This window comes from Narcine bancroftii, chromosome 3 (genome assembly GCF_036971445.1).
Source record: "Narcine bancroftii isolate sNarBan1 chromosome 3, sNarBan1.hap1, whole genome shotgun sequence".
Classification (NCBI taxonomy): Eukaryota; Metazoa; Chordata; class Chondrichthyes; order Torpediniformes; family Narcinidae; genus Narcine; species Narcine bancroftii.
This window is the reverse complement of record NC_091471.1, coordinates 235,715,167-235,787,255: the sequence shown is the minus strand read 5'-3', so window position 1 is coordinate 235,787,255 and position 72,089 is coordinate 235,715,167. Positions and strand designations below refer to the sequence as shown.

The following is a 72,089-nucleotide window of genomic DNA, read 5'->3' as shown; positions in this document are numbered from 1 at the left end:
TTGATCTTGTAACACAGGCTAATGATGTCACATTCTAGAGATGTCACAGCCAACCAATGTCACAGGCTATGGATGTGACAGTCTACCGACGTTTCAGTCTGCCGAAATCACGGCCTACCAATGTCACAGCCTACTGACGTGTCTACCAATGTGTAAGACTACCGATGTCACAGTATACTGACATGTCAGTCTACCAACATCACAGTCTACCAATGGGTCAGTCTACCAATGTGTCAGTTTACCGACATCACAATCTACCAACGTATCAGTCTACTGACGTGTCAGTCTACCAACGTCACAATCTGCTGATGTTTCAGTCAACGGACAACACAATTTACTGATGTTTCAATCTACCGATGTGTCAGTCGGCTGATGTGTCAGTCTGCTGATGTGACATACCACCAACGTCACATTCCACCGACATCATAGTCTGCCAATGTCACAGTCTAATGACGTGTCAGCCTATCATCACAGCCTACCAATGTCACAACCTACTGATGTTACATTGTAGTGACGTCACAGTCTACAGACATCACAGTCTACCGATGTTACATTCTACCGACATCACAGCCTACCAATGTCGCAATCTACTGATGTCACAGTCTACCGATGTCACAGCCTACTAATGTTACATTGTATCAACGTCACAGTCTACAGACATCACAGTCTACTGACATCAAAGCCTGCCGAAGTCACAGTCTACAAACTTCACAGCCTACTGAGGTTACATTCTACCGATGTCATAGTCTACCAACGTCACAGTCTACCGATGTCACATTCTACCGACATCACAGCCTACCGATGTGCAGACTGCCAACATCACAGCCTACTGATGAGTCCATCTGCTGACATCACAGTCTACCGATGTCACAGTTTACATCATCACAGTCTACCGACATGTCAGTCTACTGATGTGTCAGTGTGCCATCGTCACAGTCTACTGGAGTGTCAGTCTGCCGATGTCAGTCTACCAACGTGTCAGTCTGCCAATGTCACAGCTTACCCACGTCACTGTCTGCCAACGTGTCAGCATGCCGATGGTAGGCTACAAATGTGTCAGTCGACCGATATGACATTCTATAGAATTCACAGTCTACCATCATGTCAGTCTACCGACATGTAAGTCTACTGATGTGACAGTTTAGCAATGTTGCAGCTTACTGACATTTCAGTCTGCCAATGTCACAGTCTACCGGTGTCAGTATACAAAAGTCACAGCCTACTGATGTCACAGCCTACCGCCAAGTCAGCCTATCAACATTAATTCTACCAATGTCAGTTTACCAACATGCCAGTCTACCAACCTCACACCCTACTGACATGTCAGTCGACCGACATCACAGTCTACTGACATAACATCTCTTGAAGTGTCACTCTACCAATCTCACAGTCTACCAATGTGTCAGTCTGCCAATGTCACAGTCTACTGACATCAGTCTGCTGATGTGTCAGTCTACCAACGTCACAGTCTGCCGATGTGTCAGCCTACCGATGAGTCAGTCTACTGATGTCACATTCTACCGATGTCACAGTCAACCAACATCCCAGTCTACCTACCAATATCACAGTCTACTGATGTGTCTGTCTTCTGACGTCACAGTCTTCCGACGTTACAGTAAACCGACGTCACAGTCTACTGGCATTACAATCTATTGATGTGTCAGTCTACCGACATCCCAGACAACCAACATGTCAATCTTCTGAGGTCACAGTCTACCTACGTTAGAGCTGACAAAGTCACATTCTACCGTCGTCACAGTCTGCTGACATGTCAGTCTACCAATGTCCATGTCTCCAGCCAACACAGTCTACCAACATCATGGTGTGCTCACATGTCAGTCAAGTGATGTCACGAGCTTCCGATGTGTCAGTCTTCCAATGTGTAAGTCTACTGACATCACAGTCTATTGACATGTCAGTCTACCAACATCACAGTCTGCTTACATGTCAGTTACCTGATATCACAATCTAACAACATGTCAGTCTGCCTACATAACAGTTTACTGACATCACAGTTTACCAATATCACAGTCTACCAACGTGTCAGTCTACCGATGTCACAGTTTATTGACATGTCAGTCAACCGACCTGTCAGCCGACTGATGTGTCAGTCGATCAACATGTCAGACTTCTGACATTACATTCTGCTGACGTAACAGTCTACTGGAGTGTCAGTCTGCCGACGCCAGTCTACCAACGTGTCAGTCAGCTGATTTCGCAGCTTACTGAAGTGTCAGTCTGCCAATGTCACAGTCAACCGACTTGTCAGTCTACCAACGTCACAGCATACCCACGTCACAGTCTCCCAACGTGTCAGTCTGCCGACATTAGGCTACCAATGTGTCAGTTGACCAATGTGACATTCTACAGAATTCACAGTCTGCCGACGTGTCAGTCTGCCTATGCCACAGTCTACTGTCATGTCAGTCTACTGTCGTCACAGTCTACCGACGTGTCAGTCTACTGATGTGTCAGTCTACCAATGTTGCAGCTTACTGACATTTCAGTCTGCCAATGTCACAGTCTATCAATATGTCAGTCTACCAAAGTCACAGCCTACTGACATCACAGCCTACCACCGAATCAGTCTATCAATGTTACATTCTACCAACGTCAGTTTACCAACATGTCAGTGTGCCGACGTCACTGCCTACCATCGTGTCAGTCTACCAACGTCACAGCCTACCGACATCACATTCTACAGACGTCACAGTCTACCGACATGTCAATCTACTGAGGTCACAGTCAACCTACGTTAGAGCTTACCAAAGTAACATTCTACTGACGTCACATTCTGCTGATATGTCAGTCTACCAATGTCAATGTCTCCAGTCAACACAGTCTGCCGTCATCATGGTCTACTCACATGTCAGTCTAGCAATGTCACGAGCTGCCGATGTGTCAGTCTTCCGACGTGTCAGTCTACTGACATCACAGTCTATTGACATGTCAGTCCACCAACATCACAGTCTGCTGACATTGTCAGTCACCCAATATCACAATCTAACAATGTGTCAGTCTGCCTACATAACAGTCTACCAACATCACAGTTTACCAATGTCACAGTCTACCAATGTGTCAGTCTACTGATGTCACAGTTTCCTGATGTGTCAGCCTACTGAAGTGTCAGTCTTCTGACATTACATTCTACCAACTTAATAGTCTACTGGAGTGTCAGTCTGCCGACACCAGTCTACCAACGTGTCAGTCTGCTGATGTCGCAGCTTACTTTCGTGTCAGTCTGCCTATGTCGCAGCCAACTGACTTGTCAGTCTACCAATGTCACAGCATACCCACATCACAGTCTACTGATGTTGCAGTCTGCCGACGTGTCAGTCTGCTGATGTTAGGCTACCAATGTGTCAGTCGACCGGTGACATTCTACAGAATTCACAGTCTGCCGACGTGTCAGTCTGCTGATGTCACAGTCGACTCTCATGTCAGTCTACCATTGTCACAGTCTACCGACGTGTCAGTCTACCGATGTGTCAGTCTACCAATGTTGCAGCTTACTGACATTTCAGTCTGCCAACGTCACAGTCTACTGATGTCACAGCCTACTGCTGTCAATCTATCAACGTCACATTCTACCAACATCAGTTTCCCGACATATCAGTCTACAACGTCACACCCTACTGACATTAGTCTACTGACGTGTCAGTCTACTGACTTCACAGTCTACTGACATGACAGTCTCTTGAAATTTAACTCTACCGATGTCACAGTCTACCAATGTGTCAGTCTGCCAATGTCACAGTCTACCGACATAAGTCTGCTGATGTGTCAGTCTACTGATGAGTCAGTCTACTGACGTCATAGTCTACTGACATCCCAGTCTACTGGAGTGTCACTCTTCTGATGCTATAATCTACCAACATGTCAGTCTACCTACCAACATCACAGTTTACTGATGTATCAGTCTTCTGACATCACAGTCTACCGACATCACAGTCTACCTAAATCTCAGTATACTGGAGTGTCAGACTGCTGACATCACAGTCTACCAACATGCCTGTCTACCGTCGCCACAGTATGACAATGTGTCAGTCTACTGACATGTCAGTCTGCCAACGGCACAGCTTACCATCATCACTGTCTACCGTCATCACAGACCAGTGACTTGTCAGTCTGCCATCGTGTCAGTCTGCCGACATCACAGACTACTGATGTCAGTCTGCTGATGTCACAGTGTACCGACGTCACAGTCTGCCAACATTTAAGTCTACTGAAGTCAGATTACCAACGTGTCAGTCGACCAATGTCACATTCTACCGATGTCATATTCTACCGACATCACAGTCTACTGTCGTCACAGTCTGCCGACGTGTCAGTCTGCCGACGTGTCAGTCTGCCGACGTGTCAGTCTGCCGACGTGTCAGTCTGCCGACGTGTCAGTCTGCCGACGTGTCAGTCTGCCGATGGGACAGCCTACCGATGTCACAACATACTGACATCACAGCCTAACGATGTCACATCCTACAGACGTCGCAGTCTACCAACATATCAGTCTACCGACGTCATAGTCTCCCAACATTCGAGACTACCGATGTCACTTTCTACCGATGTCACAGTCTAGCAATGTGTCAGTCTACCAAAGTCAATGTGTATGGACATCACAGACAACCAACATCACATTCTACTGAAGTGTCAGTCTACCGATATCACAATCTACTGATGTGTCAGTCTACCGATGTCATAGCCAACCAACATCACTGTCTGCCGACGTGTCAGTCTGCTGACGTCAGGCTACCAATGTGTCAGACGACCGATGTGACATTCTACAGACATCATAGTCTGCCAATGTCACAATCTACAGTCGTGTCAGTCTACTGATGTGTCAGTCTACCGATGTCGCAGCTTACTGACATTACAGTCTGCCAATGTCAAAGTCTACTGACGTGTCAGTCCACCGAAGTCACAGCCTACTGACATCATAGCCTACCGCCGAGTCAGTCTATCAATGTCACATTCTACCAACGTCAGTCTATCCACATGTCAGTCTACCAACGTCACACCCTACTGACATTAAGGTCTACCAACGTGTCAGTCTACTGACATCACAGTCTGCCGACATGTCAATCTCTTGAATTGTCAGTCTACCAATGTCACAGTCTACCAATGTGTCAGTCTGCCAATGTCACAGTCTACCGACATCAGTCTGTCAACGTCTCAGTCTACCGACGTCACAGTCTACCGACGTCCCAGTCTACTGCAGTGTCAGTCTTCCGATGTCACAGTCTTCCAACATCACAGTCTACAGATGTCACAGTCTTCTGCTTTAAAATCTATTGACGTGTCAATCTACTGACGTCACAGTCTACAGATGTCACAGTTTACTAATATGTCAGTCTACCGATGCCATAATCTACCAACATGTCAGTCTACCTACCTATGTCACAGTCTATGATGTGTCAGTCTACTGACATCACAGTCTACCAACAACACAGTCTACCAACATCCCAGTATACTGGAGTGTCAATCTTTCGATGTCACAGTCTACCGTTGTGTCAGTCTACCGTCGTCACAGTTTACTGATGTGTCAGTTACCAGACATCACAGTCTTCCATCGTGTCAGCCTTCTGATGTCACAGTCTACCAATGTGTCAGTCTACTGACGTCACAGTATATTGATGTCACTGTCTACCGGCATTACAATCTATTGACGTGTCAGTCTAGTAATGTGACAGTCTACCGACATCCCAGTCTACTCGAGTGTAAGTCTTCTGATGTCACAGTCTACCAATGTGTCAGTCTACCTACCAATGTCAGTCTACCTACGTCAATGTCTCCAGTCAACACAGTCTACCAACATCATGGTCTACTCACATGTCAGTCTAGCGATGTCATGAGCTGCCGATATGTCAGTTTTCCAACATGTCAGTCTACTGTCATCACAGTCTATTAACATGTCAGTCTACCAACATCACAGTCTGCTGACATGTCAGTCACCTGATATCACAATCTAACAACATGTCAGTCTGCCTACATAGCAGTCGACCGACATCACAGTTTACCAACGTCACAGTCTGCTGGCGTGTCAGCCTACCGACGTGTCAGTCGATCAGCATGTCAGTCTTCTGATGTTACATTCTATCGATGTAATCTACCTGAGTGTCAGTCTACCGATGCCAGTCTACCAATGTGTTAGTCTGCCGATGTCGCAGCTTACTGACATGTCAGTCTGCCAATATCACAGCCAACCGACTTGTCAGTCTACCAACGTCACAGCATACCCACGCCACAGTCTACCAACGTCACAGTCAGCCGACATGTCCGTCTGCCAATGTGTCAGTCTGCCAACATGTCAGTCTGCCAACGTGTCAGTCTGCCAACGTGTCAGTCTGCCAACGTGTCAGTCTACCTACCAATATTACAGTCTACCGATATGTCAGTCTTCTGATGTCACAGTCTTACGATGTCAGTCTACTGGCATTACAATCTATTGATGTGTCAGTCTACAGATGTGACAGTCTACTGACATCATAATATACTGGAGTGTAAGTCTTCTGATGTCACAGTCAACCGACGTGTCAGTCTACTGACGTCACATTCTACCGACGTCACAGTCTGCCGACGTCACAGTCTGCCGACGTCACAGTCTGCCGACGTCACAGTCTGCCGACGTCACAGTCTGCCGACGTCACAGTCTGCCGACGTCACAGTCTGCCGATATCTCAGTCTGCTGATGGCACAGCCTACCGATGTCACAACATACTGATGTCACAGCCTAATGACGTCACATCCTACAGATGTCACAGTCTACCAACATATCAGTCTACCGACGTCAGTCTCCCGACATTCGAGACTACCGATGTCACTTCCTACTGACGTCACTGTCTAGCAACGTGTCAGTCAACCAAAGCCAATTTGTACGGATGTCACAGATAACCAACATCACATTCTACTGAAGTGTCAATCTACCAATATCACAGTCTACTGATGTGTCAGTCTGTCGATGTCACAGTCTTCCGACATCACAGTCTACTGATGTCACAGTCTTCAGCATTAAAATCTATTGACGTGTCAATCTACCGATGTCAGTCTACAGACTTCACAGTTTACTAATATGTCAGTCTACTGATGCCATAATCTACCAAAGTGTCAGTCTACCTACCAGTATCACAGTCTACTGATGTGTCAGTCAACTGACGTCACAGTCTATCGATGTCACAGTCTACATCGTAACAGTCTACTGACATGTCAGTCTACTGATGTGTCATTGTGCCATCATCAGTCTACTGATGTGTCAGTCTACCATCTCACAGTCTACCAAACTGTCAGTCTACCGATGTGCCAGTCTACCAACGTGCCAGTCTACCATCATCATAGACTCCTGACATTAGAGAGTACCAATGTCACATTCTACTGTCGTCACAGTCTACCAACGGGTCAGTCTACCAACATGTCAGTCTACCAATGTCAATGTGTACTGACATCACTGCATACTTACATCACAGTCTCCCGACATCATAATCTACTGAAGTGTCAGTCTATCGATGACAGTCTACTGATGTGTCAGTCTGCCGATGTTACAGTCTACCGACATCACAGACTGCCGACATGTCAGACTACTGGCGTCAAAGTCTGGCGAGGTGTCAGTCTACTGTTGTCACAGTCTTCCTAATTTGCAGCTTACCAACATGTCAGTCTGCCAAAATCACAGCCTACCGACGTGTCAGTCTGTTGAAATCACAGTCTACCAACATGTCTGTCTACCGTCGCCACAGTATCCGATGTGTCAGTCTGGCGACGTGTCAGTCTACCGATGGCACAGATTACCATCATCACTGTTTACCATTGATACAGACTACCAATGTGTCAGTCTGCAGATGTGTCAGTCTGCTGATGTCACAGTCTCCCAACATCACAGTCGACCGACATCACAGTCGACCGACATCACAGTCTATTGGAGTGTCAGTCTACAAATGTCACAGACTACCAATGTGTCAATCTTCTGATGTCACTGTCTACCGACATTACAGTCTGCCAACATACCATTTGCCTTTTTAACCGCCTGCTGTACCTGCATGCTCGCCTTCAGAGACTGATGTACAAGTACCCCTAGGTCTCTCTGCACTTCCCCATCTCCTAATCTATTGCCATTCAAATAGTAATCTGCCCTCCGGTTTGTATTACCAAAGTGGATAACCTCACACTTATCCACATTGTAGTGCATTTGCCATGTATCTGCCCAGTCCCTCAATTTATCCAAATCACACTGGAGCTTCCTGACCCCCTCTTCCGTGCACACAACCCCTCCTAGCTTAGTGTCATCTGTCATCACCGTCTACCGACGTGTCAGTCTACCGGCGTGTCAATCTACCAATGTGTCAGTCTACTGACGTCACAGTCTACATACGTCACAGTTTACTAATATGTCAGTCTACAAATGCCATAATCTACCGACGTGACAGTCTACCGACATCCCAGTCTAATGCAGGTTAAATCTTCCGATGTCTCAGTCCACCAACGTGTCAGTCTACCTCCCAATGTAATAGTCTACCGATGTCACAGTCTACTGACATCCCAGTATACTGGAGTGTCAGTCTGCCGATTTCACAGTCTACCAACGTGTCATTCTACCTACCAATATCACAGTCTAGCAATGTGTCAGTCTTCTGCTGTCACAGTCTTCCAATGTCACAGTACACCGACATCACAGTCTACTGGCACTACAATGTATTGACGTGTCAGTCTACCAACATGATAGTCTACCAACATCCCAGTCTACTGGAGTGTAAGTCTTCCGATGTCAGTCTACCAATGTGTCAGTCTACCTAACACCAACGTGTCAGTCTACCTAACAATGTCACAGTCTACCAACGTGTCATTCTACTGATGTCATGGTCTACCGACATCACAGTCTACTGACATCCCAGTCAACTGGAGTGTAAGTCTTCCGATGTGACAGTCTACTGACATCCCAGTCTACTGGAGCGTAAGTCTTCCAATGTCACAATCTACCGACGTGTCAGTCCACCGACGTCACGCTCTACCGACATGTCAGTCTACCAATGTCGCAGCTTACTGATGTGTCAATCTGCCAAAGTCACAACCTTCTGATTTGTCAGTCTACCAAAGTCACAGCCTACCAATGTCACAGCCTACTGATGAGTCAGTCTACCGACGTTACAGCCTACAGACGAGTCAGTCTACCCATGCCATGGTCTACTGACATGTCAGTCTACCAATGTCACAGCTTACTGATGTGTCAGTCTGCCAATGTCACAGCCTACCGATTTGTCAGTCTACCAACGTCACATCCTACCGATGTCACAGCCTACCGATATGTCAGCCTATCAACGTCACACCCTACTGACATCACGGTCTACAAATGTCACAGTCTTCGGCATTAAAATCTATTGACGTGTCAATCTACCGACGTCACCGTTTACTAATATGTCAGTCTACCAATGCCATAATCTACCAATGTGTCAGTCTACCTACCAATATCACAGTCTACCAATGTGTCAATCTTCTGACATCACAGACTGCCGACATGTCAGACTGCTGGCGTCACAGTCTACTGATGTGTCAGTATTCCTAATTTGCAGCTTACCAACATGTCAGTCTGCCAAAATCACAGCCTACCGATGTGTCAGTCTGCCGACATCACAGTCTACCAACATGTCTGTCTACCATCACCACAGTATAACGATGTGTCAGTATACCGACGTGTCAGTCTGCCAACAGCAGACGGACATTCAGATAGCAGATGCTTTAAGAATTATTTTCCAGAACTCGATAGACTCAGGATCAGTACCCATGGATTGGAGGGTAGCTAATGTTACCCCACTATTTTAAAAGGAAGGTAGCAAAAAAGCAGAGAATTATAGGCCAGTGAACCCTACATCAGTAGTGGGCAAAATGATGGAATCCATTATTAAGGATGCATATGACTAGCAGAGAAGGGATCGGACAGAGTCAACATGGATTTACAAAAGGTAAATCGTGCTTGACCAATCTATTGGAATTATTTGAGATGGTGACAAGTAAAATAGATGGGGAGAGCCAGTGGATGTGGTGTACCTGGATTTCCAAAGGTCCCACATAAACGACTGGCATGCAAAATCAAGGCTCATGGGATTGGGGGCAAGGTATTGATGTGGATTGAGAACTGGCTGGCAGATAGAAGACAGAGAGTTGGGATAAACGGCTCATTTTCTGAGTGGCAGACAGTGATCAGTGGGGTGCCACAGGGATCTGTACTGGGACTCCAGCTGTTCACAATTTACATTAATGATCGAGATGAGGGGATTGGATGTAATATCTCCAAATTTGCAGACGACACTAAGCTAGGAGGGGTGTGTGCACTGAAGAGGGGGTCAGGAAGCTCCAGTGTGATTTGGATAAATTGCAGGACTGGGCAAATGCTCTACAATGTGGATAAATGTGAGGTTATCCACTTTGGTAATACAAACCGGAGGGCAGATTACTATTTGAATGGCAATAGATTGGGAGATGGGGAAGTGCAGAGAGACCTAGGGGTTTTTGTGCACCAGTCACTGAAGGTGAGCATGCAGGTACAGCAGGCGGTTAAAAAGTCAAATGGTATGTTGGGCTTCATATCAAGAGGGTTTGAGTGATGTTTGTTATCTGTGACGTCCGTATAAATTGACTTTGGTTGACTGACACGTTGCTAGATTGTGACATCAGTGGAAAATGACATCGGTAGTCTCATATGTCGGGAGACTGTGACGTCGGTAGACTGATGTGTTGGTAGACTGTGATGTCTGTAGGATGTGACATCGTTAGGCTGTGATGTCAGTATGTTGTGACATCGATAGACTGACATGTCAATAGATTGTAATGCCGGTAGAATGTGACATCGATAGACTGTGACGTCGGAAGACTGTGACGTCAGAAAACTGACATGTCGGTAGACTGTGACATTGGCAGACTGACACATTGGTAGACTGTAGATTGACAATTCAAGAGACTGTCATGTCGGTAGACTGACACATCAGGAGACTGTGATGATGGTAGACTGTCACGTTGGTAGACTGTCACGTTGGTAGTCTGTGATGTCGGTAGAATGTGTCATCAGTTGACTGTCACGTTGGTAGACTCACTTCGGCAGTCTGAAATGTTGGCAGACTGTGACATCGGAATACTGTGACATCAGCAGACTGACACATCAGTAGACTGTGATGTCGGCAGACTGACATGAGGACAGACTGTGACGTCAGTAGAATATGACATCGGTCAACTGACAGGTTGGTAGACTGACATTGGAAGACTAACACATCAGTAATCTGTGATGTCTGTAGACTGACATATTGGCAGACTGACACGTCGGCAGACTGTGATGTCGGTTGACTGTGACATCAGCAGACTGACACATTGGTAGTCTGTGACATTGGTAGACTGACACTCCAGTAGACTGCGATGTCGGTCGACTGTGACGTTGGGAGACTGTGATGCCAGCAGAATGACAGGTCTGTAGGCTGACATGTTGGGAGACTGTGACATCAGCAGACTGACACTTCGGTAGTCTGTGATGATGGTAGATTGTGATGATGGTAAACATAAAAAACATAGAAAATTGGAGTAGTCCTGCCAGAATTTTATGTCTCCATGAGATCTAGCAATGTATCAGTCTTCTGACGTCGCAGTCTTCCAATGTCACAGTACACCGACGTCACAGTCTACTGGCATTACAATCTATTGACGTGTCAGTCTACCGATGTCACAGTCTACCAATGTGTCAGTCTGCCAATGTAACAGTCTACCATCATCAGTCTGCTGACGTGTCAGTCTACCGATGTCTCAGTCTACCGATGTCACATTCTACCGGCATTACAAACTATTGATGTGTCATTTTACTGATATCAGCCTACCGAAGAGTCAGTCTACTGAAGTCGCAGTCTACCGGCGTCATAGTCTACCGACATCCTAGTCTACTGGAGTGTCAGTCTACCAATGTCACAGACTACCAATGTGTCAGTCTGATGATGTCACAGTCTACTGACATCACAGTCTGCCGATGTGTCAGTCTGCCGACATGTCAGTCTCCAGACATCACAGATTACTGACGTGTTAGTTTTCTGAGGTCAGTTTACCAACCTGTCAGTTGACCGATGTCATATTCCACTGACATCACAGTCTGCCATCGTCTCAGTCTGCCGACATCACAGACTACTGAAGTGTCAGTCTGCTGATGTCACAGTATACCGACGTCACAGTCTGCCAACATTTCAGTCTGCCGAAGTCAGTCTACCAATGTGTCAGTCAACCGATGTCACATTCTACCAATGTCACAGTCTACCATCGTAACAGTCTACTGACGTGTCAGTCTGCCGATGGCACTGCCTACCAATTTCACAACATACTGATGTCACTGCCTAACGATGTCACATCCTACAGACATCACAGTCTACCAACATATCAATCTACCGACGTCATAGACTCCCGACATTCGAGACTACCAGTCACTTTCTACAGATGTCACAGACTAGCAATGTGTTAGTTAACCAAAGTCAATGTGTATGGACGTCACAGATAACCATCATCACCTTCACTGAAGTGTCAATCTACTGATATCACAGTATACTGATGTGTCAGTCTGCCGATGTCACAGCCTACCAACATCACTGTCTGCCAATGTGTCAGTCTGCTGACGTCAGGCTACCAATGTGTCAGTCGACTGATGTGACATTTTACAGACATCATAGTCTGCCAATGTGTCAGTTTGCCGATGTCACAGTCTACCGTCATGTCAGTCTACCATCATCAGTTTACCGACGTGTCAGTTACCAGACATCACAGTTTACCATCGTGTCAGTCTAACGATGTGTCAGTCTACCAATGTCGCAGTTTACTGACATTATAGTCTGCCAATGTCACAGTCTACTGATGTGTCAGTCTACCAAAGTCACAGGCTACTGATGTCACAGACTACCGCCAAGTCAGTCTATCAATGTCACACCCTATTGACATTACGGTCTACCAATGTGTCAGTCTACCGGCATCACTGACTGCTGACATGACAGTCTCTTGAATTGTCAGTCTACCGATGTCACAGTCTACCAATGTGTCAGTCTGCCAACGTAACAGTCTACCGTCATCAGTCTGCTGACGTCTCAGTCTACCGATGTCACATTCTATCGGCATTACAATCTATTAACGTGTCATTTTACTGATGTCAGCCTACCGAAGAGTCAGTCTACTGAAGTCACAGTCTACCGGCATCATAGTCTACCGACATCCTAGTCTATTGGAGTGTCAGTCTTCCGATGTCACAGTCTTCTGACATCACAGTCTGCAAATGTCACAGTCTTCGGCATTAAGATCTATTGACGTGTCAGTCTACTGACGTCACAGTCCACATACGTCACAGTTTACTAATATGTCAGTCTACAAATACCATAATCTACCGACGTGACAATCTACCGACATCCCAGTCTAATGCAGTTTAAATCTTCCGATGTCTCAGTCTACCAACGTGTCAGTCTACCTACCAATGTAACAATCTATCGACGTGTCAGTCTACTGATGTCACAGTCTACCAATGTCTCAGTCTACTGACATCTCAGTATACTGGAGTGTCAGTCTGCCAATTTCACAATCTACCAACTTCATTCTACCTACCAATATCACAGTCTACTGATGTGTCAGTCTTCTGATGTCACAGTCTTCCAATGTCACAGTCTACTGACATTACAGTCTACCGACATCACAGTCTACCAACATCCCAGTATATTGGTGTGTCAGTCTTCCGATGTCACAGACTACCAATGTGTCAGTCTGCTGATGTCACAGTCTACTGACGTCACAGTCTGCTGATGTGTTAGTCTGCCAACATGTCAGTCTCCAGACATCACAGATTACTGATGTGTTAGTTTTCTGAGGTCAGCCTGCCAACCTGTCAGTTGACCGATGTCATATTTTACTGACATCACAGTCTGCCATCGTATCAGTCTGCCAACATCACAGACTACTGAAGTGTCAGTCTGCTGATGTCACAGTATACCGACGTCACAGTCTGCTGACATTTCAGTCTGCCGGTTAGTCTACCAATGTGTCAGTCGACCGATGTCATATTCTACCAACGTCACAGTCTACCGTGGTCACAGTCTACCGATGTGTCAGTCTGCCAATGGCACTGCCTACCAATGTCACAACATACTGATGTCACAGCCTAACGATGTCACATCCTACAGACATCACAGTCTACCAAAATATCAGTCTACCGATTTCATAGACTCCCGACATTCGAGACAACCGGTCACTTTCTACAGATGTCACAGACTAGCAATGTGTCAATCAACCAAAGTCAATGTGTATGGATGTCACCTTTACATCATCACCTTCTACTGAAGTCTCAATCTACTGATATCACAGTATACTGATGTGTCAGTCTGCCGATGTCACAGCCTATCAACATCACTGTCTGCTGACGTGTCAGTCTGCTGACGTCAGGCTACCAATGTGTCAGTCGACTGATGTGACATTTTACCGACATCATAGTCTGCCGACGTGTCAGTCTGCCGATGTCACAGTCTACCGTCATGTCAGTCTACTGTCATAGAAACATAGAAACATAGAAGATAGGAGCAGGAGTAGGTCATTCGACCCTTCGAGCCTGCTCCGCCATTCAACGAGATCATGGCTGATCTTAAAGTTCAGTACCCCGTCCCCGCCTTCTCTCCGTAATCTTTAATACCCTTATACTGAAGAAATATATCTAATTCCCACTTTAATATATTTAATGAACCTGCCTCTACTGCCCTCTGTGGCAATGAATTCCACAGATTCACCTCCCTCTGGGTAAAGAAATTCCTCTTCATTTCGGTCCAAAATGGTTTGCCTATTATCCTCAAACCATGGCCCCGGGTTCTGGATTTTCCCATCCTTGGAAACATCCCATCTGCATCCACTCTGTCCAGTCCTGCCAGAATTTTATATGTCTCTATGAGATCCCCTCTCAATCTTCTAAACTCCAGGGAGTACAATCCCAATTTGCGCAATCTTTCCTCATAAGTCATTCCTGCCATTCCAGGTATCAGCCTGGTGAATCACCTCTGCACTCCCTCCATTGCAAGAACATTCTTCCTTAGATAAGGTGACCAAAACTGCACACAATACTCCAGGTGTGGTCTCACCAAGGCCCTGAACAGCTGCAGTATCCTTGTTCCTATACTCAAACCCTCTTGATATGAAGGCCAACATACCATTTGCCTTTTTAACCGCCTGCTGTACCTGCATGCTTGCCTTCAGAGACTGATGTACAAGTACCCCTAGGTCTCTCTGCACTTCCCTATCTCTTAATCTATTGCCATTCAAATAGTAATCTGCCCTCCAGTTTGTATTACCAAAGTGGATAACTTCACATTTATCCACATTGTAGTGCATTTGCCATGTATCTGCCCAGTCCCTCAATTTATCCAAATCACACTGGAGCTTCCTGACCCCCTCTTCCGTGCACACAACCCCTCCTAGCTTAGTGTCATCTGTCATCACCGTCTACCGACGTGTCAGTCTACTGGCGTGTCAATCTACCAATGTGTCAGTCTGCCAATGTTGCATCTTACTGACATTTCAGTCTGCCAACATCACAGTCTACCAATATGTCAGTCTATCAAAGTCACAGCCTACTGATGTCACAGCCTACCACTGAGTCAATCTATCAACGTCACATTCTACCAACGTCAGTTTACCAACATGTCAGTCTAACTACCAATGTTACAGTCTACCGACGTGTCAGCCTACTGACATCACAGTATACTGATGTCACAATCTACCTGCTTTACAATCTATTGACGTGTCAGTCTACCGACGTGACAGTCTACTGACATCCCAGTCTACTGGAGTGTAAGTTTTCCAATGTTACAGTCTACCGACGTGTCAGTCTACTGATGTCACAGTCTACCGATGTCACAATCTACTGACATCCCAGTATACTGGAGTGTCAGTCTGCAAATGTCACAATCTACTGACATGTCAGTCTACCAATGTCACAGTCTACTGAAGTGTCAGTCCGCCCATGCCATGCTCCACCGATGTGTCATTCTACCAATGTCGCAGCTTACTGATGTGTCAATCTGCCAGTCACAGCCTACCGATTTGTCAGTCTACCAAAGTCACAGCCTAAAATGTCACAGTCTATCGATGTGTCAGTCTGCCAATGTCGCAGCTTACTGACATGTCAGTCTGCCAATGTCACAGCCAACCGACACCAGTCTACCAACATCACAGCATACCCACGTCACAGTCTACTGACATCACAGTCTGCCAACGTGTCAGTCTGCCGACGTTAGTCTACCAATGTGTCAGTCGACCGATGTGACATTCTACAGAATTCACAGTCTGCCAATGTGTCAGTCTGCCAATGTCACAGTCTACTGTCATGTCAGCCTACCGTCATCACAGTCTACCGACGTGTCAGTCTACCAATGTGTCAGTCTACCAATGTTGCAGCTTACTGACATTTCAGTCTGCCAACGTCACAGTCTATCGATGTGTCAATCTACTGAGGTCACAGTCTACCTACTTTAGAGTTACCAATGTCACATTCTACCGACATCATAATCTGCTGAAATGTCAGTCTACCAACATCAATGTCTCCAGCCAACACAGTATACTGACATCATGGCCTACTCACATGTCAGTCTAGTGATGTCACGAGCTGCCAACGTGTCAGTCTTCCGACGTGTCAGTCTACCAATGTCACAGTCTGCTGACATGTCAGTCACCTGATATCACAATCTAACAATGTGTCAGTCTGCCTACATAACAGTCTACTGACATCACAGTTTACCAATGTCACAGTCCACCAACATGTCAGTCTACCGATGTCACAGTTTACCGACGTGTAGGTCTACCGGCGTGTCAGCCTACCACTTCTGACGTTACTTTCTACTGATGTAACAGTTTACTGGAGTGTCAGTCTGCCGACGCCAGTCTACCAATGTGTCAATCTGCCATCATGTCAGTCTACCGACATGTCAGTCTACTAGCGTGTCAGTCTACCAATGTCACAATCTACCGACATGTCAGTCTACCAACTTGTTAATCTTCTGACATCACAGTCTACTGACATCACATACTACTGAAGTGTCAGTCTGCCGATGTCACAGTCTACTGATGTGTCAGTCTGCTGATCTCACAGTCTACTGACATCAGTATGCCGATGTGTCAGTCTGCCGACGTCACAGTCAACCAGTGTGTCAGTCGACGGATGTCACATTCTACCATCACAGTCTACCAACATGTCAGTCAACTGATGTCACAGTTTGCTGATGTTTCATTCTACCAGCGGGTCAGCCTACCAAGGTGTCAGTATACCAGCATCACAGTCTACCAACGTCACAATCTACCGACATATCAGTCTACCAGCGTCACACCCTACTGACATCACAGTCTACCATCATGTAATTCAATCGACATCACAGTCTGCCGATGTGCCAGTCTAATAACATCACATTCTTCCAACGTGTCGATCTATCTATGTCACAGTTTACTGACATAACAGTCTACCGACATCACAGTCTACTGATGTGTCAGTCTACTGATGTGTCAGTCTACCTATGTGTCAGTCTACCTATGTGTCAGTCTACCTACATATCAGTCTACCAACTTGTCAATCTGCCATTGTGTCAGTATACCGACGTGTCAGTCTACTAACTAGTCAGTCTACTAACGTGTCAGTCTACCAAAGTCACAGTCCAACCTCATATCAGTCCACTGATGTCACAGTCTGCTGACATGTCAGTCTACCAACTTGTCAATCTTCCGACATCACAGTCTACTGACATCACATTCTACTGAAGTGTCAGTCTGCCGATGTCACAGTCTACTGACATCAGTATGCTGATGTGTCAGTCTGCCGATCTCAGTTGACTGACATCAGTATGCCGATGTGTTAGTCTGCCGATCTCAGTCTACTGACATCAGTATGCCGATGTGTCAGTCTGCCGACATCACAGTCAACCAGTGTGTCAGTTGACCGATGTCACATTCTACCGATGTCACAGTCTACCAATGTGTCAGTCAACTGATGTCACAGTTTACCGATGTTTCATTCTACCAGCGGGTCAGCCTACCGACATGTCAGTATACCAGCATCACAGTCTACCAATGTGTCAATCTGCCATCGTGTCAGTCTACCGACGTGTCAGTCTACCAATGTCACAGTCTACCGACATCAGTCTGGCGACGTGTCAGTCTGCCGACATCACAGTCAACCAGCGTGTCAGTGGACCGATGTCACAGTTTACCGACATGTCAGTCTACCAACGTGTCACCCTACCGACATGACAGTCTACCAAAGTGTCAGTCTACTGATGTCACAGTCTACCGACATCCCAGTCTAATGGAGTGCCAGTCTACCTATGTCACAGACTACTGATGTGTCTGTCTGCCGATTCACAGACTACTGACATCATTCTGCCGACGTGTCAGTCTGCCAACGTCTCAGTCTACAGACATGTCAGTCTACCGACGTCACAGTCTACCGACATCACAGTGTGCCGACGTGTCAGTCTACCGACGTGTCAATCTACTGACCACCCAGTCCACCAATGTCACTGGGACCAGTGTGGGTGGGACAGATCCATGATAGGATTAGTTTGGAGGGATAAGGGCAGATGGGATCAGTGTGGGTGGGATAGATCCATGGATGGACGGGTTTAGAGGGAGAGTGGCAGGCGGGACCAGTGTGGGTGGGACAGATCCATGATAGGATGGGTTTAGAGGGGTCGGGGCATGTGGGACCAGTGTGAGTGGGACAGATCCATGGATGGGACGGATTTGGAAGTGTAGGAGCAGGTGGGACCAGTGTGGGTGGGATGGACCCATGTATAGGACGGGTTTAGAAGGATAGAGGCAGGTGGGACAGACCCATGAATAGTCTGGGTTAAAACCCCACCGTCCTCCCGAGGACCGGAAGTGCGAGTCCAAATGGCGGCCTCAGCCTCCCGGCATCGATCGCGGCTACGAATATGGTCCGGGGTGGGGGGGGTGGCGGTCCAGTGAACGGAGGGGCGCATGCGCGGCGGTGCGCGGCCTGTGAGGGAGGCTTCAGCGGAGGCTCCGGAGAGTTGGTGAGTGGAGGAGTGAGTCGGGGGGATGAGGGAGGGGACTGCCGCTACCTCCCCTTCCTCCCTGCACCAGCCCCTCACGCCACGGGAGCCCTCCCGGGTCCCCAGTCCTGGGCGCAGTAACCTCTCACCTCCCTCCCTCCCCGCCAGGACCATCCGTCCTGATCCCCCTCCCCGACCCGATCCTCCGTATGGTCCCTCTGTGGTCTCCCGTCCACCCTCCCTCTCCCTCCTACCATGGGACGCCTGAGTCCGGACCTCCGTTCTGACCCATCCTTGGAAACTGGTGCTGACCCCACTGTCCCCTCCTCCATCACCTCGGGACTCCTTCATTCTGGCCTCCTTAGGACCCCGTTATGACCACTGTTTTCTCCCCCTCGGGACCCCATGATGGTTGCAGTGTCCTCTTCCTTATCCCCACATACGCGGGACACCAGTCCTGAACCCACTGACCTCTCCTTCCAGGAACCCCTCCGTTGTGGCCACACTGACCTATCCTCCCATCCCCCCCACCCGGAGCTCTCCTTTGTGGTCGCACTTACCTCCTCCACCCCCTCCCTCCCTCCTCGCCACTCTCCCCAGGACCCCACATTAGGACTACTTTGACCTTTTTTTCCAAACCCCCCCCCCCCCCCCCGCACAATTCCAGGAGCCCACACCCGATGGAAGGTGAGCAGCCCCAGGTGCGCAGGAAGCCCCCCTCGCGGACAGGGGGCCGGGCAGGACCCCGGAGACGCTGCCACCCCGATCAGCGGGGCTTTATCTGCCCGGACTGCGGCAAGACGTTTGAGCACTCATGCCACTTTGAGCGGCATGTGCGGGTGCATACGGGTGAGCGGCCCTTTCGCTGCGCTGCCTGCGGCAAAGACTTCAACCACAAGTCAAACCTGGTGCGTCACCAGCGCACCCACACGGGCGAGCGGCCCTTCCGCTGCCAGACCTGCGGCAAGGAGTTCAGCCAGCCCTCCAACCTGGTCAAGCACCAGCTCACCCACACAGGCGAGAAGCCCTTCCGCTGCCAAACCTGTGGCCGGCCCTTCAGCCGCCTCTCCAACCTGGCCACCCACCAGCGCACCCACACCGGTGAGCGGCCCTTCCGTTGCCCTGTCTGTGCCAAGGACTTCAGCCAGTCATCCATCCTGCGGCGGCACGAGCGCATCCACACCCGGGACAGGACACGTCAAGGGGCACTCTGCCCCACTGAGGAAACAGGGACAGACGGGTAGGTAAAGGGGGGAGGGGGTGGGGATGGACGGGTAGGTACGGTGGGGGGGGGGTGTGGGGATGGTCGGTTAGGTACCAGGGGTGGGATGAGGGTGGGACAGGTAGGTACGTTGGGGGAGGGGGTGGGGACGGATAGTTATGTACCGGGGGAGGGACACAGTAGGTTTGGGGGAGGAGCAGATGGATGAGTAGGTGGGAGGGGAGGTGACAGGGAACGACGGGTATGTACCGGGGGGGGGGGGGGTGGGTGTAGACAGGCAGGTAGGTACCTGAGAGGAGGAGGTGGCTGGGGACTGACAGGATTGCAGGATTGAGGGGGGTTGGGGACACAGGGATAGGTATAGGGCGTTGGGGAGAAGGAGTGGTGGGGACGGACAGGTAGGTATAGAGGAGGAGGAGCAGTGGGGGCTGACTGGTAGGTATGGGGGGTGGGGACAGGGTCAGACGTAGATTCTGAGCGGGAACAGACGTGTTGGTACAGGGGGGGATGGACAGGAAGGTACGGGGCTGGGGTCAGATGGGAAGGTACAGATGGGGTTTCTGGGTAATGGGTTTTGGCGATGGGGGTTTGGGGGGCAGTGAGCTTCAGGGACAGGGGTTCCAGGGATTAGGTTTCAGGGCAGGGGTTTTGGCTGGTGGGATTTGGGGTGGGTAGGTAGGCAGCTTGAACGTTGCCTTCCTCCTGTAACATCCTCTCCTCCCCTAATGCAGACTGCTGGATGTGGAGGATTTGCAGCTGTGCCCATCACCAGAGGCAGCTGATGATCGGGATCCCTCGGAGCCCCCAGACCCGGACACCGCTGAACTCTTCATCTGCTCCGATTGTGGCAAGAGTTTCAAGACCATGTCCTACTTGGAAGGGCACCAGCTCGAGCACTTGGCCCAGGACGGTTCGCCGGGCAGCCCTCCTTGACCCCAACCCCTCCCCATTTCTCCCTCATCCACTGAACACCTCCCTCAACTTCTCCCCTGTACCGTCCCCCCACCCAACCCCAAACCTTCCTTGATCCCAACTCCCCCAAACTCCTTCCTCAACCTGTCCCCACCTTGACCCTTCTGCCATCTTGTCAACCCCACCCCTTCCTCCACCTAGTCCTGACTCCTCCCCATCCTGCTCTGAACCAAACCACTCCCTCATCCTCTTCCCTCAACCAATTTTCAACCCTTCCCCTACCCACCCTGATACCAACCTCCTCCATCTTTTCATACCCTCCCAAAACCCCTCACTGACCCATTCCCCATCCCACCCGAACCCCCCCCTTCCCTCCCCTACTCACCTTCATCCTCCCCCCAGAGCAGATGAATGGAGCCAGACGCCCTGCGGATGACGGGGAGCTGTGTGGCCGTTGTGCATTCCCCACCCGGACCTTCCCCATGCCTTACGGGAAAGCAGGCGTGGGGCCAGCTGGATTATCTTTGCCATCCATTGCAGGCGGACGCCATCTCTCCCTCTTCTCTCTTGATACTTTTTTGTTGTTTGCGTCAGAAGTTTGTGAAATAAACCTGGTTGTCTAATGCGGGGCCAAGACCCTGGCGAGGGGGTTTGTCAGCGAGACTACAGCACGTCGACGTGCAGGAGGGGAGTGTGTCGACGATTCCCAATGATGTCAGTGCAGAGGAAGCCGAGTCTGTACGCAGAACGTTACAATTCAGGACAGGCCCTTCAGCCCACAATGTTGTGTTGACCCACCCTTCCCTCAATCACATCCATAACCCTATACAGTAAAACCCCTGTGATCCAGAATTCAAGCAATTGGCAACCTCAAGCAACAAGCAAAAATATCACAGAAAATAGGTAAAAAAAAATACATAAGCTTAAAATTGGCACACCTTGCCAATTGTGCAACATGTAGTGGCAAACAACTGGAAAATTCACTTATCTGTCATCTATCAATCCCCTCTAGGTGTCGGATACCAGGGATTTTACTGTACTGGTCTCAGTCTTTTAAATGTCTCTATTGTACCAGCCACCAACACCACCCCCAGCAAATGCATTCCTGGCACCCTCTACTCTGAGAAAAGTTACAGCACAGAAACTGGCCTTCAGCCCTTCTAATCTGTGCCAAACCTGCACTGTTCCTATCCCTGAACACCCCGCCCCATCCATGAACATGTCCAAATTTTTCTTAAATATTAAAATCAAGTCCACATTCACCACTTCAGCTCATTCCACATTCCCATCACTCTCTGAATGAGGAAGGTCCCTCCTCTTAACCCCCCCCCCCCCCTTCATCCTTTACCCCTGTCCTCTGGTTTGTGTATCACCTAACCTCAGTGAGAAAAGCCAGCTTGCATTTACTCTATACACAATTTGTGTAACCTCTATCAAATCTCCCCTCATCTACATTCTAGGGAATAAAGTCCTAACCTATTTCACCTTTCCCTGTAATTCTATTACAGGGAATATCCTTGAAACTCTCTGCACTCTTTCAATCTTACTGACATCCTTCCTTGTAGTGAGGTGACCAAAACTGCACAGATCGAGACTCCCGGATGTATGTGGTCTCCCAGGTGCCAGGATCAAAGGCGTCTCAGATTGAGTCCAAAGCATTCTAAAGCATAAGGGTAAGCAGTCAAGTCAAGTCGCCTTTATTTATTGTTCATACCGTGCTCGCACGGTAGGATGAGATAGCATTTCTCCAGGACCTTAGAGCATAGAAGGACAACTAGATTTGAAGAGAGAGGAATCAGATTGTTAAAATTAATGAAGGAGAGGGGATAGTAAAAGTAGATGGTATGAAAAGGAGTGAATGTGGGGGACCTCTCAAGTTTATATATTTCAAAGCAAGGAGCATGTTAAGTAAGGTGGATGAGTTTATTGCGTGGATTGACAACACGGAAATATATTGTAGCCAAATGTTCCAGGATTCCATTGCTTTAGGTGTGATAGAACAGGGGAAGGGAGTCACATTGCTTGTTAGAGAAAACATTACAGTGGTGCTATGGCAGGGTAGATTGGAGTGCTCAACCAGTGAGGGTATTTGGGTGGAAGTGAGGAAAGGGAAAGGCATAATGGGGGTATAGTTAATTTTGAGGAGCTGCGAAAGGATTAGAAGGTGTGGATTGGGATAATTTTCTGAGAAGGAGGCAACAGATAAATGGAGGATGTTCAAAAGGGAAATTTTGAGAATACAGAGTTGGTCTGTCTCTGAGGATTAAAGGAAAGGTTAGAAAATATAGAGAGTCTTGGTTTTTAAGGGATATTGGGAATTTAGTTTGGAGAAAGGGATGTGGACAGCAGAGAATAAATAAATAAGGTGCTTGAAGGATGTAAAGAGTGCAAAACAAATGAAATTAGAATGACTAAAAGGAAATATGAAGCTGCTTTGGCAAGCAAGGTAAAAATAAATCCAAAGAGTTTCTACAGATATATTAAAAATAAAAGAATAGTGAGGGATAAAATTGGGTGGCAGGCTTTGTGAGGAGCCAGAAGAGAGGGAGGAAATTTTAAATGATTTTTTTCTTCAGTATTCATTAAGGAATATTGAGTCAGGTCAAGTAAGGAGAACTAGTAGTGAGGTCATGGAAAATGTACAGATTAATGAGGAGGTCGAACTGGCGACTTTAAAGAGAATAAAAGTGGATAAATCTCTGGGCCCTAACAAGATATTCCCTACGAGTCTGAGGGAGGTTAGTAAAGAAATAGCAGGGGCTCTGACAGAAATATTTAAAATGTCATTAGCCACGGAGGAGGTGCCAGAGGATTGGGAGGGGTGGGGGGGGGGGCTCTAAAAAAGCCTGCAAAAGTAAACCTGGTAATTATAAGCTCATGAGTCTGATGTCAGTGGTAGGTAAATTAATGGAGATGGAATATACAATTATTTGGATAAAAGGATTGACTAGGACATGGTTTTGTGTGTGGTAGATCATGTTTAACAAATCATATAGAATGTTTTGAGGAGGTTACTGAGAAGGTTGATGAAGGGAAGGTTGTGGGATGTCTATATGGACTTTAGTAAGGCCTTTGACAAGAGATTAGTGATTAGGTATTAATGTTGAAGTAGTGAAATGGATTCAACAATGGTTGGATGGGAGATGCCAGAGTAGTGGGGGAAATTGTCAAATTGGAGGCTGGTGACCAGTGGAGAGCCTCAGGGATCGGTCCTGGGTCCATTGTTGTTTGTTATATATATTAATGATCTGGATGATAGGGTGGTAAATAGGATTAGTAAGTATGCAGATGATACTAAGATTGGTGGTGGTGTGGACAGCAATGAAGGTTTTCAAAGCTTGCAGTGGATATAGGCCAGTTAGAAGAGTGGGCTGAAAGATGGTAGATGGAGTTTAATACTGATAAATGTGAGGTGCTACATTTTGGTAGCAATAATCAGGTAAGGTCATACATGTTAAATAGGAAACAATTAAGGAGTGCAGTAGAACAAAAGGATTTAGGAATTCTGGAACATAATTCCCTGAAAGTGGAGTCACGTGTAGATAGGCTGATGAAGAAAGCTTTTGGTATGTTGGCCTTCATAAATCATGGTATTGTGTCCAGGAGTTGGGATGTCATGTTGAAGTTGTATAAGCCATTAGTGAGGCCAAATTTAGAATATGTGCAGTTTTGGTCACTGAATTATAGGAAGGATATCAACAAAATAGAGAGAGTGCAGAGAAGATTTACAAGAATGTGGCCTGGGTTTAAGTTACAGTGTAGAAGATTGAGGGGTGTTTTGATAGAGGTGTTTAAAATGATGAGGGACAGATAGAGTAAATGTGGATTGGTTATTTCCATTGAGAGGGGTTGCTTCCAGCAAGAAAACATGGATTGAGTTTGAAGGTGATAAAGTATAGGGGAAATTTCTTCACTCAGAGGGTGGTGGGAGGGTTGAATGAGCTTCCAGCCAAAGTGGTAGATATGGGCTGGATTTTAATATTTAAGAAAAAGGTGGACAGGTATATGGACGAGAGAAGTGTGGAGGGTTATGGGCCGAGTGCAGGTCAATGGGACTAGGTGAGAAGGTGTTCAGCATGGACGAGAAGGGCTAAATTGGCTTGTTTCTGTGCTGTAATTGTTATATTTACATAGATATGTTAGGAAAGCAGTTAACACATGAAAATATTAAGACTGAAAGTCCACGGTGCAATATGCACATGTACTGGGGATTCAGGAGCTTGATGGCTTGGAGGGAAAAGTTGCTGGGCAAGAGCCGAGTGCTTAGGTACTTTCTGCCAGATGGCCAAAGGGATGTTGTGGTCCACATTGGTACCAATGACATAGATAGGAGTAAGGATGGGGGCGGTCCTGAAGAGGGAATATAGGGAGTTAGGAAGGAAACTCAAGGGTGGAAATCTTGGGATTGCTGCCTGTGCCACACACCAGTGAGGGTAGGAATGGGAAGTTGTGACAGATGACAATCTCTTCAGATGGTTGAAGAGTTGGGGCAGGGGGTGCAGATTTGTGGATCATTGGGATCTCTTCTGGGGAAGGTCTAACCTCTACAAAAAGGACAGGCTGCACCTGAACTAGAAAGGGATCAACGGCTTGGTGGGCAGGTTTGCTTGAGCTGTTGGGGAGAATTTAACTAGTTTGGCAGGGGATGGGAAAGAATAAGGCAAAGGTGGAAAGGATGATGCAATGTGTTATGGAGTTGTGAGGAAGGACAGACAGGGGTAAATGTCAATTGGAGGGGGTGAAATGTGTCTTTCAATGCTTGGAGTATTAGGAATAAAGAGGATGAACTTAAAGCATGGATCAGTACATAGAATTATGATGTGGCTGTTACAGAAACTTGGTTGGAGGAAGGGCAGGATCGGCTGATGCAGTACTAGGGGTTTTGGTCTTTTAAAAGGGATGAGATGGGAGGTAAAAAGGGGAGGGGAGTAGCATTACTGGTCAGGGATAGAATCACAGCTGTAGAAAGGGAGGATGCTGTAGAGCGAGTGTCTACAGATTCAGTGTGGGTGGAAGTCAGAAGGCCAAATAGCCCTTGGGATACTGAGGAACAGATAAGCAGACAGATTTTGGAATGGTGCAGAAATTACAGGGTTGTCATAGTAGACTTCAACTTTCTAAATATTGACTGGCACCTTCTGATTGCAAGAGGGATAGATGGGACAGAATGTGTCAGTTGTGATCAAGAAGGATTCCTGACACAGCTGACGAGGACATACTGAATCTAATACTGGATAATAAACCTGGTCAGGTGGCGGACCTCTCTTTGGGGGAACGTTTCAGTGATGGTGACCACATTGCCCTGAGCTTTAGCATAACTATTGACAAGGTTAAAAGCAGACAAAATGGGAATGTGTTTAATTGGGGAAGGGCTAACTACAATGGGATGAGGCAGGAACTAGGAAGAGTAAATTGGGAACAGAAGAAATGGGGAGGATGTTTTGGTTTGTCCCACCAAGACAGGAAAAAGATGGTAGGAAAAGGGAACTGTGGTTCACAAAACAGGTGAAGCAGCTAGTTAAGAGGAAGGAAGTGTGCATTTGATTTAGGAAGCAAAAAACAGGAAAGACTCACGAGAATTATAAGGTAGCCAGGAAGGAATTTAGGAGAGCTGGAAGAGGGCATGACAAGGTCTTGGCATGTAGGATTAAGGAGAACTCCAAGGTGTTCAAAGAACAAAGGATGATGAGAGTGAAGGAAGGACCACTTAAAGATAAAGGAGGCAACATATGCCTGGAAATTGGGGAGGTCCTACATGAATACTTTGCTTCAGTATTCACCAGAGAAAAGGACCTTGATCTGGGTCAGGTTGGAATAAAGCGTGAAATAGGAAGTGTTGGATCTTCTTAAAAACATTAAAATTAATCAGTTCCCAGGGTCGAACAAGGTGTACCCCAAGTTGTTGAGGGGAGAAAAGAGGTAGGTGGCGTGTTGATGATGATCTTTGTCTCCTGTGGCCACAGGAGAGGTGCCATAGGATTGGAGAATGGCAAATGTGCTCCCCTTGTTTAAAACAGGGCAATAGAGAATCCTGGGAATTATAGACTGGTCAGTTTACATCAGTGATGTGCAAACTAATAGAGAGGATTCTTAAGGACAAGATCTAAGGGCATTTGGGGAATTACAATCTACTCAGGGATAGTCAGCATGGTTTTGTGAAGGGAAGGACATCAGGGGTAAGGTTTTTTGTGCAGAATTGTGGAGAGGCTAAAATATTAGGGGCATTTAAGAGACAAGCAGACATGGAAGAAAAATGGAGGGTTTAGTATTTTTTTAAAAAAGGAATATATGGGTCACATAACATTGAGGGCTGAAGGGCCTGTACTGTGCTGTGGTTTTCTAAGATTGCTGCACAGATTGATAGGATAGTTAAGATGGCCTATTTAGACATACAGCATGGTAACAGACCCTTTTGGCCCATGAGTGGTGCCACCCAATTACATTAAATTAATTCCCAGTACTGTTTGAATGGTAGGAGGAAACCAGAGCAGACATGGGAAAATGTACAGATTCCTTACAGATAATGCTGGATTTGAACACTGGTTCCTGGTGCTATAACAGAATTGCACTAACTGTGCTGCCCTAGGCTTCATTATTCATGGGATTGAGTTCAAGAACCCATGTTACAATTCTACAAATCTCTGGTGAGACCACACTTATAGAGTATTGTGTTCAGTTCTGGTCACCTCATTTTAGGATGGATAAGGTTCAGAGGAGAGTTACCAGAATTATGTCTGGATTGGAAAATGCCATGCAAGGCAAGGTTAGCAGAGCCAGGACTTTGGGATGAAGGATGAGAGGTGACTTAATAGAGATATACAAGATTCTGAGAGGAATAGATAAGGTAGACAACCAGCACTTTTACACCCCCCCCCCCCCACCCCGGGCGGGAGAAGCAAACACCAGAGGACATGTACAAAATGAAGGGAGGAAAGTTTAGGGGAGACATCAGGGGTACTTTTTTTTTTGCCTGGAATGCCTTGCCGGGGGTGGTGGAGGATGAAATATTAGAGGCGATTAAGAAACTTAGGCACACAGATGAAAGAAAAATAGAGGTTTACAAGGTAGGAAGGGTAGGGCTTTTTTTGGTAGTACACAACATCGAGGGCTGAAGGGTCTGTACTGTGCTGTGTTCTATGAATACTCCAAATTTGACCCCACCAATACAATACCATAACATCTCATCTCCTGTACTCAATACATTGATTTATGAAGGCAAATCTGCAAAAAGCTCTCTGTACAACCCTATCTTCCTGTGATGTCACTTTCAGGGAATTATGTTTGTATTCCCAGATCCCTCTGTTTCCCCCTAAACCTTCCTCTCCTCACCATGAACCTATGTCCTTTGATGTTTGCTGTCACCATTCCAGGAGAAAGGTGCTAGCTTAGCTCTAGTAATCTTGTACACCTCACTGTAGATTCCCCAGTGGCTGGGGCCTATGAAAATAAACTGGCACAAAATGTAATAAATACATAAAAGTGATGGAGAAACTCAGCAGATCCCACAGCATCCAAAGAAGGCAAAGATATATAACCAGTGTTTTGGCCCTGAGCCATTCGCCAAGGTATGAGCAAAAAGCAGGTGGTGGGGGAAAGAGGAGGGCAGAAGGGGCATAGGTGGACATGGAGAGAAGGAAAAGCTGGGAGGGTGGGTTTGTGAATGTAAAGCTGGAGGGGAGTTGGGGGGTGGGGGAAAGAGGGAGAGGTAAAATGGTCAGCACAGTTAGTGTAACTATTAATAGTGCCATCAACCTGGGTTCAAATCCGTTGCTACCTGTAAGGAGTTTGTACAGATCTGCACAGGTTTTCCCTGGATGCTCTGGTTTCCTCCCACCCTCCAGGGTGTAATTCGGGTGGAATTGGCTGCTACTGTGCTGTAAAAAAAAATGGGTGGGGTGATGGAGGAAAGGAGACAGGGAAATGGAAAGACAGGCTGGGGAACTAACGGAAACTGAAGTCGATGTTAATGCCCTCAGGCTCTTGTATTCGCCTTCTATGGAAGCTGTGGGCTTGCTGAATTTCTCCAGCACTTTGTGTATTTACCACAACTACTGCGTCTGCAGACTTTGTTTCACGAGCACAAAATGTAAAAAGATAGTAAAAGTCTTTACAAATGTGTAAAGCAGAAAATGGTGGTTCAAGTGAATGTAGGTCCTTGGAAGAGGAGGTTAATATTGGGAATGGCTAAAGCCTCAAAAACTGTTTTGTGTCGATCTTCAAGGTGTCTAACATGCCAGAGAGATGCTAAGGGTGCAATGGGAAGCAAGGACCTTGAAACAATCATGCACTAAGGAGTTAGTGCTGAACAAACTGGTGGGTCTGATTGTAGATCAGTGCCCTGGTCACAATACATTGCATCTCACGGTACTGGTGAAGTGGAATAAATTATAGTGGAGGAGTTTTTGGTAATTACAAAAATATCCTGGACTCTGGGCAGGTTCCAGCAGATTGGGAGACGGCAAATGTTATGTCACTAACCTCAACCTGCATTGAGACTCCTCTGTCCACAAGGGGTGTGAGGGAATGCTCTTGCTTTGCCTGGGTGGAGTTAGTCCGTCTTCCTGACATCCTCTGCACCACCTACATACTCTTCTCTGTCCACAGGGAATGTTGACTGGGTACAGTACATCTGCTACATCTCCCACACCACCCCTTCTCTGTACACAAGCCAGAAGCGTAAGGAAGTGACTGGATGGAATTAGTCCATGTGCATGACATCCACCACACGTCAACCCTCTGTCCACAAAGGGCTGTCACAGTTGACATAGCAGTTAGCGCACTGCCGTTACAGTGCCAGTGATTGGGACTTGGATTTAAATCCTGTGCTCTGTAAGGAGTTTGTATGTTCTCCCCATGTCTGCGTGGGTTTCCCCAGGGGCTCCAGTTTCCTTCCACCATTTGAAATATACCAGGGGGGTGCAGGTTAATTGGGTGCAAATTGGACAACATGGGCGTGTGGGTCAAAATGGCCTGTTACCGTGATGAATGTCTGAAAAGGTTGGGAGTGTAAGGGAACACTCAACTTTCCCTCAGTGGAATTAGTCCATGTACACATCCACCACACCAACCCTCCTCCATCCACAAGGAGCATGAAGGAACACTCTCGTCTTGCCTGGGTGGAATTGGCCCACGTACACAACCTCCACCTGACCTTCCCCCATTCACAAGGAATGCAAGGGAACACATGCCTTACCTGGATGGAATTAAGTGTGTAGGCGGCATCCACTGTACCTTCCCCCCACCACCAAAACCGACCCTCTGTTTACGTCAGGAGTGTGAGGGAACAGTCCCCCAACCTTCGAGTACCCAGGATGAATTTAAACCCCTCACCCAGTGAACTTCCTCTGCGATTTATCCAAAGCCAGTCCATCCTTCTGCGACTAAGACTGGAACCACATGGAGCACTTCAAGTGTGGCCTCACCAGCACCCTGTGCAATTCTTCAAGCTTCCATTTCTCACACACAATGACCTGGCCTCCATAACCACCCTCTGGCTAAAGAAATTCCTTCATATCTCTGTTCTAAATGGATGCCCTTCGATCTTAAGTTGTGCCCTCTTGTCCCACTCTCCCATCATGGGAAACAACTTTTGAACATTTACTCTACATCTTTCAAGATTAAAATGTTTCAAGATCCCCCAAATCTAAATTCCACAGAATACAGTCGAGCTGCCAAAGGTTTGTCATCTGGTAACCCTGGAATCACTCTCGTGAACCTCCCCTGTACTCCCTTATGTCAGCACATCCTTTCTTAAATGAGGAGCCCAAAACCACTCGACTACTCTGAGAGGTCTCACCAATGCCTCATCAACATCACATCCCTTGTATTCTATTCCTCTGGAAATGAAAGCCTTCTTCACCATTTACTCAATCTGCAGGTTGACTTTCAGCAAATCCTGCACGAGGACTCCCAAGTCCCTTTGCCTGTGGAAATGTTCAATTTTCTCCCTATTTAAAAATAATATGCCCATTTATTTCTTCCATCAAAGTGCCTGATTGTATGCTTTCTGACATTTTATTTCATTTGTCACTTCTACTCTAAGGCATTCTGCAGCCTCCTCGTTTCCTCAATACAACCTGCTCCTCCACCTACTTTTTTTTGGAATATTTGAATTTTTAAAGTCAAACGTGCAATCAACAAAAACAGGAAAAAATTGAATACTGAGGAAAAATGATGATCTATGATGGCTGTAATTCCCCCACCCCACCCTCCCATGAAGTTAATAAAGTCCCAAAGAGAGAAGAAAAAGAAAAGGTGGGGGGGGGGGGGAGAGATTACCAGGGATCTATTGTCTACCTCACAAATTTCAAATTTTCAGAATTTACCTGGATCTCAAGGGGACATTAGTGTCAGTCTTATGGGCGATATGGGGCACAATTAAAGATTTGCATCTGCATTTTGTAAATTTGGCTGCCATATTTGTAAGAACATGTTGTATTTTTTCTTAGGTAATCTCAAGGGAAGCCATTATGTATTTCCACATTCCAACGGGCTATACCTAGATATGAATCAGATGTCCAAGTAACTGCTATACATTTTCTGACCAATGAGATGTTGACAAATATAGTTTAATTACCACCTTATTTTAGGCAATATACTGGCAATATTCCCCAATAAGAATAGCTCTTGGTACTGTGGCCATTGAATTCCTGTAATTTGCTTTAAGAGTTTCCCCAGATCTACCCAAGTTGAATGTAAAAAAAGTTCCCATCTTCTCACTGCACCTTAAAGCATTGATCCGAAATGTCTGCTTTTATTTAATTTTTATGGGGAGATATAGCTGGTGAAAAATATATTGTACCTATCTGCATCTTACATTTATTGCATTTGACATCTAGTCACAGTATAAATTGGACCAGTTTGAGCAACAATACTTAAATTTAAGTCTGATTCCCATCTCCTCCACCTACCTTCATATCATTGGAAAACTTGGCCACAAAGCCATTCAGTACATAATCTAAATCAGTGGTTCCCAAACTCCTTTGGTCTGCCACCCCCTTGACCTCCAGGCCACATCCCAAGCACCCACTCCCTCCCCCCATACAAGAGCACAGGGGTGGGGGAGTTAGTGGCAGCACTGAGTGGGGTGGGGAGGGCTACTGGTGGTGCCGTGGGGTGGGGGTGTTTAGTGGTGGCGCCGAGTGGGGTGGGGCCGGGGGAGTTAGTGGCAATGCTGAGTGGGGTGGGGGAGTTAAGTGAGGATGCCAAGCAGGTGGGGCAGTTAGTGGGGTGGCCGAGCGGGGTGGAGGTATAGTGGGGGGGGGCATTGGAATGGGGGGTTTAGTGGGGGGGGGCAAGCGGGTTGGGGAAGTTAGTGGGAAGGCCGAGCGGGGTGGAGGAGTTGATGGGGGGGGGTTGAGCAGGGAGGATGGGTCGAGTGGGGTGGGGGAGTTAGTGGAGGGTGCCAAATTGGAGAGGGAGGTTAGTATGGGGGAGTTAGTGGGGAGACCAACCGGGGTGGGGAGGTTAGTGTGGGTGGGCTGAGCAAGGTGGGAAGGTTAATGGGGGGCTGAGCAGGATGGGGAGGTTAGTGGGGGGGCTGAGTGGGGTGGGGAGTTTAGTGGGGGGCTGTGGGGTGGAGGCCATTAGTGGGGGAGTGAAGCAGGGTGGGTGGAGTGAGTGGGATGACTGAACAGGGTAGGGGAGTGAGTGGGGGGTGGGGCAAGCATGGTGAGAGGGTTAGTGGCGGGGCTGAGCGGATTGGGGTGTTAGTGGGAGTCGGCTGAGTGGGATGGTGGGTTAGTGGAGGGGGGCCAACTGGGGTCGAGGCATTAGTGGGGGCACTGAGCAGAGTGGAGAGGTCAGTCAGGGCATTGAGCAGGGTGGGGAGTTAGTGGGTGAGCCAAGCAGGATGGGAGGAATTAGTGAAGTTGCTGAGCAGGGTGGAGGAGTTAGTAGGGGTGGGTTAGTGGGGGGAGATAGTGTGGCGGCCGAGCAGGGTGGGGGAGTTAGTTGGAGGGCCGAGCATGGTGGGGGTGTTGGTGGGGGGGCCAAGTCGGGAGAAGGAGTTGGTGGGGGGGGGGGGGCGAGCATGGTGGTGGGGCCAAGCAGTGTGGGGAGGTTAGTGGGGGAGCTGAGCAGGGTGGGGGGCTGAGCAGGGTGGGGGGGGGGGGTTAGTGGATGAGCCAAGCAGGGTGGGGGGGATTAGTGGGGTTGCTGAGTAGGGTGGAGGAGTTAGTGGGGGTAATGAGCAGGGTGGGTGGGTTAGTGGGGGGAGACAGTGGGGTGGCCAAGCAGGGTGGGTGGGTTAGTAGGGGACTAAGCTGGCTGGAGAGGGAGTTACTGGGGGCACCAGGTGGGATGGAGTTCGTAGGATGGTTGAGCGGGTATGGGGAGTTAGAGGGGGTCTGAGCCAGGTGCGGGGAGATAGTGAAGGGCTGAGTGGAGTGGGGTACTCAGTGAGGGGGCGAGCAGGGTGACAGGGTTAGTGGTGTGTCTGAGTGGGGTTGTAGAGTTTACGGGGGTGCCGACTGGGTTGGGGGAGTCTAGCTGGGTGGGGGAGTTGGTGGAGGGGCCTAGCGAGGTGGGTGAGTTGGTGGGGGGGCTGAGCGGGGTGGGTGAGTTGGTGGGTGTCCGAGCGGGATTGGAGAGTTTGCGGGGTGGGGGAGGGGGTTGGAAGGCCGAGCTGGGTGTGGGAGTTGGAGCGGGGGCCGAGCTGTGTAGGGGAGATAATGGGGTGTTCAAGCGTGGTGGGGGAATTTATGGTTGGCCGGCCGGAGTAGGGGAGTTAGTAAGGGGGGAGCCAAGCTGGGTAGGGGAGTTAGTGGGGGGGCCGAGCAGGGTGGTGGAGTTAGTTGGAGGGCCGAGCATGGTGGAGGAGATAGTGGGGAGGGCGGTCTAAGCGGGATGCAGGAGTTTATGGGGGGCTGGGAGGTGTAGGGGGGCTGAGCGCGATGGGGGAGTTCGTGGGGGGCCAAGTGGGGAGGGGGAGATGGTGTGGGGGGCAGAGAGGGATGGGAGTGTTGAGGGGAGGCCGAGCTGGGTGGAGTAGTTGGTGGGGGTGCCATACGGGGTAGCGGAGTTCAAGGTGCCGCCGAGTAGAGTGGAGGGGTCATTGGGGGCATTGAACGTGGTGGGGGACTTAGTGGAGGGGTCCGAGCAGGGTGGGGGTGGGGGGGGCCGAGCAGAGAGGTTGAGTTTGTGTGGGGCATGAGCTGGGTAATGGAGATAGTGGGGGGTCCAAATGGGGTGGGGGAGTTGATGGGGGACCGGGTGGGGTAGGGAAGTTACTAGGGGGGCCAAGCGGGCTGGAGGAGTTAGTGAGGGGCTGAATGGGGTGGGGGAATCAGTGAGGGGCCGCGCGGAGTGACAGGGTTAGTGGTGGGTCCGAGCGTCGTGGGGGAGTTCGCGGGGGGCGAGCGGGGTGAAGGAGTTGGTGGGTGGCTGATCGAGGTGGGTGAGATGGTGGGGGGGCCAAGCAGGGTGGGAGAGTTGGTGGGGCCAAGCAGGGTGGGAGAGTTGGTGGGGGGGCCAGGCAAGGTGGATGAGATGGTGGGGGGGCCAAGCTGGGTGGGGGAGTTGATGGGGGGCCAAGCAGGGTGGAGGCGTTGGTGGGGGAGCCGAGCAGTGTGGGGGGAATTAGTGGGGTTGCTGAGCATGATGGAGAAGTTTGTGGGGGTGCCAAGCAGGGTGGGGGAGGTAGTGGGAGGGCGAGTTGGTGGAGGGGCCTAGTGAGGTGGGTGAGTTGGTGAGGGGTCCGAGCTTTGTGGTGGAGTTGGTGGAGGGCCGAGTGGGGGAGTTGGTGGGGGGCCGAGTGGGGGAGTTGGTGGGGGGCCGAGTGGGGGAGTTGGTGGGGGGCCGAGTGGGGGAGTTGGTGGGGGGCCGAGTGGGGGAGTTGGTGGGGGGCCGAGTGGGGGAGTTGGTGGGGGGCCGAGTGGGGGAGTTGGTGGGGGGCCGAGTGGGGGAGTTGGTGGGGGGCCGAGTGGGGGAGTTGGTGGGGGGCCGAGTGGGGGAGTTGGTGGGGGGCCGAGTGGGGGAGTTGGTGGGGGGCCGAGTGGGGGAGTTGGTGGGGGGCCGAGTGGGGGAGTTGGTGGGGGGCCGAGTGGGGGAGTTGGTGGGGGGCCGAGTGGGGGAGTTGGTGGGGGGCCGAGTGGGGGAGTTGGTGGGGGGCCGAGTGGGGGAGTTGGTGGGGGGCCGAGTGGGGGAGTTGGTGGGGGCCGAGTGGGGGAGTTGGTGGGGGGCCGAGAGGGGTGTTGGTGGGGGGCCGAGTGGGGGAGTTGGTGGGGGGCCGAGTGGGGGAGTTGGTGGGGGCCGAGTGGGGGAGTTGGTGGGGGGCCGAGTGGGGAGTTGGTGGGGGGCCGAGTGGGGGAGTTGGTGGGGGTCGAGTGGGGGAGTTGGTGGGGGGCCGAGTGGGGGAGTTGGTGGGGGGCTGAGCGGGATGGGGGAGTTGGTGGGGGGGGCGAGCGGGGTGGGGGAGTTGGTGGGGGGCCGAGCGGGGTGGGGGAATTGTTGGGGACCGAGCAGGGTGGGGGAGTTGGTGGGGGGCCGAGCGGGGTGGGGGAGCTGAGGAGTGTGGGGGGAATTAGTGGGGTTGCTGAGCAGTGTGGAGGAGTTTGTGGGGGTGCTGATCAGGGTGGGAGGGGGGCAAAAATTGTGGGGGGAGATAGTGGGGGGGCCGTAGGATGGGTGGGTTAGTTGTGGGCTAAGCAGGCTAGAGGAGGGGTTACTGGGGGTGCCAGGTGGACTGGAGTTCGTGGGTGGGTCGAGCAGGTCTTGGGAGTTAGTGGGGATCTGAGCAGAGTGTGGGGAGTTCGTGGGGGCACCAAACAGGGTGGGGGGTACGTGAGGGTCTGAGCGTGGGTGGGGAGTTGGTGGAGGGCCAAGCGGGGTGGGGGCGTTGGTGATGGGCCGAGGATGACATGGTTAGTGGTGGGTCCAAGCGGGGTAGGAGAGTTTGCGGACTGGGGGGCCCGAGTGGGTGGGGGACATGGTGGGGGTGCTGAGTGGGGTGGGGGGGACCGAGCAGGATTGGGAAGATAGTGGGGGGTCCAAGTGGGGTGGGGGAGTTTATGGGGGGCCAGGGGGTGTAGGGGAGTTAGTGGGGGGCCGAGCGCGGTGGGGGACTTTGTTGGAGGCTCGAGCGTGGTAGGGGAGTTCGTTGGGGGTCCAAGCGGGGAGGGGGAGTTGATGGGGGGGGCAGAGAGGGCTGGGAGTGTTGAGGGGAGGTCAAGCTGGGTGTAGTAGTTGGTGGGGGGGGGGCCGAGCGAGGTGGGGGAGTTGGTGAGGGGTGCCGAATGAGGTGGGGGGGCCGTGTGGGGTAGTGGAGTTCGTGGGGCCGTGTGGGGTAGTGGAGTTCGTGGGGGTGCCAAGCAGAGTGGGGGGGTCATTGAGGCATCAAACATGGTGGGGGAGTTAGTGGAGGGGTCTGAGGCAGGTGGGAAGTTGCTGGGGGTGCTGAGGCGAGGTGAGGGTGTTGGTTGGGGGGCCGAGCGGAGAGGTTGAGTTTGTGGGGGTGGGCGAGCTGGGTAGTGGAGATAGTGGGGGGTCCAAGCGGGGTGGGGGAGTTGATGGGGGACTGTGTGGGGTAGGGGAGTTAGTGAGGGGGTGAATGGGGTGGGGGGGTCAGTGAGGGGACGAGCGGAGTGACAGGGTTAGTGTTGGGTCCAAGTGGGGTGGGAGAGATTGCGGGGTGGGGGGGCTTAGTGGGGTGAGGTAGTTGGTGGGTGGCCGAGCGGGTTTGTGGAGTCAGTAGGGGGCCGAGTGGGGTTGGGGGTCCGTGTGGGTTAGCAGAGTTTGTAAGGGCACTGAGCAGAGTGGGGGGATTAGGGGGGGTCGAACACAGTGGGGGAGTTAGTGGAGGGGTCCGAGTGGTGTTGGGAGTGTTGGTGGGGGGGCCGAATGAGATGGGAGTGTTGGTGGGGGCGCTGAGCGAAGAGGTTGAATTTGTGGGGGAGACAAGTTGGGTAGGGAAGATAGTGGGGGATTCAAATAGAGTGGGGGAGTTGATGGGGGAACAGGTGGGGTAGGGTGTTAATAGGGGGGGCTGAGTGGGGTGGGGGAGTCAGTGAGGGGCTGAGTGGAGTGACAGGGTTCGTGGGTGGGGTGGGCCGAGCCCGGTGGGTGGGGTGGGCCGAGCCCGGTGGGTGGCTGGGCCGAGCCCGGTGGGTGGCTGGGCCGAGCCCGGTGGGTGGCTGGGCCGAGCCCGGTGGGGGGGAGTGGCTGGGCCGAGCCCGGTGGGGGGAGTGCCCGGGCCGAGCCCGGTGGGGGAGTGCCCGGGCCGAGCCCGGTGGGGGGGAGTGCCCGGGCCGAGCCCGGTGGGGGGGAGTGCCCGGGCCGAGCCCGGTGGGGGGGAGTGCCCGGGCCGAGCCCGGTGGGGGGAGTGGGTGGGCCCAGCCCTGTGGGGAGAGTGGGTGGGCCCAGCCCAGTGGGGGGAGTGGGTGGGCCCAGCCCAGTGGGGGGAGTGGGTGGGCCCAGCCCAGTGGGGGGAGTGGGTGGGCCCAGCCCAGTGGGGGGAGTGGGTGGGCCCAGCCCAGTGGGGGGAGTGGGTGGGCCCAGCCCAGTGGGTGGGCCGAGCCCAGTGGGGGGAGTGGGTGGGTGGGCCGAGCCCAGTGGGGGGGGTGGGTGGGTGGGGAGGGTGGGTGGGTGGGTGGGCCGAGCCCAGTGGGGGGGGGTGGGTGGGCCGAGCCCAGTGGGTGGGTGGGTGGGCCGAGCCCAGTGGGGGGGGTGGGCCGAGCCCAGTGGGGGGAGTGGGCCGAGCCCAGTGGGGGGAGTGGGTGGGTGGGTGGGCCGAGCCCAGTGGGGGGAGTGGGTGGGTGGGTGGGCCGAGCCAGTGGGGGGAGTGGGTGGGTGGGTGGGCCGAGCCCAGTGGGTGGGCCGAGCCCAGTGGGTGGGCCGAGCCCAGTGGGGGGGAGTGGATGGGGGGAGTGGATGGGTGGGTGGGTGGGCCGAGCCCAGTGGGGGTGGGTGGGCCGAGCCCAGTGGGGGGAGTGGGCCGAGCCCAGTGGGGGGAGTGGGCCGAGCCCAGTGGGGGGAGTGGGCCGAGCCCAGTGGGGGGAGTGGGCCGAGCCCAGTGGGGGGAGTGGGCCGAGCCCAGTGGGGGGAGTGGGCCGAGCCCAGTGGGGGGAGTGGGCCGAGCCCAGTGGGGGGAGTGGGCCGAGCCCAGTGGGGGGAGTGGGCCGAGCCCAGTGGGGGGAGTGGGCCGAGCCCAGTGGGGGGAGTGGGCCGAGCCCAGTGGGGGGAGTGGGCCGAGCCCAGTGGGGGGAGTGGGCCGAGCCCAGTGGGGGGAGTGGGCCGAGCCCAGTGGGGGGAGTGGGCCGAGCCCAGTGGGGGGAGTGGGCCGAGCCCAGTGGGGGGAGTGGGTGGGTGGGCCGAGCCCAGTGGGGGGGGTGGGTGGGTGGGGGGGGTGGGTGGGGGGGGTGGGTGGGGGGGGTGGGTGGGCCGAGCCCAGTGGGGGGGGTGGGTGGGCCGAGCCCAGTGGGGGGGGTGGGTGGGCCGAGCCCAGTGGGGGGGGTGGGTGGGTGGGGGGGGGTGGGTGGGTGGGGGGGGGGGTGGGTGGGTGGGGGGGGTGGGTGGGCCGAGCCCAGTGGGGGGGGTGGGTGGGTGGGGGGGGTGGGTGGGGGGGGTGGGTGGGTGGGGGGGGTGGGTGGGGGGGGTGGGTGGGGGGGGTGGGTGGGTGGGGGGGGTGGGTGGGGGGGGTGGGTGGGTGGGGGGGGTGGGTGGGTGGGTGGGCCGAGCCCAGTGGGGGGGGTGGGTGGGTGGGGGGGGTGGGTGGGTGGGGGGGGTGGGTGGGCCGAGCCCAGTGGGGGGGAGTGGGTGGGGGGGATGAGCCCAGTGGGGGGGTGGGTGGGTGGGGGGGGTGGGTGGGTGGGGGGGGTGGGTGGGCCGAGCCCAGTGGGGGGGAGTGGGTGGGGGGGAGTGGGGTGGGGGGGGGGAGTGGGTGGGGGGGGAGTGGGTGGGTGGGTGGGCCGAGCCCAGTGGGGGGGAGTGGGTGGGTGGGGGGGAGTGGGTGGGTGGGGGGGAGTGGGTGGGTGGGGGGGAGTGGGTGGGTGGGGGGGAGTGGGTGGGTGGGGGGGAGTGGGTGGGTGGGGGGGAGTGGGTGGGTGGGTGGGGGGGAGTGGGTGGGTGGGTGGGTGGGTGGGTGGGTGGGTGGGCCGAGCCCAGTGGGGGGGAGTGGGTGGGTGGGGGGGAGTGGGTGGGTGGGGGGGAGTGGGTGGGTGGGTGGGCCGAGCCCAGTGGGGGGGAGTGGGTGGGCCGAGCCCAGTGGGGGGGAGTGGGGGGGAGTGGGTGGGCCGAGCCCAGTGGGGGGGAGTGGGTGGGCCGAGCCCAGTGGGGGGGAGTGGGTGGGCCGAGCCCAGTGGGGGGGAGTGGGTGGGCCGAGCCCAGTGGGGGGGAGTGGGTGGGCCGAGCCCAGTGGGGGGGAGTGGGTGGGCCGAGCCCAGTGGGGGGAGAGGGTGGGTGGGTGGGCCGAGCCCAGTGGGGGGAGTGGGTGGGGGGGAGTGGGTGGGGGGGAGTGGGTGGGTGGGGGGGAGTGGGTGGGTGGGTGGGCCGAGCCCAGTGGGGGGAGTGGGTGGGGGGGAGTGGGTGGGGGGGAGTGGGTGGGTGGGCCGAGCCCAGTGGGGGGAGTGGGTGGGGGGGAGTGGGTGGGTGGGCCGAGCCCAGTGGGGTGGGTGGGCCGAGCCCAGTGGGGGGAGTGAGTGGGTGGGTGGGGGGAGTGAGTGGGTGGGTGGGTGGGCCGAGCCCAGTGGGGGGAGTGGGTGGGTGGGCCGAGCCCAGTGGGGGGAGTGGGTGGGTGGGCCGAGCCCAGTGGGGGGAGTGGTTGGGTGGGCCGAGCCCAGTGGGGGGAGTGAGTGGGTGGGTGGGCCGAGCCCAGTGGGGGGAGTGGGTGGGTGGACCGAGCCCAGTGGGGGGAGTGGGTGGGTGGGCCGAGCCCAGTGGGGGGAGTGGTTGGGTGGGCCGAGCCCAGTGGGGGGAGTGGGTGGGTGGGTCGAGCCCAGTGGGGGGAGTGGGTGGGTGGGTGAGTGGGCCGAGCCCAGTGGGGGGAGTGGGTGGGTGGACCGAGCCCAGTGGGGGGAGTGGGTGGGTGGGCCGAGCCCAGTGGGGGGAGTGGTTGGGTGGGCCGAGCCCAGTGGGGGGAGTGGGTGGGTGGGTGAGTGGGCCGAGCCCAGTGGGTGGGTGAGTGGGCCGAGCCCAGTGGGTGGGTGGGTGGGCCGAGCCCAGTGGGTGGGTGGGTGGGCCGAGCCCAGTGGGTGGGCCGAGCCCGGTGGGTGGGCCGAGCCCGGTGGGTGGGCCGAGCCCAGTGGGTGAGCCGAGCCCAGTGGGTGAGCCGAGCCCAGTGGGGGGAGTGGGTGGGTGGGGGGAGTGGGTGGGGGGAGTGGGTGGGTGGGGGGAGTGGGTGGGTGGGTGGGCCGAGCCCAGTGGGGGGAGTGGGTGGGCCGAGCCCAGTGGGGGGAGTGGGTGAGTGGGTGGGCCGAGCCCAGTGGGTGGGCCGAACCCAGTGGGAGGAGTGGGTGGGGGGAGTGGGTGGGTGGGGGGAGTGGGTGGGCCGAGCCCAGTGGGGGGGGTGGGTGGGTGGGGGGGGTGGGTGGGTGGGGGGGGTGGGTGGGTGGGGGGGGTGGGTGGGTGGGGGGGTGGGTGGGCCAAGCCCAGTGGGGGGGGGTGGGTGGGTGGGGGGGGGTGGGTGGGTGGGGGGGGTGGGTGGGTGGGGGGGGTGGGTGGGTGGGGGGGTGGGTGGGTGGGGGGGTGGGTGGGTGGGGGGGTGGGTGGGTGGTGGGGGGTGGGTGGGTGGGGGGAGTGGGTGGGCCGAGCCCAGTGGGGGGGAGTGGGTGGGGGGGAGTGGGTGGGGGGGGGAGTGGGTGGGGGGGAGTGGGTGGGTGGGTGGGCCGAGCCCAGTGGGGGGGAGTGGGTGGGTGGGGGGGAGTGGGTGGGTGGGGGGGAGTGGTGGGTGGGGGGGAGTGGTGTGGGTGGGGGGAGTGGGTGGGTGGGTGGGTGGGTGGTGGGTGGGTGGGCCGAGCCCAGTGGGGGGGGAGTGGGTGGGTGGGGGGGAGTGGGTGGGTGGGGGGAGTGGGTGGGTGGGTGGGCCGAGCCCAGTGGGGGGGAGTGGGTGGGCCGAGCCCAGTGGGGGGAGTGGGGGGGAGTGGGTGGGCCGAGCCCAGTGGGGGGGAGTGGGTGGGCCGAGCCCAGTGGGGGGGAGTGGGTGGGCGAGCCCAGTGGGGGGAGAGGGTGGGTGGGTGGGCCGAGCCCAGTGGGGGGAGAGGGGTGGGTGGGGGGGAGAGGGTGGGTGGGTGGGCCGAGCCCAGTGGGGGGGAGTGGGTGGGGGGGAGTGGGTGGGTGGGGGGGAGTGGGTGGGTGGGTGGGCCGAGCCCAGTGGGGGGAGTGGGTGGGGGGGGAGTGGGTGGGGGGGAGTGGGTGGGTGGGCCGAGCCCAGTGGGGGGAGTGAGTGGGTGGGTGGGGGGAGTGAGTGGGTGGGTGGGTGGGCCGAGCCCAGTGGGGGGAGTGGGTGGGTGGGCCGAGCCCAGTGGGGGGAGTGGGTGGGGTGGGCCGAGCCCAGTGGGGGGAGTGGTTGGGTGGGCCGAGCCCAGTGGGGGGAGTGAGTGGGTGGGTGGGCCGAGGCCCAGTGGGGGGAGTGGGTGGTGGACCGAGCCCAGTGGGGGGAGTGGGTGGGTGGGCCGAGCCCAGTGGGGGGGGAGTGGTTGGTGGGCCGAGCCCAGTGGGGGGGAGTGGGTGGGTGGTCGAGCCCAGTGGGGGGAGTGGGTGGGTGGGTGAGTGGGCCGAGCCCAGGTGGGGGGAGTGGGTGGGTGGACCGAGCCCAGTGGGGGGAGTGGTGGGTGGGCCGAGCCCAGTGGGGGGAGTGGTTGGGTGGGCCGAGCCAGTGGGGGGAGTGGGTGGGTGGGGTGAGTGGGCCGAGCCCAGTGGGTGGGGTGGGTGGGGCCGAGCCCAGTGGGTGGGTGGGTGGGCCGAGCCCAGTGGGTGGGTGGGTGGGCCCGAGCCCGGTGGGTGGGCCGAGCCCGGTGGGTGGGCCGAGCCCGGTGGGTGGGCCGAGCCCGGTGGGTGGGCCGAGCCCGGGTGGGTGGGCCGAGCCCGGGTGGGTGGGCCGAGCCCGGTGGGTGGGCCGAGCCCGGTGGGTGGGCCGAGCCCGGTGGGTGGGTCGAGCCCGGTGGGTGGGCCGAGCCCGGTGGGGGGAGTGGGTGGGTGGGGGGAGTGGGTGGGGGGAGTGGGTGGGTGGGGGGAGTGGGGGGGTGGGGGGAGTGGGTGGGTGGGGGGAGTGGGTGGGTGGGTGGGCCGAGCCCAGTGGGGGGAGTGGGTGGGCCGAGCCCAGTGGGGGGAGTGGTGTGAGTGGGTGGGCCGAGCCCAGTGGGTGGGCCGAACCCAGTGGGAGGAGTGGGTGGGGGGAGTGGGTGGGTGGGGGAGTGGGTGGGCCGAGCCCAGTGGGGGGAGTGGGTGGGCCGAGCCCCAGTGGGGGGAGTGGATGTGGGGGGAGTGGGTGGGTGGGTGGTTGGGCCCGAGCCCGGTGGGTGGGCCGAGCCCGGTGGGTGGGCCGAGCCCGGTGGGTGGGCCGAGCCCGGTGGGTGGGCCGAGCCCGGTGGGTGGGCCGAGCCCGGTGGGTGGGCCGAGCCCGGTGGGTGGGCCGAGCCCGGTGGGTGGGCCGAGCCCGGTGGGTGGGCCGAGCCCGGTGGGGGGAGAGTGGGTGGGTGGGCCGAGCCCGGTGGGGGGAGTGGGTGGGTGGCCAGAGCCCGGTGGGGGGAGTGGGTGGGTGGCCAGAGCCCGGTGGGGGGAGTGGGTGGGTGGCCAGAGCCCGGTGGGGGGAGTGGGTGGGTGGCCAGAGCCCGGTGGGGGGAGTGGGTGGGTGGCCAGAGCCCGGTGGGGGGAGTGGGTGGGTGGCCAGAGCCCGGTGGGTGGGGGGAGTGGGTGGGTGGCCAGAGCCCGGTGGGGGAGTGGGTGGGTGGCCAGAGCCCGGTGGGTGGGGGAGGTGGGTGGGTGGCCAGAGCCCGGTGGGTGGGGGACCGAGCAGGGTGGGGAAAGTAGATGGGTGGGCCAAGTGGGGTGTGTGGCCAAGCGGGGTGGGCTGAGCAGGATGGGGAAATGGGTGGGTGGGCTGAACAGGGTGGGGTAATGGGTGGGTGGGCCGAGCGGGGTGGGGGAGATGGTGGGGAGCCGAACAGTGTGACAGGGTTAGTGGTGGGTCTGAGTGGCATGGGAGCGTTTGCAGGGTGAGGGGCCGAGTGGGGTGAGGGAGTTGGTGGGGGGCTGAATGGGGTGGGTGAGTCGGTGACGGGCCGAGAAGGGTGACGGGGTTAGTGGTGGTTCCGAGCTGGGTGAGAGAGTTAGCGGGGGGGGGGGCTGAATGGGGTGGGGGAGTTGGTGGAGGGCCAAGCGGGGTGAGAGAATGGGTGGGTGGGCCGAGCGGAGTGACATGGTTAGTGTTGGGTACGAACTGATTGGGAGGTTTGCGGGGTGGGGGGCTGAGCGGGGTGGAAGCGGTCGAGCCTGGTGTTGGGGGTCAATGGCAGAGATGACCGGGACAGGGGGCGGTTGAAGCCAACCACCCTTCTCTATCTTTCACCATTTCTCTAACCACCAAAGGTCACCACTCTTTTGGCCATTGACCCCTTCGCAAGGGGAAACCGGCTGCTGTTGGGCGCTCAAAGGCTCTGCCCAGCCATCTCACTCTCTCTGCCAATGTCCGCTCTCCTGTCCTTCTGCAGTGCAGTGTCCGGTCCCTGCAATGAAAGACATTCCACCCTGTGATCGGGTGCCCGGGATGAGCTCCCTGCAATGTCCTTTCGTCTGCGTTGGGACCACACCAGAACCTGGAGTGGGGTTTTAAAATAGGAAATCTCTCTTGGGATAGCTCCTATTTCCACCGTTTTGTGGCGACCAACCCCTTTCCCCATCGTGCATCCATGGCTGGCCGTTTGTTTGGGTGGGAATTTCGGTGCCAAAACCTCTGGCTATCCAGCCAAGCCGCCATCGCATCATGGCGGCGCTTACTCTCCGACGACTTCCCCACCACACACGCACTCGCCATTCCAACTCCAACCGCTGCGCTCGTGCCTCCCGCCAAGGATCCGCGCAGCCTGGATGGCCACCTGGTCCTGCCAATCCGAATGAAGCAAGGGGGCGGGTCGCCATCTACCATTGGTTACTTCAGCAGTGTAGATAGGGGCGGGATCCTGCAGACGCGGTGATAAGTCAGTGAAGAGAAGAGGACGCGCGATAGCACGCTGTGATTGACGGACGGGTGCCCCAGGACAGGGGCGGGACCTAGGAGCCGGTTGGCCGGGGCTGGGGTCGGTCAGGAGCGCAGAGCGAGGCGATTGGAGGTCCGAAGCCCCGCCCAGGGACGCGGAGCCCGCCCCGTCCTCCCCGAGGGGGTCGTCGGCCTCAGTCGACGGGCGGACGGCGGCGGGTCAAGAGGAGGCGGCGAGCGGAGCGGGGCGAGAGGTGAGGAAGCGGGGGCCGGGCGGGCGGAGTGGGGGAAGAATATGGGGGACGACGCCGCAGAAGGTTCTGGAAACCGGATGTGGAGGCGCGGCCTCTCATCTCCCCCCCCCCCCATCAGTTTAGGGATAGAGATGGAGCTGCGCATGTGCACCGCCCCCTGCAGCACGCCACGCCTCCGTCATGGCCGCTCCCCTACACACAAGCCACTCCCTTGCACACCACGGCCTCTTATTACAAGCCACACCCTCTATTTAAGCCACACCTCCTACACACTAGTCACGCCCCTAATCAGCCCCAACACCTCCTACACACTAGTCACTCCCCTAATCAGCCCCTCCCATGTTCCTCTACACAAGCAACACCCCAAAACACAGGCCACTCCCTACACACAAACCATGCCCCCTCATCACAGAGTCCCACTCCTCACCAGTCCCTGCCCCTCCACCTGCCCGGACTCACCTGTCTCAGTTCCTGAATTTCAGGCAACATCCTACTAAATCTTCTCTGCAATCTTTCTATCTCAATGATATCATTCATGTAGTTAGATGAACAAAACTGCACACAATGTTTCACATTTGGCCTCACCAGTGCCTTAAATAACTTTACCATAACATCCCAACTCCTAGACTTAGTACTTTGATTTATGAAGGCCAATATCCCAAAAGCTCTCTTCACAACCCCATCCACCTGTGATGCCACTTTCAGGGAATTATGTATCCCTCTGTTCTACTGCATTCCTTAGTGCCAGACCATTTACCATGTTTGTCCTTTCAAAATGCAGCACCTCACACTTCTCTGTATTAAACTCCATCCTCCATTTTTCATCCCATTTTTCCATCTGGTCCAGACCCCTCTGCAAGCTTTGAAAATCTTCGCTGTCCACAAAGCTTCGAATCTTAGTGTCATTTGCAAACTTGCTGATCCAATTTACTACATTATCATCCAGATCATTAATATAGATGACAAACAACATTGGTCCCAGCACTGATCCCTGAAGCACACCACTAGTTACAAGCCTCCAGTCTGAGAAGCAATCATCCGCCACTACTCTCTGGCTTCTCCCATCCACCCATGATGAATCCAGTTCACTACTTCACCATGAACACCGAGCGTCTGAACGTTCCTAATTAACCTCCAATGTGCAACCTTGTCAAAGACCTTACTAAAGTCCACAGCCTTTTCTTCATCAACTTTCTTGGTAACTTTCTTGAAAAATTATACAAGATTGGTTAAACATGACCTACTAAGCATAAAGCCATGTTGACTAGGCCTAGTCAGTCCCTGGCTTTCCAAATAATTGTATATCTGATCTCTTCGAGCACCTTCCAATAATTTACCTACTACTGACATCAGGCTCACCAGCCTATAATTTCCAGGGTTACTTATGGAGCCTTTTTTAAATCACGTGAGTTACCCTCCAATCCTTCGGCACCAACACCCACGTCTAAGGACATTTTAAATATTTCTGCCAGAGCCCCTACAATTTCTACACTAGCCTCCCTCAAGGATTGAGGAAATATCTTATTTGCTTTAAGACAGCAAACACTTCCTCTTTAATCTGTATAGGTTGCATGACCTCACTACTTGTTTTCCTTACTTCCCACAACTGAGTGAATAGGAAATGGGCACTGAATGGGGCATAGATTCTCCCCTCAGGTGAAATTGGGTATAATTGGTGGTGCAGGCTCGTGGACCGGAAGGTCTGTTACCATGCTGTACGTCTGAATTTAAATATAATTCTCCTAAATTCCAACGAGTCTGCGATGAGAGCTGCAAACGCTCCTTGCATGATAACCCTTTCATTTCCCGAATTGTCCCATGAACCTCTTTTGAACCCTCTCCAACGTTAACACATCCTTTCATTTAATTTACATTTTATTTAGTTCTTGAAAAAGAAACGTGGCAGCAAAAAATATCAATAGAATAACCATATGTGTCTATTTAGACCTCTAATAGAAAACAACTGCCTTTCATTAATATACTTCACCAGTACATCCACCACTCCCTCCCTCCCCCCCCCCCACCCCCCCCCCGCAGGAAACCTAGATATTTATCCCTTTTTTTGTGTGTAGATGTCCAATTTATCAAACAGTTTGTAAGTCCTGCATTCAAACGCTGACATTTTGACCTGAGGCCCACTCCAGAAATGATGGTTCCACCCCCTCCCCCCACCAAATTATTCCAATCTCTCAGTACATTTTGTCTTCCTACCATTATACTTGCCCAAATAACCCAAGTGTGTCTCCCAAGAGTCTGGGCAAAAAGGAATTTGGATACCTGAAATTTCACCAATATACTATCTGTCATAATCCAAAACTCTCGAATTCTGGGACAAGACCAAAGCTCATGAACGAAGTCCCCTTTATCCGCCTCACAGTGCCAGCATTCAGGGGTAGTTTCCAACCCTAACTGTGCTGGGGACTGGGTGACCTGTACAAATGGGACAGGTTGTACCTGAACTGGAGGGAAACCAATATCCTAATGCTTTTGGGGGAAGGGTTTAAACTAGATTCGCAGAGGGTTGGGAACCAAAGTGAAGAGGCAGAGAAAGAGGTGGTTAACACACAAGAAGGGACAACTGTTAAGGAGTTTGTAAGGACAAAATTGAGGCCAAGGTGATGCATTGCAATGCAGCAGGGACACCGAGTCAAAAGTAATAAAAAAAAGGGCTGTAGGTTTTGTATTTGAAAGCACACAGCATAAGAAATAAAGTGGATGGTCTTGTCGTATAGCAACACATGTTGTAGCTGTCAGAGTCATGGCTAAAGGATGGATGTCATTTGGAGCTGAATGTCCAAGGATAAATAGTGTATTGAAAGGATAGGCAGGTAAGCAGAGGATGTGCCGTGGCTCTGTTGGTAAGGAACAACAATAAATCATTAGAAAGAGTTGACCTAGGATCAGAAGATATAGAATCAATGGGTTGAGTTCAGAAATGGCAAGGGTAAAGACACACTGTTGGCGGTTATATACAAATCTCCAAACAGCAGCTGTGATGTGAACAACAAATTGCAATAGCAGATAGAAAAAGCTTGAAGAGCTGTGTCATGAGGGATTTTAGCATGCATGTAGATGCATGCATGAAGTAAACCTTGCTGACAATCGACTCCCAACATCTTCCCAATCACTGACATCAGCTAACCGGTCTATAATTTCCTTTCTGCTGCTTCCTTGGGGTGGGTGACATTTGCGATTTTCCAGTCCTCCAGGACCATACCAGAATCTATAAGCCTTTTCTATCTGCTATTGCAATTTGTTGTTCACATCACGGCTGCTGTTTGGAGATTTGTATATAACCTCCAACAGTGTATCTTTATCCTTGCCATTTCTGAACGCAACCCATTGATTCTATATCTTCTGATCCTAGGTCACTCTTTCTAATGATTTATTGTTGTTCCTTACCAACAGAGCCACGGCACGTCCTCTGCTTACCTGCCTATCCTTTCAATACACTGTTTATCCTTGGATATTCAGCTCCAAATGACATCCATCCTTTAGCCATGACTCTGACAGCCACAACATGTGGCTTGACAAACCTTATGGAATTCTTTGAGGAAGGGACAAGCAGGGTGGATAAGGGACATGGAATGGATGTCGTGTATCTGGATTTTCAGAAGGACTTGACAAAGTGCCACACGAGACCATTTAGGTAAGAGCCTAGGGTAGAACAGAAAATGTCCTAGCGTGGGCAGAGTATTTGCTGATTGGCTGGAAGCAGAGAGTTGGAACACAGGGACCATATTCAGATTGGCTGCCAGTTGCTCGTGGTGTCCACAGGGGTCAGTGTTGGGACTTCTTTTTGTGTTGTATATTAATGATTTGGATGATGGAATGAATGGCTTTGTGGCCAAGTTTGCAGATAAGGAAGGTAGGTGGAGGAGCAGGTCGTATCAAAACACAGAGGCTGCAGAAGGACTAAGATAGATGAAGAGAATGGGCAGAGAAGTGGCCAATGAAATATAATGTTGGAAAGTGTCTGGTCACACACTTGGGTAGAAAAAAATAAATGGGCCGACTGTTCTTTAAATGGGGATAAAATTGAAAATTCCCAGATGCAAAGGGACCTGGGAGTCCTTGTGCAGGATAATCTGAAGGTAAACTTAACTGGTTGTGCCGGTTCTGAAGAAGGCTAATGCAATGCTGGCTTTAATTTCAAAAGGACTAGAATATAAGAGCAGGGATGAGATGTTGAAGCTTTATATTCCACCTTGCTTGGAGTATTGTGAGCAGTTTTGGGCTCCTCATTTATAAAAGGATGAGCTAATATTTGAGAGGGTTCAGAGGAGGTTCACTAGGATGAAAGGAGGGCACGGTTGGCGTAGGGGTTAGCGCAGCACTGTTTCAGTGCCAGCGATTGGAACCAGGGTTCAAATCCCATGCTGGGTGTAACAAGTTTGTAAGTTCTCCCCATGTCTGCATCGGTTTTTCTCAGGGGCTCAGGTTTCCTCCCACCGATCAAAACATAGGTCAATGGGGTGTAATTGGGCAGCACAGGCTTATGGGCCGAAAGGGCCTGTTACCGCGCTGTATGACTAAATTTAAAATCGTCTGATCAACATTTGATAGGTCTTGGCCTTCATATGTTGGAATTTAGGAGAACGAGGGGGGGATCTCATTGAAACATTTCAAATGTAGAAATGAGAATATGAGTCCTAAAGTAGTAACAAAAGTTGAGAAACAGAGAACATTCTTGTAACAATTGGATTAGGAACAGGACCCCGTATAACAAATCCTAACAAACATCCTCAGAAAGGTATATGGAAAAGTCTGTTCGAATGTTTTGAAAATCTGGGAATTTGTCGGTAAAAATATGCATCTTGTGAGCCATGCGACAGACTCCCTTGTGGTGAGACTAGCTGCAGGTGGGAGTGCTTCTTGCTGTAACTGAGTTCTCATGCTTTGCAAAGCATCTATAAATCCCTTGGTAACTGTGTTTGTTTATCAAGTATTCTTGGGTCCATTTTAACAGAAAGGCATGGACAGAGTAGATGTGTAAAGGTTGCTTCCTGCAGTGGGAGAGTTTGCAACAAGAGGGGACAAATTCAGGATTGAAGGGTGTCTGCTGAGAACAGAAATGCGGAGGAATTTATTCAGGGGAGGGCTATGAATCTGTGGAATTTGTTGCCATAGGTGGTTGTGGAGGTCAGGTTTTCGGGTGAAAGTCCCTCTGTTCTACAACTGTTCACTGTGCCAGTTCCCGTATCCCAAGCTCTCTCTGTTCTACAACCCTCCCCACCGTTCACTGTTGGGTCCTTGTATGTCTGATAGGGCCTCACCTGTGGTGGGAGCAGGTAGGGGACCACATGGGGACATAGAATAGGTAAAGGAGCAGATGTGTCCAGACCATGTTCCTATCGACATTACAAACCTTTCCCCTCCCCCCTTACTAGGAATCCGCATCGACAACGTGGGGGCGATGGATGGTAAAGACGTCACATGTCAGCAGGACCACTCATTGAGGGTCCAGGAGGTGAAAGAGATGGTGAAGATGGAAGAGGAGTGCACAGAGGAGGAGGAGCCAGAGGTGGAGGAGCTGGAGGTGGAGGGGCCTGAAGTGGAGGAGACGGAGGATTTGTGTATGGAGGACCAGGAGGAGGAAGAAGCAGGAGGGCAGGCCAGGGACTTCCTGCAGCGCCCCCGGCGAGCGATGGGGCGGCAAGTGGTCAGGAGGAGGCAGGACCCGTCCCCCTGTCTGTCTGATCCACCCATCTCTAGGCCCTTCCGCTGCCTGCAGTGCCCCCGCACCTTTGCTCAGTCCTCCACCTTCCTCACCCACCGTCGTACCCACACCAGTGAGCGGCCCTTCCTGTGCCCACAGTGCCCCCGCGCCTTTGCCCAGTACTCCACCCTTCTCACCCACCAGCGCACACACACTAGCAGCAAGGAGCCGGTGGTGGACATCAGTGGTGAGGGGCCAGAACAGATGCCTGTTGAGACCCCCCACTGCTGCCCGGACTGCGGCAAGGCCTACGCCACGCCAGCCCAGCTCCTGGTACACCGCAGCACACATACTGGCGATCGGCCTTTCCTCTGTGACGTGTGCCAGGAGGCCTTCGCACAGCCCACCCAACTGGCCGTGCACCGGCGCAGCCACGCCGGCGAGCGTCCGTACGAGTGCCCAGTGTGCCACCGACGCTTCGCCTATGACTCCTCGCTGGCTATGCATAGGCGGGCCCATGACGGCGAGCGCCCTTATCAGTGCGGGGCCTGTGGCAAGTCCTTCGCTGCCTCCTCCAAGCTGCTGCACCACCGGCGGCAAGCCCATGTTGGCGAGGAGGGGTCTCGTTGCCCTGACCTGCCGTCCCGGGGCCAGGCCGTCGAGAGGCCCCACCGCTGCGAAGTCTGCGGCCGCACCTTCGGGCAGCTGGTCAACCTGGCCAACCACCAGCGCACCCACGCCGGGAAGAAGGCCTTCCAGTGCCGCAGCTGCAGCCGCACCTTTGCCCGCTCCTCCGACCTACTGAAGCACCAGCGCACCCACACTGGCGAGAGGCCCTTCCAGTGCGAGCTGTGTGACCGCTCCTTCACCCAGCTCTCCACCCTGCTCAACCACCAGCGCATCCACCTGGGCGAGAAGCCCCACCACTGCGAGGCGTGCGGACGCTCCTTCACCCAGCTCTCCACCCTGCTCAACCACCAGCGCACCCACACCGGTGAGCGGCCCTTCAAGTGCGAGACCTGCGACAAGGCCTTCGCTCAGTCCTCCAGCCTGCTCAACCACCGCCGCATCCATTCAGGCGAGCGGCCCTTCCAGTGCCCGCTGTGTGCCAAGTCCTTCAGCACCTCGTCCTCTCTGTCCGTGCACCAGCGCTCACATACCTGAGGGGGGGGTGGGGTTGGTTCAGCTGCTTTCTTGCAGCTCTCTTCCCACCCTCCTCCTTGATGTCACTGGGTCCGGCGCTCTTCTCCCACCCTCACCTTCCTCGCAGTCACTGGGTACGGCGCTCTTCCCCCCCCCCCCCTCCTCCTCACCCCTCGCAGTTGCTGGGTCCAGCGCTCTCCTCCCATCCACCTCCACCTTCCTTGCCCCTCATGGGCACTGGGTCCAGCAGGAAGCTCTTTCGCCATCTTACCCCACCCACCATTGGGGGGTTCGTGTTGTCAAGAGCTGAGCGTGATGCCTCTCTCTCCCCTTCTGTCCTGTAAGAGGAGCGAATCCTGAATAAAGTAAACAAATACAACCTGACAAAACAGCTTTCTCCAGTCCTCGGTACAAAATGCACAGACACACGACCAGACATAATGCACATACAGACAAGAAGTACACATGCAGGACACGTATTCATATATACAAATAAATAATATTTTGTAAATATGAGAGTGTTGGATGGTTAGTGCCTTTGGTTGTTCAGCATTCTCACTGCCCGTGGGAAGAAGCTGTTCCTCAGCCTGGTGCTGGCTCTGATCCTCCTGTATCCCTTTCCTGACGGGAGCAGCTGGACAATGCTGTGTGTGGGGTGGAAGGGGTCCTCAAGGATTTTGCATGGCCTCTTCAGACAATGATCCAGTTAGATCAAATGGGGGGGAGAGAGGGAGGTTCCAGTGATCCGCTCCCTTCTCTGATAGTCCTGTGGATTGACCATGAGCATTTCCCTGCAGCAACCGTCCCACACAGTGATGCAACCGGCCAGGACAATCCAGGGGAAAAAAACAAAACTTGAATTTGGCGGGGCCATTGATGTTAAACTCAGGGACTGCACTGAAAGAGCCCTTTGCCCAATTGACAGCACTCACCAAAAGATAGACAGGGCAGTGGAGAAAGCATTGGGCTACGCCTGCCTTTGTGTTGAATGCAAAAGCAGAGACCTTGGGGTGGGGGGGATTATTGGGTTATCTGAAGGTGGAGGCACTGGGCGGCATAGAAGGCATTCAGCCGGCGCACGGCAATCAAGTCCAGAAGAAGGAAGGTTGCGTTCCAATAAGATTGAAAGAGCGCAGAGAAAATTCACAAGGATGTTGTTGCGACTTAAGAAGCTGAGTTCCAGGGAAAGGTTTAACACAGCGGTTCTCAAAATTTATCTTTCCACTCACAAACCACTTGAAGTATCCCCTATGCCATTAGTGCTCTGTGATTAATTTTTTTTTTCTTTGGCTTGGCTTCGCGGACGAAGATTTATGGAGGGGGTAAAAAGTCCACGTCAGCTGCAGGCTCGTTTGTGGCTGACAAGTCCGATGCGGGACAGGCAGACACGATTGCAGCGGTTGCAAGGGAAAATTGGTTGGTTGGGGTTGGGTGTTGGGTTTTTCCTCCTTTGCCTTTTGTCAGTGAGGTGGGCTCTGCGGTCTTCTTCAAAGGAGGTTGCTGCCCGCCAAACTGTGAGGCGCCAAGATGCACGGTTTGAGGCGTTATCAGCCCACTGGCGGTGGTCAATGTGGCAGGCACCAAGAGATTTCTTTAGGCAGTCCTTGTACCTTTTCTTTGGTGCACCTCTGTCACGGTGGCCAGTGGAGAGCTCGCCATATAACACCATATAACTCGCCATATAACATATAACACGCCATATAACACGTGTGTTCTGTGATTAATAAGGAATTACTTAAGGCTGTCTGTGGTAAAAAGAAAAAGTTTGAAAACCACTATTTAATCGTACCTCATTGACTCGTTAGTGTGCACAGTTTCATAACTCCAAAGAAAATGGGCCAATGACCATTTATCTCCAGCAAAATTTTTCAGTAACAATTGGGTCTGGAGCAGTGATTTTCAATTTTCCCTTCCCACGCAAAGACCACCTTAAACAATCCCTTACTAATCACAGAGCACTGATGGCATAGGGATTACTTAAAGTGGTCTGCGAGTGGAAAGAAAAAGGTTGAGAACCAGTGATTTAACAGGTTAGGACATTATTTCCAAGAGTGTCGTAGATTTAGGAGAGATTAAACAGATGTGGAAAGAATTATGATGGTATAGATGGGCTAAAAACGAGAAGATTTTGCCCACTGAAGTTGGAGAAGACATGGGACCATGGGCAGAATAGGTTAGTGGGTTCGAAGTAACAAGTTCTGGGGAGAATTTATTAACTAACAGCCATGAACGACGGTTTATAAACTAATAGTCCTGACCACTAACAGTCCTGAACATGTTTTATTAACAAAAAGTCTTGGCCATGTTTTATTAACTAACAGTCCTGAACACAGTTTATTAACTAATAGTCCTGATCACACTTTATTAATTAAGAGTTCTGGTCACTGTTTATTAACAGACAATACTGGGCACATTTTTTTTAAGTGACAGTCCTGAACACCGTTTAATAACTAACAGTCCTGAACACAGTTTATTAACCAACAGTCCTGGGCACAGTTTATGAACTAACATTCTTGGCCAACGTTTATTAACCAGCAGTCCTGGGCACAATTAATTAACTAACAGTCCTGAAAACTGTTTATTAACTAACTCCTGAACACAGTCTATAAACTGACAGAGTCCTGGGCACAGTTAATTGATTAACAGACCTGGGCACTGTTTATTAACTAACAGTCTTGGTCAATGTTTATTAAGAAACAGTCCTGAACACAGTTTATTAACTAACTGTCCTGAAAACAGTTTGTAAAGTTGCAGTCCTGCACACTGTTTAATAACTAACAGTCCTGGGGACTGTTTATTAACAGAGAGTCCTGGGCACTCTTTATTAAATGACAGTCCTGTACACCGTTTATAAAGTAACAGTACTGGGCACTGTTTATCAACTAAAAGTCCTGATCACAATTTATTAACTAACTGTCCTGGGCACAGTTTATAAACTAACAGCCCTGAACACTGTTTATTAACAAACAGTCCTGAACACAATTTTTAAAGTAACAGTCCTGATCACAGTTTTATTAACTAACATTCCTCGGCAAATTTTATTAACGAACAGTCCTGAACACAGTTTATTAAATAACAATCTGGCCACCTTTTATTAGCTAACTCTTTAGGGTACTGTTTATTAACAAACAGTCCTGGGCATTATTTATTAACTAATAACCCTGAACACAGTTTATTAACTAAAAGTCTTTATCACATTTTATTAACAAACAGTCCTAGGCACTGTTTATTAACTAGAGTCCTGAACACAGTTTATTAATTAACAGCCTTGGACACTGTTTATTAAATAACAGTCCTGGACACAGTTTATTAACTAACAATCTGGCCAACTTTTATTAACTAACTCTTCAGGGCACAGTTTATTAATTAACCATCCTGGGCACAATTTATTAATGAACAGACCTGAACATAGTTTATTAACAAACAGTCCAGAGCACAGTTTATGATCTAACAGTCCTGGGCACAGTTTATTAAATAACAGTCTGGATCACAGTTTATTAACTAACAATCCTGGACACAGTTTATTATGTCCCAGTCCTGGTCAAATTTTATTAATGAACATTGCTGAATACAGTTCATTAACTTTCAGTCCTGGGCACAGTTTTTTAACTAAAACTCCTTGTGCAGTTTTTAATTAACAGTCATGAACACTGTTTATTAGATAAAGGACCTGGGTGCAATTTATGAACTAATTTCCAAGCTAATGTTAAATAACTAACACTCCTCTGCAATTTTTAGTAACTAATAGTCGTAGGCACAGTTCATTAACGAACGGTCCTGGGAACAGTTTATTAATGAACAATCACGAGCACAGTTTATTAACTAACAGCCTTGTGTACTGTTTATTAACTAACAGTCCTGGACAGTTTGTTAATTAACAGCCTTGGACTAACAGGCCTGAACACAATTTATTAACTAGAATTGCTGATCAGAGTTTACTAACTAACAGTCCTGGGCATATTTTATTAACGAACAGTCCTGAACACAGTTCATTAACTGACTGTTCTGGGCACTGTTTATCAACAAACAGTCTTGGGCACATTTTATTAACGAATATTCCTGAACACAGTTTATTAACTAACAGTCCTGATCACAGTTGATTAACTAACAGTCCTGGACATAGTTTATTAAGTAACAGTCCTGGCCACAGTTTATTAACTAAGAGTCCTGAACTAAGTTTATTAACTAACAGCCTTGTGTACTGTTTATTAACTAACAGTCCTGAAGCAGTTTGTTACCTAGCATTGCTGATCAGAGTTTATTAACTAACAGCCCTGGGCACATTTTATAAATGAACAGTCCTGAACAAAGGTTATTAACTAACAGTTCTGGGTACTGTTTATTAACTAAAAGTCCTGGTCAAATTTTATTAACGAACAGTCCTGATCACAGTTTATTAACTAAGAGGCCTGAACACACTTTATTAACTAACCGTTCTGGGTACAGTTTATTAATGAACAGTCCTGAACATAGTATATTTACCGACAGTTCTGCACACCGTTTATTAACTAAAAGTCCTTGCGCAGTTTTTTAACTAACAGTCCTGAACACAGTTTATTAACTAACCGTCCTTGGCACAATTTATTAACGAACAGTCCTGAACAGAGCTTAATAACTAACAGCATTTGACTCTCTTTATTAACTAACATTCCTGGGTACACTTCATTAACTAGCAGTACTGAACACAGTTCATTAACTAACAGTTCTGGTCACTGTTTATTAACTTACAGTCTTGGGCACATTTTATTAACGAATATTCCTGAACACAGTTTATTAACTAAAAGTCCTTATCACATTTTATTTTATCAAACAGTCCTACCCACTGTTTATTAACTAGTGTACAGATAGTGGGGCCATTAACAGAGATATTTAGGATGTCACTGGTCACGGGGGTAGTGCCAGAGGATTGGAGGGTGGCTCATGTTGTTCCGCTGTTTAAGAAAGGGTCCAAATGTAAGCCTGGAAATTATAGACCTGTGAGTCTGACGTCTGTGGTGGGTAAGTTGATGGAAAGTGTTCTGAGTGATAGCATTTACAAATATTTGGAAGAACAGGGATTGATAGGTAGTAGTCAGCATGGTTTTGTCAGGGGTAGATCATGCTTAACAAACCTTAGAGTTTTTCGAGGGGGTTACAAAAAAGATTGATGAAGGGAAGCCTGTGGATGTTGTCTATTTAGACTTTAGTAAAGTTTTTGACAAAGTTCCCCACAGAAGGTTAGGAAAAAAGGTGGAAGGATTAGGTATAAATAAGGAGGTAGTGAAATAGATTCAGCAATGTTTGGATAGGAGGTGTCAGAGAGTACTGGTAGAAAATTGTTTGCCAAATTGGAGGCCAGTGACTAGTGGAGTTCCTCAGGGATCGGTCCTGGGTCCACTATTGTTTGTTATATATATTAACGATCTGGAAGAAGGGGTGGTAAATTGGATAAGTAAGTTTGCAGATGATACAAAGATTGGTGGTATTGTGGACAGTGAAGAAGATTACCGTAGCTTAAAAAGAGATATAGGAAAGCTAGAGGAGTTGGCTGAGAAATGGCTGATGGAATTTAATACAGATAAGTGTGAAGTGTTGCATTTTGGAAAGGCAAATCTAAATAGGACATATACATTGAATGGTAGACAATTGAGGAGTGCAGAGCAACAAAGGGATTTAGGAGTTATGGTAAATAGTACCCTCAAAGATGGTGTGGTGAAGAAGGAATTTGGAATGATGGCCTTCATAAATCGGAGTATTGAATTTAAGAGTTGGGATGTTATGATGAAATTGTACAAAGCATTGGTGAGGCCAAGTTTGGAGTACTGTGTACAGTTGTGGTCACCGAATTATAGGAAGGATATAAACAAAATAGAGAAAGTGCAGAGAAGGTTCACGAGAATATTGACAGGATGTCAGGGTTTGAGTTACAGAGAAAGGTTGAGCAGCCTGGGGCTTTTTTCTCTGGAGCGTAGAAGATTGAGGGAGGATTTGATGGAGGTGTTCAAGATTTTAAAAGGGACAGAGAGAGTCAACGTGGATAGGCTTTTTCAATTAAGAGTGGGGTATATTCAAACCAGAGGCCATGGTTTGAGATTGCAGGGGGGAAAATTATAAGGGGAACATGAGGGGAAATTTCTTCACGCAAAGGGTGTGGAATAAGCTTCCGGCAGAGGTGGTTGAAGCAAGGACGTTATTTACATTTAAGGAAAGACTGGATAATTACATGGAGGGGAGAGGATTGGAGGGGTATGTACCAGGTGCTGGTCAGTGGGACTAGGAATGTGGAGATTTGTTCCGACATGGACTAGTAGGGCCAAACTGACCTGTTCCGTGCTGTATATGGTTATATGGTTAAGAGTCCTGAACACATTATTAACTAACAGTCCTGAACACAGTTTGTTAATTTACAGCCTGGACAATATTTATTAACTAACAGTTCTGAACACAATTTATTAACTAGCATTGCTGATTGAGTTTATTAACTAACAGACCAGGGCACATTTTATTAATGAACAGTCCTGAACACAGTTCATTAACTGACAGTCCTGCACACTGTTTATTAACTAATAATCCTGGATACAGTTTATTATCTAACACACTGGCCACCTTTAATTAACTAAAAGCCCTGAACACTGTTTATTAACTAACAGTGCTGAACACAGTTTATTAACCGACAGTCCTGAACACCGTTTATTAACTAAAAGTCCTTGTGCAGTTTTTTAACTAACAGTCATGAACACTATTTGTTAGATAAAGGACCTGGGCACAGTTTATATAAGTTCAGTCCTGAACACAGTTTCTTAACTAACATTCCAAGCTAATGTTTAATAACTAACAGTCCTGGGCACTTTTTAATAACTAATAGTCATGGGCAAAGTTCATTAACGAACGGTCCTGGGGACAGTTTATTAACGAACAGTCATGAACACAGTTTATTAACTAACAGTCCTGATCACAGTTTATTAAACAACAATCTGGCCATCTTTTATTAACTAACTCATCAGGGCACTGTTTATTAACAAACAGTCCTGGGCATTGTTTATTAACTAATAATCCTGAACACAGTTTATTGAATAAAATTCCTTATCACATTTTATTAACAAACAGTCCTGGCCACTGTTTATTAACTAATAAACATGAACACAGTTTAATATTAACTCCCTTGTGTACTGTTTATTAACTAACAGTCCTGGACAAAGTTTGTTAATTAACAGCCTTGGACACTGTTTATTAACTAACAGTCCTGAACATAGTTTATTAACTAACATTCCTGGGTACTATTTATTAACTAAGAGTCCTGAAGATAATTTATTGACTAACAGCCTTGAGCACTGTTTATTAACTAGCAGTCCTGAACACAGTTTATTAAATAACAGTCCTGGCCACAGTTTATTAACTAACAGCCTTGTGTACTGTTTATTAACAAACAGTCCTGGGCACTCTTTATTAATTAATAATCCTGGACGCAGTTTATTAACTAACAGACTGGCCACCTTTAATTAACTAACGGCCCTGGAAATTGTTTATTAACTAACATTCCTGAAAACAGTTTATTAACTAAAAGTCATTATCATATTTTATTAACAAATACTCCTGGCCACTGTTATTAACTAAGAGTCCTGAACACAGTTTATTAACTAACAGCCTTGTGTACTGTTTATTAACTAACAGTCCTGAACACAATTTATTAACTAACAGTCCTGAACACAGTTTGTTAACTAACAGTCCTGGGAAATTTTTATTAACTGTCTTGATCACTAAAAGTCCATAGCACCATTTATTATCCAACGGTCCTGAGCACTTTTTAGTAAATTACATTCCTGAACACAGTTTATTAACTAACAGTCCTGAACACAATGTGATAGTACAGATTCTATCACCAATGTGTGTATATACAGATGGTAGTGTAGGATGACTGTGATTGGCTGAGAGTGTAGCCACACCTTACTGGCAGGTCTTAAAGGGTTGCTCCTAGCCAGACCAGGTCATTCTGGACTGGTTGACCTACTTGTGATATGCTCCATTCGTTTAGTTAATAAAAGCCTTGGTTTGGATCAACAAGTCTTTGGTTCTTTCAACACGCATTACAATTTTATTAACTAAAAAATTTTGAAGGGATAGAGCATATGCTATGGCTGGAACGCCTCGACATCGACCCACAGTTAGCTCCAGCTTCGAATGATTTTAAGTACTCTGTGAGATGCTTCAAATCATACTTACAGCTCTCTGATCCTGCCGTGAGAGAGGACAACCATCGAGTACTAATATTGATGACTATGGTGTCCCCACAAGTCTACCAGAGTGTCCAAGATGCGACCACTTACACCGCAGCCATGAAGATGCTGAAAGGGCTCTATGAGTGACCAGTGAACAGCGTCTATGCTCGGTACAAACTTGCTACAAGGAGGCAACAGCACGGTGAGTCCTGTAAAGCTTATATTCAGGCACTAATGGCAATGGTCAGGGACTGTGTCTCCACAGACAGAACTGCTGCGGAGACCACAGATGATCTATGTGGCAGGGGTTCGATCAAATGAGGTAAGGCAGCGCCTGCTAGAGCACGGGGGAGAAAACTTAGAGGACGTGATCTGGATTGCAGAGAAAATGGAGGCTACAGTCTTAAGTATGGACATGTACCCTCGGGGCTGGACCCCACACTCTGATGTGAGTAGGATGCCCCCCCACTCTACCCTACTACTGCCACTACGCTGCCCTATTTTATTAAGTGTTATTTCTGTGGTAGAAACAAGCACAGCAGGTCCCAGTGCCCGGCGAGAAAAGCCAGGTGCCAGAAGTGCCATAAAAATGGCCACTTTGCTGTAGTCTGTCGCTCCAAAATGGCCACTGTCAAACACAGTGCTTCATGTGAAGCCAAATCACCACTCCATTTCAAACATTTCTTCCTCAGAGCTCTCGTCCAATGAGAGCAAGGACTCCACCGCACGGCAGCGCCTGACGTCACGGGACAGACGCCGAGTGCATAAGGTACAACCCTTCCTCGCCGCAATGACGTTCGCCCTACCTCACAAAGCAACATCCGACCAGGCCCCAGCCCTGACCTCAACACCCGCCGCCGCGGGAGGAGTCACGTGATGGAGTAGTGGCCGGTCGGTGAACTCCAGCCCTCTCCAGAAAAGTAAAAAAAAGACAGTGTAAAAACAAAGGCACAAACACAAAAACCAAAATAAAGTGAAAATAAAGGTGTGGAGAAAATGGCAGCGAAAAAAGAAAAGCCAAAAGCAACGGGAAGAAGAGAAGAAGAAAAGACGTCGGAAGAAGAAGGTGAAGGTCTTACCTGTCTGAGGAGGCCCGCCGCAGAGAGAGAGAAGCCTGCTCCCTAAGGTAAGTTGAAGCCCCAAACTCGGGACTACAAAAATGGCTCACGGAGCCAAACAAAAGTACGCCATCGCGCATGCGCGATGCGCAAGACAAAAATAACACTGACGGGAGGGGAGACCAGCTGAGGAGTCGATCTCCACAGCTGAAATTGACAGCCACAACAAAGCAGCAAGAGGAAAACAGAAAATAACAAGAGCAAGAAAGAAGAGAGTAAAAAGAAATCAAAGAAACAACAGATGACCAACCCAGAGGAAGAAGACCAGCAGCAAGACACTACTAATAAAAATAAGAAGACCAAAAATACCCAACAAAATAAAAAAAACAAACCAACAAGAAAACCAGAAGAGACAGAGGTAAAGGACACAGATCCTGGAATGGACTCAGAAGAAGAAGAGGAAGAACACAGAGAAATGGAAGATGAAGGGAAGGGCAAGACAATGGATATTTTTTTTTAAAGAATATATGGAATCAGTAAAAGAATGGCAGTCACAAGAATTCAGTGAAATAAAAAGAAGAGTAAAAAGTACAGAAGAAAAAATGAATAGATTAAAGATGATCATGTCAGATATAGGAAAAAGAGTGGACAAGGTGGAAGAATGAGAAACAGCCATAGAAATGGAAGTAGAGGACTTAAAAAAGAAATTAGAAGAATCAGTGAAAGATAAGTTTATACTATGGGACGCAATGAAAGCGTTCATCAGAGGGCAAATAATAAGTTATGTAACTAAGATGAAGAAGGACTACAACCAGGAAACAGAACAGTTGGAAAGGGAAATAGCAAATATAGAAAAAGAATTAGCAATGAAGGAAGACACAACTAAAAGAAGAGAATTGGCAGATGAAACAATAAAATATGAAACACTACAAACATATAAGGTGGAGAAGAACATAATGAAGACAAAACAGAAATATTATGAACTAGGAGAAAAAACGCACAAAATTCTAGCATGGCAGCTTAAGACAGAACAAACTAAGAGAATGGTAGTGGCATTAAGGAAAAAAAGACAAGCAAATCACATATAATCCAACGGAGATTAATGAAAACTTCAGAGAATTCTACGAACAATTATATCAAACTGAAAACGAAAGGAAAGAAGACAAAATAGATGAATTTTTAACTAAAATTGAACTACCAAAATTACAAAGAGGAACAAAATAAATTAATAAAACCATTTGAAATAGTAGAAATACAAGAGATAATAAAAAAACTACCGAATAATAAAACACCAGAAGAGGATGGATTCCCAATAAAATTCTATAAAATATTTAAAGATTTATTAATTCCTCCCCTTCTGGAAGTAATCAACCAGATTGATAAAACACAAAGCTTACCAGATTCATGCAAAACAGCAATAATTACAGTACTACCGAAGACAGGGAAAGAGCCTCTCGCACCAGCGTCATATAGACCAATATCTTTACTTAACACAGATTATAAGATAATAGCTAAACTATTCGCAAACAGATTAGACGACTATGTACCAAAAGTAGTAAATCTAGACCAAACTGGATTTATTAAAAAAAGACAACAACAGACAATATTTGTAAATTTATTAACTTAATTCATGCAGCAGAAGGATATAAAGCTCCAACAGTCGCGGTTGCTTCAGATGCAGAGAAGGCCTTTGACAGAGTAGAATGGAATTATTTATTCAAAGTACTACAAAAATACAGCTTACCAGAGAAATATATTAATTGGATTAAAGCATTATATAAGGGGCCATTGGCAAAAGTGACAGTAAATGGATGTATATCAAAACAATTTAAATTAAGCAGATCAACAGGCAGGGATGCCCACTATCGCCCTTATTGTTCGCGTTAGCCATAGAACCACTAGCAGAACTGATAAGAACAGAAAATAAAATAAAAGGGATAAAAATAAAAGACAAGGAATATAAAATCAATTTATTTGCAGATGACGTTATAGTATACTTAGCAGAACCAGAACTATCAATAAAGAATTATATAAGAAATTGAAGGAATATGGAGAAGTGTCGGGGTACAAGATTAACGCAAATAAAAGTGAAGCAATACCAATGAATAATGCGGATTTCTCAAAATTTAAGAAAGAATCACCATTCAGATGGCAAACGCAAGCAATGTGATACCTAGGTGTACAAATAAGTAAAAACCTCGGCCATCTATACAAACTCAATTATTATCCACTAATGAAAAAATTACAAGACGACTTAGAGCATTGGAAAGACTTACCACTAACACTAATAGGAAGGATAAACTGTATTAAAATGAACATTTTCCCAAGGATACAATACCTATTTCAGGCATTGCCAATACACTTGATGGAGAAATTCTTCGAGGAGTTAAAGAAAATAATAAGGAAATTTTTATGGAAAGGGGGGAAATCAAGGATAGCACTAGATAAATTAACAGAATGGTATAAACAAGGAGGCTTACAACTGCCAAACTTTATAAATTATTGTAGAGCCGCACAATTAAGATACCTATCAGATTTTTATCAAACAAGGGAAAAGCCAGATTGGACTAGATTAGAACTAGACAAAATAGGGGAGAAGATACCTGAATATTATATAAATGGGATGAAAAATTGGTACAACGTAGGAATTCTCCAGTATTACATCATCTGCTCAATATTTGGAAGAAGATTCATGTAGAAAGGAATAAAACAAACTACCAAAACTAATACTGACACAAAATCAGCTAATCCCTTTTACAATAGATAACCTTTCCTTTAGAGAATGGGAGAAAAAAGGGATCAAAAGAATAGAAAATTGTTTTTCGGGAAATAAATTATTATCCTTTGAACAAATGAAGGATAAATATAATATAACTCACGATACAGTGTTGGCATACTACCATCTGAAATCCTACTTGAAGGACAAATTGGGAAGCAGTCTGAGGTTACCAGAGGGAATTAATTTTGAACATGTGATTACAGACACAATGATAATCAAAAAATTTGTAATAAACATGTATATTAAACTACAAGAAAAGGAGAATGAGGAAACAAATGGTAAAACTAAACAAAAATGGGAACAAGATCTAAACATAAAGATAAAGAATGAAACATGGGAGAAGTTATGCTCTGGAACTATGAGAAATACAATAAATACGAGGTTACGTATGATACAATATAACTGGATACACAGGCTAAACATTACACCTCAAAAGTTAAATAAATGGGTCCCAACAGTATCTGACAAATGTTTTCGCTGTAAAAAGGAAATGGGAACAACAATTCATGCAATTTGGACATGTGAGAAAGTGAAAACATTTTGGGAAGATATAAACCAGATATTAAATAAAATCGCAAAAAACAATATACCAAAAAACCCAGAGATCTTCCTCCTAAGTAACATAAAAAACAAAAAATTTGGACTCGATTTGGATGGTGCACAAAAAAGATTTGTTATGATAGCCCTAGCTGTAGCAAAAAAAAAATATTATGTCAGCCTGGAAATTAGAAGATAACTTGAGAATACAACAATGGTATATAGAAATGAATAAATGTATTCCATTCGAAAAAATAACATATAATTTAAGAAATAACATCACAATATTCGAACAAATATGGGAGCCATACATGAAACACAATAGAGAAATTCACCACCTAAAATGACAGAAGGAGAAGATAATGAAAAGAACTGACTCAGTAAAATTTCTTCTTTATTTTTATTAAGTGACAACATTGTTTAATGGGTTTAATGTATCATATAGATTGAACTTTAAATAAATGGGGAAGGGAGTGAGGGAGGGAGGGGGGAAAAAGGGGAAGAAAATGACACTGTATATATTTAGGAAGAAAAATGTCTGTATGCATCTTGGTCAATATGGTTTAGAGTGTGAAAAATAAAAAAATTTTAAAAACTAAAAGGATGTGACATACGATCATTAAATGATGATTCATACTGGCGTTAGATGAATGATAGACACAGGCGCTAGATGGATGAGACACACAGGTGTTAGATGGATGTGACACACAGGTGTTAGATGGATGAGACACACAGGCGCTAGATGGATGAGACACACAGGTGTTAGATGGGTGAGACACAGGTGTTAGATGGATAAGACACACAGGTGTAAGTTGGATGAGACACACAGGCGTTAGTTGGATGAGACACACAGGTGGTAGATCGATGAGACAGAAAGGCGTTAGTTGGATGAGACACCTAGGTGTTAGATGGATGAGACACACAGGGGTGAGTTGGATGAGACACACAGGCATTAGTTGGATGAGACACACAGGTGTTAGATGGATGAGACACACAAGCGTTAGTTGGATGAGACACACAGGCATTAGTTGAATGAGACACACAAGCGTTAGTTGGATGAGACACACAGGCATTAGTTGGATGAGACACACAGGTGTTAGATGGATGAGACACACAAGCGTTAGTTGGATGAGACACAGGCGTTAGTTGGATGAGACACACAGGTGGTAGATCGATGAGACAGAAAGGCGTTAGATGGATGAGACACACAGGCGTTAGTTGGATGAGACACACAGGAGTTAGATGGATGAGACACACAAGCGTTAGTTGGATGAGAAACACAGGTGGTAGATGGATGAGACAGAAAGGCGTTAGATGGATGAGACACACAGGCGTTAGTTGGATGAGACACACAGGGGTTAGATGGATGAGACACACAAGCGTTAGTTGGATGAGACACACAGGTGTTAGTTGGATTAGACACACAGGTGTTAGATGGATGAGACACACAAGCGTTAGTTGGATGAGACACACAGGCATTAGTTGGATGAGACACAGGTGTTAGATGGATGAGACACACAAGCATTAGTTGGATGAGACACAGGCGTTAGTTGGATGAGACACACAGGTGGTAGATCGATGAGACAGAAAGGCGTTAGATGGATGAGACACACAGGCGTTAGTTGGATGAGACACACAGGTGTTAGATGGATGAGACACACAAGCGTTAGTTGGACGAGAAACACAGGTGGTAGATGGATGAGACACACAAGCGTTAGTTGGATGAGACACACAGGCGTTAGTTGGATGAGACACACAGGCGTTAGATGGATGAGACACACAAGCATTAGTTGGATGAGACACACAGGCATAAGTTGGATGAGACACACAGGTGTTAGTTGGATGAGACAAAAAGGCATAAGTTAGATTTGACACACAGGCATGAGATGGAAGTGACAGACAAACTTTGGGAGGATGAGATACACAGGGGATAGGTGGATGAATCACACAGCCGTTAGTTGGATAAGACAAACTAGCGTTATTTGGATGAGACACGCAGGCGTTAGTTGGATGAGACATACAGGTTTTAGATGGATGAGACACACAGGCTTTAGTTAGATGAGACACACAGGTGTTAGTTGGATGTGACACACAGATGTTAGTTAGATGAGACACACAGGTGTTAGTTGGATGAGACACACGTGTTAGATGGATGAGACACACAGGCATTAGTTGATGCGACACACAAGCGTTAGATAGAAGTGACACTCTGGCATAAGAAGGATGAGCACACAGGTTTTCAATGGAAGACACACACAGGTGTTAATTGATGCGACACACACGGTTTACTTAGATGATACACACAGTGGTTAGTTGGACGAGACACACAGGTGTTCGGAGGATGAGACAAACATAGCTGCCTTAGATGGATGAGACACAAAAGTGTTAGATGGAAGAAAAACACAGGTGTTAGTTGGATGTGACACACAGGCGTTAGTTGGATGAGACTCACAGTCGTTAGTTGGATGAGACACACAGACGTTAGTTGGATTAGACCCACAGGCGTTAGATGGATGAGACACACATGTACTAGATGGATGACACACACAGGCGTTAGATGGATGAGACACACAGGCTTTAGTTAGATGAGACACACAGGTGTTAGTTGGATGTGACACACAGGCGTTAGTTGGATGAGACACACAGGTGTTAGTTGGATGAGACACACGTGTTAGATGGATGAGACACACAGGCATTAGTTGATGCGACACACAAGCGTTAGATAGAAGTGACACTCTGGCATAAGAAGGATGAGCACACAGGTTTTCAATTGAAGACACACACAGGCATTAATTGATGCGACACACAGGGTTTACTTAGATGATACACACAGGGGTTAGTTGGACGAGACACACAGGCGTTCGGAGGATGAGACAAACATAGCTGCCTTAGATGGATAAGACACAAAAGTGTTAGATGGAAGAAACACACAGGTGTTAGTTGGATGTGACACACAGGCGTTTGTTGGATGAGACTCACAGCCGTTAGTTGGATGAGACACACAGACGTTAGTTGGATTAGACCCACAGGCGTTAGATGGATGAGACACACATGTAGTAGATTGATGACACACACAGGCGTTAGATGGATGAGACACACAGGCTTTAGTTAGATGAGACACACAGGTGTTAGTTGGATGAGACCCACAGGCATTAGTTGGATGAGACACACATGTGTTAGTTGGATGAGACACACAGGAATTTGGTGTGTGAGACACACAGACTTTGGGTGGACGAGACCCACAGAGGTTAGGTAGATGAGACACACGGGACAGATGGATGTGACACACAGGCGTTAGATGGATGAGTCACACAGGTGTTAGTTGGATAAGATACACAGACGTTAGGAGATTGAGACACACAAGCATTAGGTGGATGAGACACAAATGCCTTAGATGGATGAGGAACACGTGCGTTAGATGGATGAGTCACACAGGCGTTAAGTGGATGAGAAGCACAGGCGTTAGATGGATGAGACACAATGGCATTAGTTGGATGAGGCACACAGGAGTGAGTTGTATGATACACCAGGTGTTAGTTGGATGTTACACACAGGGGATAGGTGGATGAAACAAACAGATGTTTGTTGGATGAGACACACATGCGCTAGATGGATGAGACACACATATGTTAGGTGGATGAAACACACAGGCATTAGATGGATGAGACACACAGGCTTTAGTTAGATGAGACACACACGGGTTAGTTGGATGTGACACATGGGGGATATGTGGCTGAAACACACAGCCGTTAGTTGGATGAGACACACAGGCGTTAGTTGGATGAGACACACATGCAATAGATGGATGAGACACAAATTCCTTAGATGGATGAGTCACGCAGGCATTAGATGGATGAGACACACAGGCTTTAGATGGATGAGACACAAAGGTGTTAGATGGATGAGACACACAGGCTTTAGATGGATGAGACACACAGGTGTTAGTTGGATGTGACACACAGGCTTTAGATGGATGAGACACACAGGTGTTAGTTGGATGTGACACAAATGGGATAGGTGGATGAAACACACAGCCGTTAGCTGGATGAGGCACACAGCCGTTAGCTGGATGAGACACACAGGCGTTAGTTGGACGAGAAACACAGGTGGTAGATGGATGAGACACACAAGCGTTAGTTGGATGAGACACACAGGCGTTAGTTGGATGAGACACACAGGCGTTAGATGGATGAGACACACAAGCGTTAGTTGGATGAGACACACAGGCGTAAGTTGGATGAGACACACAGGTGTTAGTTGGATGAGACGAAAAGGCATAAGTTAGATTTGACACACAGGCATGAGATGGAAGTGACAGACAAACTTTGGGAGGATGAGACACACAGGGGATAGGTGGATGAATCACACAGCCGTTAGTTGGATAAGACAAACTAGCGTTATTTGGATGAGACACGCAGGCGTTAGTTGGATGAGACACATAGGTTTTAGATGGATGAGACAAACAGGCGTTAGTTGGATGAGTCACACAGGCATTTGGTGTGTGAGACACACAGGCATTGGGTGGATGAGTCACACAGGTGTTAGTTGGATAAGATACATTGACGTTAGGAGATTGAGACACACAGGCATTAGGTGGATGAGACACAAATGCCTTAGATGGATAAGACAGACAGGCGTTAGATGGATGAGACACACAGGTGTTAGTTAGATGAGACACACAGGTGTTAGTTGGATGAGACACACGTGTTAGATGGATGAGACACACAGGCATTAGTTGATGCGACACACAAGCGTTAGATAAAAGTGACACTCTGGCATAAGAAGGATGAGCACACAGGTTTTCAATGGAAGACACACACAGGTGTTAATTGATGCGACACACACGGTTTACTTAGATGATACACACAGGGGTTAGTTGGACGAGACACACAGGTGTTCGGAGGATGAGACAAACATAGCTGCCTTAGATGGATGAGACACAAAAGTGTTAGATGGAAGAAACACACAGGTGTTAGTTGGATGTGACACACAGGCGTTAGTTGGATGAGACTCACAGCCGTTAGTTGGATGAGACACACAGACGTTAGTTGGATTAGACCCACAGGCGTTAGATGGATGAGACACACATGTACTAGATGGATGACACACACAGGCGTTAGATGGATGAGACACACAGGCTTTAGTTAGATGAGACACACAGGTGTTAGTTGGATGTGACACACAGGCGTTAGTTGGATGAGACACACAGGTGTTAGTTGGATGAGACACACGTGTTAGATGGATGAGACACACAGGCATTAGTTGATGCGACACACAAGCGTTAGATAGAAGTGACACTCTGGCATAAGAAGGATGAGCACACAGGTTTTCAATTGAAGACACACACAGGCATTAATTGATGCGACACACAGGGTTTACTTAGATGATACACACAGTGGTTAGTTGGACGAGACACACAGGCGTTCGGAGGATGAGACAAACATAGCTGCCTTAGATGGATAAGACACAAAAGTGTTAGATGGAAGAAACACACAGGTGTTAGTTGGATGTGACACACAGGCGTTAGTTGGATTAGACCCACAGGCGTTAGATGGATGAGACACACATGTAGTAGATGGATGACACACACTGGCGTTAGATGGATGAGACACACAGGCTTTAGTTAGATGAGACACACTGGTGTTAGTTGGATGAGACCCACAGGCATTAGTTGGATGAGACACACAGGAATTTGGTGTGTGAGACACACAGACTTTGGGTGGACGAGACCCACAGAGGTTAGGTAGATGAGACACACGGGACAGATGGATGTGACACACAGGCGTTAGATGGATGAGTCACACAGGTGTTAGTTGGATAAGATACACAGACGTTAGGATATTGAGACACACAAGCATTAGGTGGATGAGCCGCAAATGCCTTAGATGGATGAGGAACACGTGCGTTAGATGGATGAGTCACACAGGCGTTAAGTGGATGAGAAGCACAGGCATTAGATGGATGAGACACAATGGCATTAGTTGGATGAGGCACACAGGGGTGAGTTGTATGATACACCAGGTGTTAGTTGGATGTTACACACAGGGGATAGGTGGACGAAACAAACAGATGTTTGTTGGATGAGACACACATGCGCTAGATGGATGAGACACACATGTGTTAGGTGGATGAGACACACAGGCATTAGATGGATGAGACACACAGGCTTTAGTTAGATGAGACATACACGGGTTAGTTGGATGTGACACACGGGGGATATGTGGCTGAAACACACAGCCGTTAGTTGGATGAGACACACAGGCGTTAGTTGGATGAGACACAAATTCCTTAGATGGATGAGGCACGCAGGCATTAGATGGATGAGACACACAGGCTTTAGATGGATGAGACACACAGGCTTTAGATGGATGAGACACACAGGTGTTAGTTGGATGTGACACAAAGGGGATAGGTGGATGAAACACACAGCCGTTAGCTGGATGAGGCACACAGCCGTTAGCTGGATGAGACACACAGGCGTTAGTTGGATGAGACACACAGGCGTTAGTTGGATGAGACACACAGGGGTGAGTTGTATGATACACTAGGTGTTAGTTGGATGTGACACACAGCGCACAGGTGGATGAAACACAAAGGTGTTAGATGGATGAGACACACAGGGAATAGGTGGACGAAACACACAGATGCTAGTTGGATGAGACACACTGTCATAAGTTGGATGAGCCACACAGGTGTCAGTTGGATGTGATACACAGGAGATAGGTGGATGAGACACACAGATGTTAGTTGGATGTGACACACCTGCGTTAGTTGGATGACATGCACCGGCGTTAGTTGGATGTGACACACAGGCGTTAGTTGGATAAGACAGGCATGTGTTAGTTGGATGTGACACACATGCGTTAGTTGAATGAGACACACAGGTGTAAGATGGATGAGACACACAGGCGTTAGTTGCATGAGACACACAGCTGTTAGTTTTATGTGACACACCGTGCATTGGTGGATGAAACACATAGGTGTTAGATGGATGAGACACACAGGGTATAAGTGGACGAAACAGACAGATGCTAGTTGGATGAGACACACTGGCATTAGTTGGATGAGACACACTGGCATTAGTTGGATGAGCCACACAGGTGTCAGTTGGATGTGATACATAGGGGATAGGTGTATGAGACACACTGATGTTAATTGTATGTGACACACAGGCGTTAGTTGGACAACACACACAGCCGTTAGTTGGATGAGACACAGAGGCCTTGGATGGATGAGACACACAGGCGTTAGTTGTATGAGACAAAAAGCATTAATTAGATTTAATATACAGGCATGAGTTGGATGAGACACACAGGCGTTAGTTGGATTAGACCAATAGACGTTAGATGGATGAGACACACAGGCGTTAGATGAATGAGACACACAGGGGATAGGTGGATGAAACACACAACCGTTAGTTGGATTAGACACACAGGCGTTATTTGGATGAGACACACAGCTGTTAGTTGGATGAGACATACAGGTGTTAGTTGGATGAGACACACATGGGATAGGTGGAAAAAACACACAGATGCTAGTTGGATGAGACACACTGACATTAGTTGGATGTGACACACAGCGCATAGGTGAATGAAACACACAGGTGTAAGATGGATGAGAGACACAGGCGTTAGTTGGATGAGACACACAGCCGTTAGTTGGATGAGACACACAGGGGTGAGTTGTATGATACACTAGGGGTTAGTTGGATGTGACACACAGCGCATAGGTGAATGAAACGAACAGCCGTTAGTTGGATGAGACACAGAGGCCTTGGATGGATGAGACACACAGGCGTTAGTTGTTTGAGACAAAAAGACATAAATTAGATTTAACATACAGGCATGTGTTGGATGAGACACACAGGCGTTATTTGGATTAGACCAACAGACGTTAGATGGATGAGACACACATGTGTTAGATGGATGAGACACACAGGCGTTAGATGAATGAGACACACAGGGGATAGGTGGATGAAACACACAGCCGTTAGTTGGATGAGACACACAGGCGTTAGTTGGATGAGACACACAGCTGTTAATTGAATGAGACACACAGCCATTAGTTGGATGAGACACACAGCCGTTAGTTGGATGAGACACGCAGGGGTGAGTTGTATGATACACCAGGTTTTAGTTGGATGTGACACGCAGCGCATAGGTGGATGAAACACACAGGTGTAA

At 49.7% G+C, this 72,089-nt stretch overlaps 1 protein-coding gene across 3 annotated transcripts; it reads left to right on the top strand.

Annotated features, from left to right (window-relative positions):
- Positions 1 to 18,949: 18,949 nt before the first annotated feature.
- LOC138758333 (zinc finger protein 84-like) lies at positions 18,950 to 51,726 on the top strand. Of its 3 annotated transcripts, none has more exons than XM_069927098.1 (3): positions 18,950 to 19,043; positions 19,690 to 20,130; positions 50,251 to 51,726. In XM_069927098.1, exons 1-3 carry the CDS (start codon positions 18,988 to 18,990, stop codon positions 51,356 to 51,358), a joined length of 1,605 nt encoding a protein of 534 aa, XP_069783199.1. In that variant the 5' UTR covers positions 18,950 to 18,987; the 3' UTR covers positions 51,359 to 51,726. The 3 variants fall into 3 exon arrangements, with proteins under 3 accessions (XP_069783199.1, XP_069783198.1, XP_069783197.1); XM_069927097.1 differs by lacking the exons at positions 18,950 to 19,043; positions 19,690 to 20,130 and adding exons at positions 44,279 to 44,535; positions 47,944 to 48,184 and having other exon boundaries at positions 49,926 to 51,726; XM_069927096.1 differs by lacking the exons at positions 18,950 to 19,043; positions 19,690 to 20,130 and adding an exon at positions 44,279 to 44,535 and having other exon boundaries at positions 49,926 to 51,726.
- The last annotated feature ends 20,363 nt before the right edge of the window (positions 51,727 to 72,089 follow it).

Coding starts and splice junctions, on each gene's coding strand:
- LOC138758333 (XM_069927098.1), top strand. CDS start 18,988: ATGCGCGGCGGTGCGCGGCCTGTGAGGGAGGCTTCAGCGGAGGCTCCG. Junction 19,044..19,689: donor GCGGAGGCTCCGGAGAGTTG/GTGAGTGGAGGA, acceptor GCACAATTCCAG/GAGCCCACACCCGATGGAAG. Junction 20,131..50,250: donor CGCACCCACACCGGTGAGCG/GCCCTTCCGTTG, acceptor ACCCATCTCTAG/GCCCTTCCGCTGCCTGCAGT.